This window comes from Miscanthus floridulus, chromosome 11, assembly GCF_019320115.1.
Source record: "Miscanthus floridulus cultivar M001 chromosome 11, ASM1932011v1, whole genome shotgun sequence".
NCBI lineage: Eukaryota > Viridiplantae > Streptophyta > Magnoliopsida > Poales > Poaceae > Miscanthus > Miscanthus floridulus.
The window spans coordinates 53,621,955-53,694,043 of record NC_089590.1 but is presented as its reverse complement, the minus strand read 5'-3'; the positions used below and the strand labels follow the sequence as shown (position 1 = coordinate 53,694,043).

The following is a 72,089-nucleotide window of genomic DNA, read 5'->3' as shown; positions in this document are numbered from 1 at the left end:
GCCACCGAGAATGAGGCCGAGGCCCCCCGGATTCCTGAGGTCGAGGCGACGGAGGTCAGGGCGCCCAGGACCACCAAGGCCGAGGTGGCAGGGGCCGGAGCCCTCGAAACCACCGAGGCCGAGGTGGTGGAGGCCAGAGTGAGCACGGTGAAGCCGACGGCCTAGGAAGTGGAGATGAAGGCGGTGCAAGCCTCAGTACTGCCCCCGGTCCAAGGCCCGCCACCATTGCAGGAGAGCGCCCGGGAAGTAGAGGTCCATTCGATCTCCTCTGACGATACTTCCCAGGGGAAGGAGGGGGCGGATGCCGAGGCGGCCAGCACCGTGGAGTAGCCTAGTTCTAACCTCTGGCGAGGGAAGCTCGGCCCTCGTGTGGATGCGACCCGAGCCCCGTGGGTGGGATCACCCTCGTGTCTTGTGGCGGAGCCGAGACGACCCTATGGGGGAGCCTCTGTTCACCCTCGAGGACGCGACCGAGGGGGGGCGCTGGGACACTTTCGAGCAATACCACCATCTGGCGGAGCAGTTGCTGCAGACAGCACTGACTGTCATGGCTGACGATCTGCCCAGCATTGCCTAGGTGTACGCTTTCCTTTCTTGTGTGGTGTCGTCTTTTTCTGAGCTTTCTCGTAGTGCATGACCCCTGTTCTGCCTATCCAGGAGCTCAAGGCCTGGTCCCTTGGGAAGTTGATCTTCCTTCGGTGGGAGAGGGACGTCTAGGACCAGCTCTAGCGGTAGAAGGACCTGATTGCCGGCGCCAACTGAGCTTCTATCAGCGTGGAAGCGTGGATGTGGAGGACCTCCTGCCTTCGCTGTGCCGATGCGAAGGCTAAGGCGACCACAGTTCGGGAGCAGGCTGCCCCTCTGGCAGTGCGGATCAAGGAGCTAGAGGAGGAGCTGACCCGGGCGGCCAGCGAGCGGGACAGCTTCAGGTCCCAGGTTGAAGAAGTGAAGGCCTCTGCCAAGGCCATCGTTGGGCAGCTGGGGACAGAGCAGGGTGCGTACCTGCTGATGAAAGGCACCCTAGCGGAGGCCCTCAAGGTGGCCGAGGCCTCTCGGACCGAGGCTATGGTCTAGAAGGGAAAGGTCGAGGGTGAGTCCTATTCCCCTTGTTTTATTTGTTTTTCTTGCGTTCGACCCCTAACTCCCCGATGTGGTGCAGAGCTAGAGAAAGAGGCTTCTAGGGCAGCCGAGGCCTCTCGGGTCGAGGTCCAGTGCCTGAAGGAGAAAGCCGAGGCCTCTCGAGTCAAGGTCCAGCGCTAGAAAGAGAAAGCCGAGGGTGAGTCCCGTAGTCCTTAGCCCCTGTTTGGCTTATTTTCTTTCACGCTTAACCCCATCCTACTTGTCTTGGCGTAGGGTTGGAGAAGGAGGTCTCCTGGGTCACTGAGGCTTCCATCACGGTGTAGGCGGTGGTCGAGGCCGAGATTGGGGAGCACACCATGCTGTAGAGCGCCACCCATACCGCCTGCGAGGCCCTAGATGTCGAGGGGGTCCAGTCGGGCAGCTCCCTTGGGAACTGCTTGATCACGTTGAGCGGCCAAGTGCGCAAGCGACTCCAAGGGGTGCTACACACAGGCGTCAAGCGCACCCTAGCCGTCGTCGCCTCGCATTACTCTGGCATCGACCTCGAGGCCGTCAGCGATGGATACGTCCTGGCCGAGGATGACAAGGAGGTCACGAAGCTGATGGAGGCGGCCGAGGGCCCTGGCACGGTGCTGTCTAGGCTGTTCGAAGAGGAGGTGGTCCCTCCCATGCCGTCCACCGATGCTGGAGACCCTGAGCCTTGACCTAGGCCCAAGAGGCCATGTAAATAGATTAGGGATTACGTTACCGTATCATAACACTGGTGGCCGTCGAGGCCTTTTTAAAGTACCCGTGCGTCTACGCTTCTTAATCGTTTTTACCGTATTTCCGAGCCTCTGCCCTCTGTCTCATCTCTGAACATATCTCTTGTAAAAAACTTCCTCGGAGCCTGAGCTGCCCCTTGGGCAAAAGGTGGTGAGGGAGTGCCGTAGCCCGGAGGCGTAGGCCGTCTCAGCGACTCGGCCGACCTTTTGGCCCTGAGACATACTTTCAGTCCTTAGGTTTTTTACAACCGATTTGTCAGAGCGCGCTAGAGAGTTTGGTGTAGAAATTTTTTTCAAAAAATGACTAAAAAATGGTACGTGGGACTTAGGGGGGGTCCTCCCCTTCTAGCCCCCGAGGGAGGCTCGGTTCTGTAGAGGCAGAGCCGAGTCTTGTTCGAGCCCTGCGGTGGGCACCTCTGCAGAGGCAGAGCTGAGTCTCCCTTATAGTGTTACGCTGAGCCCTACGATGGGCTCGGGGGGTTTCTCAAAAAATTAGAACAACTAAAGAACGCTTCTTAATTGTATTTCGAGAAACAATGTATACAATGCTTGGAAATTTAAGGGTAAAAGCGACATAGTTGTTCTATGTTCCAAGCATTGGTGAGGATTTCGCCCTTCTCATTGGCTAGCTTGTAGGTTCTGGGCTTCTAGCACTTGGGCGACGATGTATGGTCCTTCCCACGGCAGGGGTCAACTTGTGGCGACCCTTGTTGCTCTGCCTCATCCTTAGCATCAGGTCACCCACCTTCAGGTCTCCACTTCGAATGCGCCAGGGCTTGATAGCATCACAAGGCCTGTTGGTACTTGGCCGAATGCAGAAGCGCAACATCTCGGGCTTCCTCCTAGTTGGTCGAGGGCGTCTTCACTGGGTGGTGCGGTTGCTTTGCTCGTTGTAGGCCTGTAGCCTCGGGGGACCATATTCCAAGTCAGTGGGGAGGACGGCCTCGGCTCCATAGACCAGGAAGAACGGTGTGAATCCTATGGCTCAGCTTGGAGTGTTCCTCAGGCTCCAGATGACCGACGGGAGTTCGGTAAGCCATTTCTTGCCAAACTTCTTCAACCGGTTGTATATTCTCGGCTTGAGGCCTTGTCGGATCATGCCGTTGGCACGTTCTACTTGGCCGTTTGTCCTAGGGTGTCCTACGGCCGACCAAGCCACACGGATGTGGTGGTCATCGTAGAACATCAGGAATTTTTGGCCGGTGAACTATGTCCCATTGTCGGTGATGATGGTGTTCGAAACCCTGAACCTGTGGATGATATCAGTGAAGAACAACACCGCTTGCTCAGATTTGATTTGATTGATCGGACGAGCCTTGATCCATTTGGAGAACTTATCGATTGCTACCAGCAGATGGGTGTAGCCTCCGAGGGCCTTCTGTAGAGGCCCAATCATGTCAAGCCCCCACACGGCGAATGGCCATGTAATGGGGATGGTTTGGAGGGCTTGGGCCGGGAGGTGCATCTGCCGTGCATAGTACTGGCATCCCTCGTAGGAGCGTACAAGCTTGGTGGCGTCAGCAACTGCCGTTGGCCAGTAAAACCCTTGGCGGAAGGCGTTTCCCACGAGCGTCCGAGGCGCTGCATGGTGCCCGTAGGTGCCCGCATGCAAGTCCCAAAGTAGGGCTTGGCCTGCCTCGGTGGTGATGCATTGTTGGAGCACGCTAGACGGGCTTCGTCTGTATTGCAGAGGATGTAAGTTTTGGCTCATCGCGCAAGCCGTCGGGCTTTGGTCCTGTCTACAGGAAGCTCTCCTCGAGCAAGGCAATCAAGGAATGAGACTTGCCAGTCCGTGCCCTGGTCGGCCTCGGGAGGATCCGTGTTGATTTCCATGACCTTAGGCTCGGCCGAAGGGGTCTCAGTGACAGAGGGGGCCTCAGGCCCTACGGTGGGCTCGACTGGTGGGCTCTCTTCTGTCACCGAGACATAGTCGATGGAAGGCTTGTGGAGGTCTCTGGCGAAGACGTTCAGGGGGACCGGGGCCCGTGCCGATGCTATCTTTGCCAGTTCATCCACAGCCTCAGTTGAATTTTCATGCGATGTGGTTGAGTTCGAGACCAGTCGAACTTGTCTTCTAGGCGATGTACCAGCTTGCAGTACGCCTCCATTTTAGGGTCATGGCAGTTCGACTCCTTCATTACTTGATCGACGACTGAGCTGCAAATCGCCCCGTACGTCAAGACGCCTGCACTCCAAGTTCGATGGTGATCTACAAGCCATTGACGAGGGCTTCGTACTCGGCTGCATTATTGGAGGCGGCGAAGTGGAGCTGAACCATGTAGCGCATGTGTACTCCGAGGGGTGAGATGAAGAGCAGACCCGTGCCTGCCCCGGTCTTCATCAGGGACCCATCGAAGTACATGGTCTAGCACTCCGCCTGGACTTGAGCAGGTGGCAGTTGGGTGTCGGTCCACTCAGCCACAAAATCGGGCAAGACCTGAGACTTGATTGCTTTCCGAGGCTGCAAAAGCCAGGGCTTCCCCCATGAGTTCGATGGCCCACTTGGCTATCCTACCCGAGGCCTCTCGGTTATGGATTATCTCTCCCAGGGGGAAAGACGACACCACAGTCACCGGTGGGACTCGAAGTAGTGACGCAGCTTGTGTCGAGCCAAGACTATGGCGTAGATCAGCTTCTGGATGTGGGGGTAGCGTGTTTTAGTCTCGGAGAGCACTTCGCTGATGAAGTAAACAGGTCGTTGGATGGGTAGAGCATGCCCCTCTTCCTGCCTCTCGACCACTACGGCCGCGCTGACCACTTGGGTTGTTGCGGCGACGTAGAGTAAGAGGGCTTCGCCTTCGGCTGGCGGTATCAGGATGGGAGGACTGGTGAGCAGTGCCTTGAGCTTGGCGAGGGCTTCATCGGCCTCGGGGGTCCAAGAAAAGCGTTCGGATTTCCTCAAGAGGCGATACAGAGGCAAGCCTTTTTCGCCAAGGTGCGAGATGAAGCGGCTCAGGGCCGCAAGGCATCCCATAACCCTCTTTACTCCCTTGAGGTCCTGGATCAGTCCCATGTTGGTTACGACCAAGACCTTCTCTGGGTTGGCCTCGATGCCGCGTTTCGAGACTATGAATCCCAAGAACATGCCTCGGGGAACCCCGAAGACACACTTCTCAGGGTTGAGTTTGATGCCCTTCTCTCTGAGGCATTTGAAGGCTATCTCTAGGTCATCGACGAGATCCCTGGCCTTTCTGGACTTGACCATGATGTCATCCACGTAGGCCTCGATAGTTCGCCCGATGTGCTCACCAAAGACCTGGGTCATGCACCGCTGGTATGTGGCCCCTACGTTTCTAAGGCCGAAAGGCATAGTCACGTAGCAGTACATGCCGAATGGTGTGATAAAAGAAGTCGCGAGCTGGTCGGACTCTTTCATCTTGATTTGATGGTAACCGGAATACGCATCAAGGAAAGATAGGGTTTCGCATCCCGCAGTGGAGTCAATGATTTGGTGGATTCGAGGTAATGGGAAAGGGACTTTTGGACAGGCTTTATTCAAACCGGTGTAGTCTACACACATTCTCCACTTCCCATTTTTCTTCTTGACTAACATAGGGTTAGCTAACCACTCTGGATGGGACACTTCCTTGATGAATCCAGCCGCCAAAAGTTTTTGCACCTCCTCGCCGATGGTCCTGCGCTTTTCCTCGTCGAATCGGTGTAGGCGTTGCTTCATCGGTCTGGAGCCAGCCCGAATGTCTAAGGCATGCTCAGCGACTTCCCTTGGTATGCTCGGCATGTCCGAGGGACTCCATGCGAATACATTGGCATTCACGCAAAGAAAGTCAATGAGCACGGCTTCCTATTTGATGTCGAGGGTGGTGCTGATCCTTAGCGCCCGGTCGTCGGGGTAGGTGGGGTCGATCGGGACGAGCTTGACGGCCTTCGCGGGCTCAAAAGTCCCGGCACGACGCTTGGGCTCGGGCAGCTCACTGCTAAGTTGATCGAGGTTGGGGATGAGGGTCTCGGCCTCCACGAGAGCCTCGGCGTACTCAATGCATTCGATGTCGTAGTCGTATGCATGCTCGTACATGGACTCGATCGTGACGACGCCGCTAGGGACCCAGCATCTTGAGCTTGAGGTAGGTGTAGTTGGGGACCGCCATGAACTTGGCGTAGCATGGCCGCCCTAGGATGGTGTGGTAGGTTCCCTTGAATCCAACCACCTCGAAGGTGAGGACCTCCTTGCGGTAGTTGGAGGGAGTGCCAAAGCAAACGAGCAAGTCGATGCGCCCGAGGGGTTGCGTGCACTTCCCTGGCACGATGCCGTGGAAAGACGCGGCATCGCCCCAGAGCTGCGACCGGTCGAGCTCCAGGAGCTCTAGGGTGTTGGCATAGAGGATGTTGAGGCCGCTGCCTCTGTCCATCAACACCTTGGTGAGTCAGGTGTTGCCGATGATCGGGTCGACAATGAGTGGGTACTGCCCGAGATTTGGGACATGATCAGGGTGGTCATCCCAATCAAAGGTGATCACCTCCCAAGACCAGTTGAGGTATCGGAGAGTGGCCACCTTAACCAAGAAGACCTCTCGGCGTTCCCTCTTTCGCTGGCACACCGTAAGGCACGCCGAGGGCCCGCCGAAGATCATGAAGGCGTTGTGCACCTCGGGAAACCCATCATCCTTGTTGTCATCCCAATCACCGGCGTCCCTCTTTTTGGCATCGTCGTAGGGGAGCCCGAGCCTGGCATAGTAGCATCGGAGCATGGTGCACTCTTCGAGGGTGTGCTTCACTAGGCCCTGGTGGTAAGGGCAGGGCTTCTTAAGCATATCGTCGAAGAGCCCGAGGCCTCTAGGGACCTAGGGATTCTTGCGCTCTGCGGCCGCGACTAGATCGGCCTCGAGGACCTCCTACTTCCCCTTGCGACCTTTTTTCTTTTTCTTGAGGAGGTGGGGAGCCGAGGCCTCAAGGGCATCATCTCTCCACTTCCCCTTGGTGTCGTTGTTGGGGAAGATGGCCCCAATAGCCTCTTCACCCGAGGCGAAGTTGGTGGCGATGTCGAGGAGCACGGCAACTGAGCTTGGCATGTTCCGGCCTAACTCTCGGACCAAGTCTCGGCAGGTGGTGCCGGAGAGGAAAGCCTGGACAATTTCTGAGTTGCCGATGCTGGGCAACTCGGTGCATTGCTTGGAGAAACGCCGGATAAAGTCTCAGAGAGACTCGTTTGGCTTCTGGCGACAACTCTTGAGGTCCTAGGAGTTCCCGGGGCGCACGTATGTGCCCTAAAAATTCCCGACAAAGACCCTCACCAAGTCACGCCAGTCATGGATTTGTGAGGGAGGGAGGTGTTCGAGCCTGGCTCGCACCGAGTCTGACAGGAATAAGGGGAGGTTGCGGATGATGAGCAGGTCATCATCCACGCTACCTAGCTGACAAGCTAGGCGGTAATTGGCCAGCCAAAGCTCGGGGTTGGTCTCGCCGTTGTATTTTGTGAGGTTGGCTGGTTGGCGAAACCAGGCCGAGAACTGAGCACCGCGGATGGCCCTGCTAAAGACTCAAGGACCAGGTGGCCTAGGGGAAGGACTGCGGTCCTCCTCGCTGTCGTAGCGACCGCCTCGGTGCGGTTGGTACCCTCGGGCGGGCGCCTCAATGTCGTGGCGCCGTCGCCTACCGACCACATTGTGGTCGCCTTGTCCCTCGCATCAGCCGCCAAGGCACTCATGCACTGAGAGGGTTCTGTTGGCCGTTGGTGCCCGAGCAGGCTCGGGACGAACCGAGGCCTCTCTATCCTACCGAAGCGATGCCGTGGGTAGTTCTAAGGTGCCCCTATGCCGTCAAGAGGTAGAGCTCTCGGCCTGCTGTACCGCGGCGGTCTCGAGGAGGTCCCGGAGCTCGCCGTGGACCCGTCGCCCGGTCGTGGTAGAGGGCTCAGGCATCATTTGAAGAAGCATCGCCGCTGCTGTGATGTTCTGGCTAGCGCGATTGAAGATAGGGGGCTGCTCGCCCCCTACATCATTATTGATGCGGTGGTGGACGTTGTGAGCCCTCCGCCGGGCTGCTCCGCGATCACCGTGACCCTACTGCTCTTGCTCGAGAGTGTTTCGGAGCTGCTGCAGATGGAGTCGGTCTTGTTCGACCTTGGCCTGAAGCTCACGGAGCTGCTCCAAGTCAAGGCGTCGATGTTCCTCGGGGGTGAGGTTCTCGTTCCGTGCCGCAGGGTGCTTGTTCCGTGGAGGTGCGGCGCCGCTCGCCCCCGCGGGGGGCGGGGAGCGAAAACCTGTCCCTTCGTCCTCATCGCCCGTGCTTGGCATCCCAAGCCCGACATGGAAGCACTCACGAGTGGGGTCGTAAGTGCCTTCGTCATCAGAGTCGAAGAAACCAAAGCAGTAGTCGCTCACGGCTAGGAAGCTACGCATGGCTTTAGGGTCACGGAGTCCAGAGAAGTCCGCTCCGGTCCACGCCTCGTCCTCCTCCGAGGAGTCAGCGTGGGTGTGGGTCGAAGTAGTGGCATCAAGATCGAGGGCGGAGCATTGGTGGCATCCTGAGGGCTCCGTGTGAGCAGAAGCATAGGCAGAAGCATAGGTGGTGGTGGCATTACACAACCCGAAATGGTACGGGGACGGTGCCAATGTCGGGTCTTGCTCTGCTGGAGTCGACCCCTCAGGAGGTGGCAGGGCAGAGCTTGATGACGGGGCGTCGCTGCACGCCACCGGCGTCTTTCCCTTGTCCAGGCTCAGGCTAGACAGGTCCCCAACCAGGGACCTGGTGCCAATAGCTGGGCATGGGATTCTAGCGGAGCGTGGCGCGTGGCCCTATGCTTGCGCGGTGTCAGGGTGATCATGCTCGTGTCGCGCTTAGCGGGTGTGACGAGGGCGGTGGCCCTGGCACCGCCTATGCCTAGGCTGCTGGTGTGTGATGTCATCGTCGGTCGGTGGGGCTCGGGGTGTGAGGAGTACCATGTCGTACTCAGATCCTAGAGATATGAACTATAGGCTCCCGAACCAGATCACCGTGCCGAGACGTAGCGGTTGTATGGGGTCTGCCATCCGGAACTTGTTGGGATGACGAAGCTAACACGCAGTAGTTCCCCTACCTGGCACGCCAACTGTCGATGTTTTGGGCCGGCGAGCCCTCAACCAACTAGTAAATTTGTACTACGTGTTCCTAATCCTAGATGGTGATGCAAAGAGACACAAGGTTTATACTGGTTCAGGCAATAGGTGCCCTACGTCCAGTTTGAGAGATCGATCTTGTAGTCCTTGCACCGAGGTGCTTGTAGTAGGGGTTTACAAGTTGGGCGAGAGAGGGAGCTAGCCCCAGGTCTCTGCGTGGAGCGGTGTGGATTGCTTGAGATGTTGATCTCAGGCAGTAGGGGAGCACGTGGGTTCATCTGAGCGTTTATGCGTGAGTTCGTCGTGTGGGCGTAGGCGTAAGCGTAAGTGTCAGCGTCCACTTCTATTCATCCACCCCTCTCTAGAAATGGCCCCGGTCTCTCCCTTTTATAGTCAAAGGGGGGATAGGGGTGATACATGTGTTCGTTACACAGCGTCCTGTAAGCAGAGGCGGCATGTCTGAGCCCTGTAGCTTGTGACTATGGCGGTATGGTCGATGGAGTGGTCATGTCCTTGATGTACTGGAGCGATGCGCCGGTCGCGCCCTGATCCTATGCGACGTGGGAGCTCCAGTGATAGCTTTTCATAGGGCATGGTGAACGACGTGTCGGTCGCTGTGCGCTGATAGTGTGAAAAGCCGAGGCTCAGTCGGTGCCGAGGCCAAGCCATCATGGGGGGCTCAGCGGGCGCGAATCCTGAGGCTGCCGAGATCCTAAAGTGGATTGCCGAGGCTCGGAGGGAGCAGTTGGTCCTGTACACTGATTCCGAGGCTATAGGGACCCGAACTCGTCTCCCCATGCCACGCTATTCTCGGAGCAGTTGGGGTTAGGCAGCACAGTGTGGTATGGGTGTCAGTCGTGGGCACAGTGCTAAGCATAGCGGCCGGTAACCCCTGTTCCATCCCGTCCTGGATGGCATGGCATTGATGTGACCCTACGTCTCGTCGACCACTCTGCTGTGTCGAGCCGTCGTTCGGCTAATATCGCGGGAGCGGTTGAACGCGTCGGTTGGACGTGACATCCTGTCAGAGAAGTGGGTCAAGGCGGAGGTGACGGGGTTGTTTGCCAAGCCGGCCTCGAGCGAGGCGGAGAATCAGCAACTCGTCCGAGGCCTTCCGGGCGGGGCCTCGAGCGAGTCGGAGAATTGGTTCTCCATCCGAGGCCTTACGAGCCGGCCTCGGACGAGTCGGAGAATCAGTTCCCTATCCGAGGCCTTACGAGCCGGCCTCGAGCGAGTCGGACAATCGGTTCCCTGTATGAGGCCCTATGTGCGAGGCCTTGAGTGGGGCAGAGAATTGGTAGCCTCGGACAAGGTGGGGGTTAGCCAGTAGTTGTCTCTTGGCTTTGATTTTTAAAGGGTCTAAGCGATTTTTTCGGCTCTTGCTTAGGGGACCCCTTTTCATGGTACCCGACAACATGTGAATCCACCTCAGCTCAAACCTGCTGGACATGATCAGTTTACTCTGTGGCACAATACATTTGAAGTTAAAGATGTAATAATCGTAGTCCACTTTCATCCCCTCTTATCTTATTTACTACCAATAATGATGGACTTTTGTGAATTATGACTTGTGATGATGTTCTAAATAATGGTCTTGTGTTTGTGGATGTATATATGTATATTTGTGGCGGTTAGATTCGAATTTGAATTATATATATGTGGTCTGATTTGAATTTGAATTATTTATTTTTTTGCTGGAAAATCCACTGTAGGGGCGGTTCTTGATTGAATCGCCCTTACAAATACACACAGCAGGGGCGGCTGGTGATACAGCCACCCTTATAGAAGTCCACTATAGGGGCGGCTAATATTACCAGCCACCCCTACAGAGGGCAATGTAGGGGCAGCTAAAAACACCAGCCACCCCTATAGAGGGCATTGTAGGGGCAGTCAGGAAACCACCCCTACAGAGGCACCCTCTGTAGGAACACCCTAGGAAGGGCGGCTGGCGCAGCTGCCCCTACAGAAGCTCTAAAGCCGCCCCTACAGTTAACTTCTGTAGTAGTATATGTCTACAAGATAGTATCACCCTACTATCTACTAAGAAATTTTGAGTTACCCTAAGTTAAACTATTCCAAATTTGACAAAATTTATAACAAAAAAAGAGTAAATTCACGAACGCTTCCTAAATTTGCATGGTAGTGTGATTTGGGTCCCTAACTTTCTATTCTTGATATTTGAGTCCTGAAACTTATGTGTTTGACGCTCAGCCTCCATCTCGGCCCGGCAGAGATCCAGCTTTGTTTTTAGGGCGCTTAACTCAGAAGACAACTTCTTCTCGGTTTCCGACGAGAAGAAGAAGCCGGTATGGTCCCGAGAGAAGGACTGAACAAAAAAGAAAGAGAGAAAGAAGGCATAAGAATAGGAGAAAGATGGACATCCAAAGAAAGAACTTCAGAAAACTTACTTGGAGTTTTTCTCCAAAAGAAGTAGCAAAGGTCGCGAAGTATCCCCAAGAAGCGGTCAACTCTGACAACCGATGAGTGGCATCAAATTGATGAACCACATCTTCAGTAGAAAGAGGAGCGGAGGGAGAAGACGGCTGATGCGGAGAAGGCAAGATCAAAGACACATCATGGGAAGTCCTGGCTACCTCCATAGATGAATCCACCGCAATGGCCACGGTCACCTCTGGGGCAACCAAGACAGTAGCAGCATCATCACCAGAAGGCCTTGTCACCCCCATAACCACTTCACCGACAGTGCGCTGCGAGTCCTGTGGATCAGTACTCGGTGGCACAACAGAGGGCTGGCAACAAGTCGATGGAGGGACGAGAGAAGACGAAGGCCTGAAAGTTGATAAAGAAACTCGCCAATGAGGACAAGAGAAAAGGAGAACAGAAGCAAAGAGACGAAACCAGAATCCACTCACCCAGCTATCTTCTTCTTTGTAAAACAAAAAGATGACCTCACAGGGGGAACCACGGTAGCAAAAACGTCCCCGCCACTCGGCGGCAGCAGCGGTATAGTCGGTACCGGAGCCCCGGAAGAACTCAGTACCAAAGCTATGGAAGAACCCGGTACCAGAGCTATGGAAGAACTCAGCACCAGGAGCTAGTAGAAGAACCCGGTGCAGGAGCCTCAGAAGAACTCATACCCGACTGACCACTTACTACAAAAAGATCAAGATCAAAGTCAAAACAAAGAGGAGGGATTCAGCAGTAGGAAAATAAGAAAAGGACTGACCGCCGCATGATAAGGGGTGCATCATCGCCCTCTTCTTCCTCAGTCTCGACCAAGGCCACCATAGCACCAGCTGAAAAAGAACAAAAGTACTCGGTTCAAGACAAAAACAAGAAGTACAAAGGGACAGAGTGTATTAATATGCTCACCTAAGAGCATGCTAGCTACAACTAGAGTACCTGGACGAGTACTTGGCTAGCGAGACTTCTTGGAAGCAGGTAAACCAGATAAAGAACCATCCACTCGCCCCCTCTTCGAGACACTACTGAGGACCTCGAGGGACTGGATGAGGAACATATTCTTCATATACATCAACAACTCCAGAAGAAACTCTAGGAAACACTAGTGGTGATGGGGAACTTACTAGTTACAGAAGCCCCAGCAAGGTTCTCCCCAGTATTCACCACTGGCAGAGAGGACATCAAGAGGAATCGGGTCAACAAAGTTGCGCCCCAATTCCTACTGAAACGAATAAAACAACAAGATAGGGAAAATTAAGCAAAAATGGATGCAGCAAAAGAAATATAGAAAGAACCCACACGAAGAAAAAATGACTTGCAGCTAGAGGCGGGTTGTTGGCAGAGTACTCGGAGACAGTAAGCGAGACAACGCTTGCTCCTTTTAGCATCTTCTGGAGACGCTCGAGTACCTCCTCGTCGGTCAACTCAAGGGCAGGGACCATGCAGCGAAGGATCCTCAGCCCCAGAGTACTCGAAACCAAGGTTCTCTCGCTCCTTCAGAGGCTGAACACGACGACGAAGAAAGCTCGAGACGATTCCGAAACCAGGTCAAGCCCTGCTACTTTCAGAGTGCTTATCCAGCTCAAGGAACGACTGGATCACCTAGAACTCGTCTGGAGTCAAGGGAGTTCTTTTCCCATAGGTCAGTTAACCGAAGGGACCAGATCTAGAATGAATGACAAGAGAAGGAATCAAATTGGCGGCGTAGAACCAATCAACATGCCAATCCCTCATAGAATCAACCAGGTCTAAAAAGCAAGTTCTTTGACTATGACCTTGGTTGATTCTATGAGGGATTCCAAGGAAAGCTTCACAGAGATGTACGGAAAACAGAAAGATGGAGGATGGCATTGGGAGTTAGATGGTTCAAACTAACCCCAAAATAACCAAGAAATTGATGAAGGAAAGCAGAAGCAGGAAGGCAAAGATCGGCACGGATAAAGGAGACGAAAAGGATAATCTCACTAGGAACTGGAGCAGCGACCCGATGCTCGCCTGGAACTCTCCATTCAGCAATGCCCTTGCTCTGGATCAGACCATCGCTGGCAAGCTCGCGAAGCTGGTCTTCAGTTGTTGTCGGAGCCGGCCAAGCTTTCTAGGCAGCCCTCATGGCCACGAACTCCTGGTTCTCGATCACGGAAAGAGACGACTCCTCGTCCACAAAGGTTGCCTGAGACTTGCTCGTAGCCTTCTTCCTACCCATGTACTAACGGAGTCAAGGAGGAACTAGGGGAAGAGAAGGATTGGACGGCGGCGCTAAGATGGCAAAGGCAATGGCGACGACGGATTTCTGAAAGCTAGGGTTTCAAGGCAAGAGAAGGGCAGTAAAGAAAAAGAAGATGAAAGGTCTTTAAATAGATTTTACATCGATAAAAATGGCCCACTAGGCCCGTTAAAGCACGGTGTGAGAATGCAATGGTCCATTTACTGACACAGCTAAAATGACGGAGGGCACAAATCCACACAATGGTACAATTTAATGGACAGATTTTAGACTTATCCATCCAGCACTACGGCGGAGTTATCAGATTACTACAAGAACAACCCGTCAACCATGAAGAAACGAAGGGCTACCTCACAAGGAACATAAGAACCCGGTTCTTATGGAAAGAACTTAGGAATCTCATAGACAATCAGGACATCAGTAGAATAAAGAATGACAACTCAGAAGACAAGATTCTATTACAAATGACTTCAAAAGATACAAGATTACACATCGTACAAGACCCAACGAACTCAGAACTACTGATAAGCAAGTAGCAAAAAGGAACCCAGAAACAACTAGGCTCTGGAACGACTACGTGTTCCAAATCGCTACTCGGTAGAACAAACCACACTCGGCTATACTATTTTCTTCAAAGGACGGACGCAGTGCACCCAAGGCAGAAATTAGTAGAACAGCAGGACAAAATGGAGCAAAGAAGGACCAACAGGCATCTGTCTACCCAAGTCCGATGTGATGCTAGATATGGTGTTGATCTGCACCGGATAGTCTCAAGACAAGCGGCGAGGATCAACCCAGAACTGCCAGATGAAGGAATGAAGCCCACATCACAAGACTTCCTCCAACTACTACCACGTACATCCCGGTACATTGCTGCTGTGGGATTAGTCTACCTCTAATCCCTATCACAAGACTTCCTCCAGCTACGACAAGACATATGAGAACTATAAAATACGCCCGAGGGCTGCTCTACCTCACAAACTACCATATTCATGACTATAGAGACTTCAGAACAAGCAACAAAACGCTCGAACGAATCAAAACAGCACTCCATGAGGGTATTTATAGACCGAAGGAGCAGGTGCACATAGACCAGGAGCACCAACGAAACAAGACTAACAAAGGACATAGTGAAAAGACAGAATTCAATGAAAGAGGACTCAGGCGTGAAGGAACAGTACTCAACAACAAGCATATTCGGGAGAATATACCAACACAGTACAATCCTTGAACAAAAGGCATTTACACTCAATCACCACCATACAACTACATCTGACAATAGCAGACTACCAGAGAATACGCCAAGACCCTGCATCCGAGTTCTTCCTGAACAAAACAACCCGGATATATGCTCGGGGGCTGCAAAAGGAAAGGTATACAGTTCTTTCAAACAACATAAGATTCAAGACCCTCCAACTTTTTGTTCCAAATAGCAAGAGGCTCGGGGGCTACTACTCAGTGAGTGCACTTTTTCCTTCAAAAAGCGCACGTCACCAAGACAACTACTTAAAGACAGACTGACTTCAAGACCACACGATAAAAAGAACCTGGACATAACTTTATCCGAGCTCTTTTCAACAAAGAACCCGAGTATATGCTCGGGAGCCCTTCGATGAAGAATCAAGGCTGATTTCAAGAAAAGACCCTCAAGCTCCTTATGCCAAATAGCAAGAGGCTCGGGGGCGACATCCAAATGGGAGTACTTTTTTTCTTTAAAAAGGTACACACCACACGAAGATCTCACGAAGCGCTACACGGTTTCGCTCAAGAAAGCACTCGGACGACGTTTGTTTCCTGCTCGACAAGACTTGAAGGAACAAGACGAGTCTTCCAGAACTCAACCATGAAGTGCTCGGGGGCTTATCGGTGTGGGACCCACAGGGATACCCCGCAAGGAAGGGAGAAGAACTAGTCTAATTAGGATTCTTCCCCTGTAATCTTAGTAGTAGTACTATTCTGTAATCCTACTAGGAACTCTCATTGTAAACCGACTAGGACTCTGGCCTCCTGACTATATAAAGGAGGGCAGGGCTCCTTGGATCGAGAGTTTTTAGACTGACAATTATACAACACAACACTTGACAATCAATCCAACGCTGACTGGACAGTAGGGCTATTACTTGATCAGAGATCGAGGGTCCGAACCAGGATAAATCAACTGTCTCTTGCGTTAAACGCCTAGTTCTGCATATGCTGAAGCCCGAACATACTGCCTCGGGGACCCCGTGGCAGGCTATCGGTGGTCAAACATTGACACTTACCCTATCCATTGGATCAGCATCTAGTGATCCTGATTGCTAGTTTCCAAGTTTGCACAAGGTTAGTTGGTTTGCACCTGATACGTTGCCTTAGAAAGCAAGAGTCTTGATAGTTGATACATACTTGCACAGGCGGGTACGCCGATGACAACAATAAAAAACCTCAGCTATAGAGAGCCAACATTCAGACAGAAACAACTTACAGTTCAGTAATATGATTCTGTAGATAACATTTTACCGTTCCATAAATTAGCAGAAGCATCAGCAGTATCGCTTGAACTACTTCAACAGTACTTTTCAACGAACTGAACAGTGTTTTGCTCTCACAACAGATCAGTATAAGTATCAGCATAAGCCAAATTTCAGCGAAACAAACAGTTCATGTCTCGATAGCATTATAAGTCTATTTGCAAGTGTATATATATTTTAAAATACATTTACCTGTATATGAGAATGTGCGTGAAAGAGTACTGGAGGTCTGCTATGACGCTGTCAGCTCTAAACCTTAAATACATTTACCTGCATACGGGCTGGGTTTTCTCCCAGGAGGTTTAAAAGAAAATATAAGAATATAGACAGTAATGAGATTGGAAAAAAAAAGATAATCAAAAGAACTACTGTGAAATGTAGATAGCAGACTATCAGCACGCTCTCTAGGGTTAAAAATTGCCATGCGAAAAAGTTAGCTTTGTATTGTCATCCGCAATGTGTATCACCGAGACATAAAAAGAAACTAAATCACATAATGTGATTCAGAGTAATAAAAAAATTTAGGATTCAGATTTGAGCATCTGATCGATGGTTCAATAGGGATAGTCTATAATACATCAATTTAAACACCAAGTATACAATAGTATTCCTAACTACAGATGCTTTGTAGAACGGTTTGAACAATCTGAATTTAGAGCAGGTTGCTACCCTAAGCTTAGAGGCGCCATGTAATCATTGCAACAGAAATTGACATGATTTTCAATTGGGTCAACCACGAATAATCCATTGTTTTCTTTCTGCTAGAACACTAAATCTAACCCAAAAAGGGAAACTGAATTTCATATATTTGCGAATGATTATAGGTACGGGAGTTTTAACACTAAATTTAGCCCAAAAAAGGAAACTAAATTTCATATCATAGCGGATGATAATAGGGATGCGAGTTTTACCATTAATTTCATATTTTCACTTTCTTCAGTGCTCTCTTTGTTGGCAAACAGTCCAGTGCTCTCTTTCAGCAATAAGAATCGAACCCATGGCCATTTGCTTCATTTTATATAAGGTTCAGATGACCTGGTGAGCAGGAAGAAACTGTAGATGGCAGGGCTGCATGTATAGAACAATATTTGTGAACATTTAGCAAATTGAAAGGTGATATGGAAGCGTTAGTTGTGACTATTATACCAATTAGGAGATAAAAGAGTATGGTTAAACATTGAAGTACTTATCTCTAAAACACATGATGAAGTTGCATAGGGACTTGGACCAAAGAACTGAAATATCTAGCATCCTGAGAACAAATCAGAGTGCCTGCAGCGAGCACAAATCTATTCAAATTTGACTGAGGATGAAACGCTAAATGATAAGCAACTCATTTTTGTTGTGCAAAACATAATGCATAACACAAAAGTAAATAAATATTATATTAAAGGGAAATTTAACTCTCTGCATCCTCCATTTGTAGCCGACAAAATTGTGACATGAATTATTTGGGGCCATTTAATTTAGGAGGAATTCTATTCAACTGTTCATAGTTTGCTGAAAATATTTTTAGCATAGCTGGCAGGTGTCTACCTTTTCAAAACAGCTACACTCTGATGATGGCATTCCAAATGCTTCATTCTCTCCGTCCTCCATTTGCAGTCAACAAAATTGTAACAAGAATTATTTCGGGTCATTTAATTTAGGAGGAAATCAATTTAACTGTTTATAGTTTGTTGAAAACATTTTTAGCATAGCTGGCAGATGTATGCCTTCTGAGAACATCTACTCTCTAAGAATTATGCACACCTCACTATTTCTTACAGCAAAGCAATATCAAATTCCAAGATCCAAACGAATAAGACCAAATATGCATGACTATCTAAAAATTCACATTCAGTGAGTCAAATATAATTGAAATTAGAGCAAAGAATAGAGGGAGAAAGTACGTAACATGATTGTGATACCGTGGCTCCAAGCAACATTGCTCTATTTGGATCACCTAACTAAAATATCACAGAGGTTTAGCGATGACCATAATTTTCCCCTTAACCTGCAAAAAGAAACACTTCTTTGACAACTCTAGACCATGGGAAGAGCAATATTCAATTTCTTGCAGACTTACCAAAGTTTCTTATTTTTGGGGATGCAAACTATTTGATTTCTGAACTATGTGGACCATTGAACTCCAGACCTGATAAGTACAACAAAGTATGAGTCTCAGGTTTTATCGCCATATAAATCTACCTCACTGGAACCTAGCAAAGGTACACATTGCTTTATTTCTGGTAGCAGCACAGTAATGCATTCAGGGCAGAGGAGTCATCACAAATGAGAAAAAATACATTTATGCTCATTGAGCATGTGCCCTGATTTAGGTTTGGATCATAAACAGTGTGTAACCTTTTTTGAAAATGAGGAAAGCATGAATTGGGAAGTACACAGAGAAGAAATAATGAAATTTACATGCAGATGTAATCCACGCGGGCCTAGCCGTAGATCTGCTTGTAAGGACCAAGTGTGATGCTTCCCCAACATGCATTGAGTCCAGGGCCCCTGCAAAATCACCTTCATCAGTCTGCCAAACAACCTAGGAGAGAAGGGCAAGTAGCATAAACATGGGGACAGGGCTACAACGGCAGCACCTATGTGTTATGCACCATAAAAGAATCATCCACGCAGCCATAACACCCTGCTGTAAAGGGTAGCATAACTCGAGGACTACCGAGGAGCCCTGAAGCACACAGTAGCATCGGCAAGGCTAGAGAAGGAAGCTGTAAAAAATGGAATATCAACATCTCCTCCTAAGAATTAAGATCGTGTTTGTTTTCATTTTCTATTACATGTTTTGTCTTCTCTGTTTCATTACACAAAGTACACTGGTTGGTAAACACGTTTCAAAAAATATTCAGTACAGAAAAACATATGACAGGAGTCATATCTAAGTTTTGGTCAATAATCGCTCGAATGGGTAGAGAGAAATACATAGTTACTAAACTTATAGCAGGCTATTGTTACGTTGTGGGCATCCATGAGTTAAAATACTATGAGGCATGAATAATAAAAAGTTGTGGACTAAGGAATGCCCTTGCTTACCTCAAGTTCTAAATCATCCACTGTAAGCACTGTTGTTGCACATGAAAGCTCATGTTTTAGAACTCTGAACTGCAGTTTAGGACACATGAAATCAAGGTGCTGAATTGAACAAATCAAGATACCTCCACCCAAAATAGAGTACACATTCATAGAATTAAACTCCAAGTTTGCCGATTCGATCAAGGAAACACAAAATTGGACAAAAAACAGCGTTTAACCCTAACCCTAAAGCACATCGTGGACATCACCTGCGAGCTAGTTGCTCGGGGAGGACAGGCTGCGCTGCTAGGCCCAGTGGCTGGCACGAGCCGCCTGGCACCTGACCGTGCCAAGGTGGCCTGGGGGGCACGGACATGGTCAGCACAAATGCAGAATATAAAACTAAAGGTTCATGATTGCACCAACAGAATAATATAAAATCATAGCTGATGTAAAGTAATCATGCAATTAACAAAAAGCTTAAGTTTGCTTGTAATAGTAACTGAATAAAGTGGAACAAATACCCTATATGGCCTGGACATGTGACAGTAAACTGTTCAAATAATGCATTCTAACACTTTTAGGGGCTCAGATTTCTCTTTCAGCAAGCTATATTAGTGACATGGTAATTTGTGTCATCTTAAATAAAAGATGATTCATCTACGCAATGGAACCTAAAGTCCAAATATTTAGGAAATTATTAGATACAAGTGCAAGTAGGTGATAAGTTGCATATTTCAGTAGGCCTGAGTCCTAACATGTGTTTCTTGCTTGAAAAATAATATAAATCAGACACCTCAGTTTTCATCTTAGTATAAGAAATGAAAACTACATGCAAGAATTCAGTAAGCACGAATTAAAATGTAGTCAAATAAGATGTGTACTCACTCTGTATAGGCCTACAGTCGAACCTGAACTCTGGTGTATTTAAGCATGGGCTGAGAAAAAACGGACATCGTCACAGTGAAGTTCAGAATGGTTTGATACATGGCAGCTTTCATGAATAAATAAGAAGCAAATTTAAGAATGAGATAATGACACAACTAAACTCACTGATATGTAAAAGGCATTTTTTTGAATCCGTTAATCTATGTTCGCGCGAAAAGCAATTGAGGCCTGAACAATGCAAAATAATTGAGGCCTAAATAGTACAAAGTAATTGAGGCCTGAACAAAGGCAATAGTCCCATAGTTAATAACCTAATTGGCAAAGTTTTTTTTTGTTGAATATAGTACCTGCTCGGTACCACCAGATTCGGACGCTGAGCTGAGCTGCTGCCGCCGGCGGCGGCGAGGAAGAGGGCATGCCCAGGCGGGGTTGGCCATGCCGCGTGGTCGCGCCGTGGCCGGGAGCGGCTCACGACGTAGCTGGGGTCGTCAAGCACACTTCACCTAGGAGACGGCAAGAAGCGAACGGAGCAGAGGGAGCACCACCATGCACACGCAAAGCAGAGGAACCAGCCATGGCGCGAGGAGCTGGCCGCGTCTGCTGTGGGCGCCACGACGAGCACCGCGCCGATGCGTAGCCGTACCGGGGGCGAGCGTCGCCAGCGCGCCGGTGGCAGCCCGCGTTGGGTCCGCGAGGGAGAGGGGATTTGGGGTAGAGGAGCCATGAGACGAGGGAAGAGAAGAGGGCTGCTGAGCGGAGCCGCCAGCGCGACCAGCGAGGAAGAGGCAGCTAGGGTTTCGTCGAGCCCACGCGGGTCAGCCGGAGAAGGCAGCACCGAGGGGAAGCCGCGCCGGCGGCCACAGGCTGGGCCTGGTCGCGCTGCTCCACGACCGGGGACGGCCGCCGTGGGGGCGAGCGGCGCCTGCATGGCAAGGGCGTCGTCGCCACCGCGCGTCGTGGAGAGAGAGAGAGAGATCGAGCGAAGAGGAGAAGGGTCGGGAAATAGAAGTTTGGGGAAGGAGAAGCAGAAGCCATTTTTATATATTTGTCCGATCGGATTCGGATGAGAAGCTGCTGAAGCGAAAGATAAGCAGAAGAGAATCCACGGAAGTGAAGGAGTAGACCGGGAAGCCGCTCTCGGCAGAATCCACTCTAAGAGATCTGGGTCGTCGAATTGAAGATCTGACGATGGTGAGAATTCAGGGTGACATGGAGTGGTGTTCTATCAAGGAGCCCTACGGGTATTCTAAGCGTTAAGGAGAAATTTTACACTGCTTACGAAAAAGAGACCCATCCGTTTAGATAGATCTAAGACGGTCTCCAACAGGTTAGCCATATGGGCACCTAAACCAAAAATGGGTATTGAATGGTACTGTTTCAGGTCTCCAATAGAGTACCTATATGCGAGACTCATTTTGGGTTGCGGCAGGAGTTACAACCTAAATATGAGTATTCTCTCTCCTGAAGACTCATTTGCAGAAAGGGTTCTCTTTTAGGTCCTGTTGTTGGAGAAGACAAAAAAAATAGGTATTAAACCCTTTGCCTGTAGAGCTACCAAAACGTGGAATGTGTCTTATATTTTGGGTGATATTGTTGAAGATAGTCTAATGATTATAAAATAGGAAAAAACTTATACAGAGGAACTCAAGTCGTGGCCGGAACCTAAAATACATGGGCCATGAATTAATTTCAAAATAAATTTAAAGGGTAGCAAGGTAACTTTACCGCTCTCTTCCTCTCCTGCAGCTGCCTCCCTCTCCAAGCGCTGGCGGGCTCCACAACCCCTGGTTCAGAGTTCGACTGTTCGAGACAGAACGACGGCAACCGGGGCGCACTGCGGGAGGCCGGCGGGGCCCAATCAGCAGGCCAGCGGCACCTCCAATCGGATTCTAGGCGCAGCCGCGCAGGTCGTGTCCAGATGTATGAATCGGCTCCACCGACGGAGCCTGCTTGCTGCGTGCTTGCGTCGTCTCTGCACTGCAGGCTTGCTTGCTTCCTGAATGGCTGAATGCATGCCTTTTGCAGATACAGGGAGGTGGTTGGTGGCGAGGAGAGCAGCAGCATACTTGCAGATCGCGCCGAGCAACAACGAACTCCTATTCCCCTTGGTTGGATTACGACGGGCAGTGGACGCCGGTCGCCGGCGAATTAACGGGGCGGCGGGTGGCCATCGCTGGCGAATTACTTCCTGTTCGTGAGTATCTGTATGTTTGGAAGAAGAGAAAAAAAAAATACTAAACTACCCTTTAGTCTTACGGGAGAGTCTACGAGAGGAACCAGTGGTTCCTTCCAAGCATAGTAACAAAGCTCTTAGGTCATATATAATATAGATCTAAGTCGACTTTGAGCGTCGATCCATTTGTCTGATAATACTGAGAAGCCCAATTGTGCCACCAAGCTGATTCAACATGTCGTTATTGGGTCTCTGTCTCTGTCTCTTGACGTGTGGGGCGAATTTGCTCAACATTTTGGCCATTCGCTTGTGCTCCTCCAGCAGTTCCATCACTTGGCTGACGGGCCTGCCGGATCCCCGAGCGACCCGGTTGATCCGTGACCGTGACTGCTGCTGTTTCGTCATCATCAGCTTCATCGGGTCGGCCCCGTCAAGCTCTGCAGCACTCATGGAGTCCATGATCGTCATGTACCTCTTGATCTTGGCCTGCTGCCCTGCTCTGCTTGAACACCAGCGCCTGGTCGAACGCGGCCTGGCCGATGCTGGCGTCCATGACGAGCACCACCAGGTCCGGCCGCGTGGCCTCCGCGAGCTGCCGCATCTCCTCCAGGAGAGAGGCCTCCTGGCTCTGGCGCCCGCTCGTGTCGACGATGATGAGGTCGCATCCCTCAGCATCTTGATCGTCGTTCCTGAACCTGTCCACGCCCTCGACGGCGAACCTCACGGGTTCCGAGTCCGACTCCGTGTAGCTGCCGTAGAAAGGGATGCCGGCCTTGGCCGCATTCTGCCTCAGCTGGTCCGGGGCGCCGGCCCGGAACGTGTCGGCGCACACCAGCGCGGGGCTGAACCCCGTCCGGCGGTGGTAGTCCGCGTACTTGACGCAGGTGGTGGTCTTGCCGGAGCCCTGCAGGCCGACAAACATGACCACGCTGGCTGGCTTCTTCCCTTTCCTGGGGAGGAAGCAGGGCGGTTTCCCGCTCCCGCTCCCGGTCGCGGGGTACAGCATCCTGCGGAGCTCGTCGACGACCGCATGCTTGATGGCGCGGCGTCTGTCAGTGCTGGCAGCGAGGGACTGAAGGTTGACGGCGCTCCTGATGCTGGCCTGCACAGCCCGGACCATCTCGAAGCGGACGTCAGCCTGCAGAAGCGCGCGCGAGACGTCGTTCAGGCAGTCGACCACCACCTTGTCGTCCACCACCGTCGCCTTGCCATCCGCGCCAGCGCCCCGACGAGGTTCTAGCCCAGCTGCGCCAGCACCATCTCGATCGGCGGGTCGGGCGACGGCGACGGACGAGAGCGGCGGATCGAAAAACATATACTGCAACATCGAAAAAAACATATACCGCAACATCGAAAAAAATATATACTGCAACATCAAAAATTATGTGCTACAACATCAAGAATTATGTACTGCAACATCTCAAGCAGTAGTACTGCAACATCGTAAAAACATCCGTTGCAACAACCCAAAAAATCACATTGCAACATTCGAAAATCATCTGTTGCAACATCTCAAAACACCCATTGCAACACGGGAGAACCAACAAAAAAAACATACAAAAACAACCCTTGGCCCATCACCTTCGAGCTCGCCGGAACCCTAGCCACTGCCGTGTCCCTAAGATCCAGAGGAGGAGGAGGAGCCCTTAAATCCAGAGGAGGAGGGCACAGATCCAAAGAAGAACCGACGTCGGAGCCACCGTCGTCGTCCTCGTCTCCGGTGGGGGAGCAGGAGCAGGGTCGTTGGGAGCGCGGGGTCGCATGGAGGTCGCGCAGAGGGAAGGGAGGGAGGGAGGGGGCGGGCAGGACAACAGCGAGGTGTGCGCGGTGCGTGGCGTCCGTTCCGGCGAGTAGACGGGCGCTGCGGGAGTGAACAGTGGAGAGGATAAGGAATGGATGCGAGAGTGGCGTGCGGCTGGGTTGGTTCGGCACGCAGTGGGGTTGGCAGCCCGGACGACCGGTTCACATCATTATCGATACTTTAATGAGTCCTGGTTGCTTGCGAGGTGATCGATCGCGTCGGATCAGAGTGGGTTGGAGTGGGACGGCCTGTTCGGCTAGTGTTAAAGTCGGCTGATAAGCCGACTGAAGCTGATTTGTTGTGAGAGAAAAATGTTGTAGATTCTAGCTGATAAACCGGCTGATAAGTTCAAGCGAACAGACCCGATGGAGACTTGAATGACATAAGTTCGGAATCCAAATATCAAAACTTGAGAGTCTGGGGACTTAATGACATAACAATACAAGTTCAGGACTCTGACGAGAGAACTCGTTGATTGATTAATCGGAGATCAGACGTACATATATGTAGCTGCCTCTATTCTGTATCCTACGGACTTACGGAAACAACTATCTCGCAAAATAGGAAGGTGTGTCCAGACTCGCCTAAACAGCAATACGGGGACGCGACGTGCATTATGCGTGCGCAAAGCCAGGAAAGAAACTTGCTAATTATAGTAGTCTAACAGATTTCAAATATCAAAAACTAAGAGTTAGGGACCTAAATGACAGCAGTGTATAAGTTTAGGGCGCTAGTGAATTTTACTCCATAAAACATTTATGAATTGGATGACGCGTAGCACCTTCATAAAGCTTCCGTCGAGGCGAAGCAAAGTCACGAAGGAGCTAGATCCATTCAATGGATGAAGAAATAACTGCACTGTTTGCCTCTCATGAGTATTGTATCTAGTATTAGGTGCTATGGGTATTTAGCCTAAAAAAGTGTTAGGGGCATTTTAGTCTTCACCATGGACCTATATATATGGACGTGGCTAGTTGGGAGAGATATCTTGCTAACCCTATCGTTATTGCTCTAAATTACCCAATTGCTTAAGAAGAAAGAGAGAGAGAGGAGTAGAGAGAGTTGAGCACCTCTTGCTATACTCTTTTATTCTTTAATGGAATGATAATAAACGGAGGTGTCTAGCCATGCTCTTGTACATGATTTTGTGAGGCAATCTATGTCCTTGTTCCTTCAAATCCAAGTAAAATCTGTTCTCTCTCCCACTTGTTCTCGCGTCTTTCTTTTTTCTAGAATTTTAGGTTATTTTTTATTATTTTCTGTTATTCATGTTTGGCTGAGATTTGGGTCGGATGTTTGGGACCAAATTGATGCTGTGACATGAGTGAGCAATCATAGGATCCCCCCCCACCCACACACACACAACACGCACACAAATACCCTCACGAGCACCTCCAATCTAAGTTTCTCGGATTTTCCCTTTTTCTTAGGGTTTCCCATTTTGTAAAATCAGTGCTGAAATTCCAATCTTTTCGGACTCTTTGCTGATTTGGATTTACTATGAGTTGGTGATGCTGTGGTTAAATTTGCACTCTAATCCAACTTGATTTGATTTTTTTCGTGAATTTTTGGAGCAGAGCACCTCCAATCTAAGTTTCTCAATTTTTTTCCCTTTTTCTTAGGGTTTCCCCATTTTGTAAAATCAGTGCTGAAATTCCAATCTTTTCGGGACTCTTTGCTGGTTTGGATTTACTATGAGTTGGTGATGCTGTGGTTAAATTCGCACTCTAATCCAGCTTGATTTGATTTTTTTTCGTGAATTTTTGGAGCAGCCCTGTGCCCAGCCTGCTTCCTGTGTTGTTTCTGAAACACTGTGTGTGCTGCTTCTGAAACGTCAGTTTCATGGACTGTCGCTTCGTGCGATGACCATAAACATGCCTCAACTGTGAAGGAGGCCGGTTGTCTGTTCGCTTAGTGTCCGAGTTAGTTAGGAAAAACGACCAAAAAATGCCATACCAAAAAATGGGCCGCTGAAATTTTGTCTCTTTTTTGTAGACTAGCAAATACGTCCGTGTGTTGCGACGGAAGAAAAAACATTAATTTTCATTCTATCATGTGTTGCTATCATTAAATATCGAGTTTCGTTACCTTTGAGGACTCCTATAAAAATCTGTACTTTAATATCTGATTAAAATCAATAAGGAGTTAGTTGTCGACGTGTCAAGAATTAGTATGTCCACTAATGATTCTGATAAAAGACTTCTCTTGATTACATTTATTTAGATGGCATTCGACAACAATTTGCTCAAGATTTCAGTTCACGTTTTAATTAGTTAAACCATGGCTAATTCAGGTTTTAGCAAGAATATGTTTATAATCAAAATTACGTTAACAACATGGCAGTAAAAATCTTTATTTCTTAGAGAAAAGTCAATGGTTCAAACGCCAATAATATTGTATCTATTATTTGTTTTTATTTTTATTGTAAATCACTTGAGCGGATATTAATCGGAGACTACCAAAAAAAAAGATAGAGACATAGAAATAGATAGAGCTCCCATATATATATATATATATATATATATATATATATATATATATATATATATATATTTCTGTCAAAGTTTAAGAGTTTAGTAAGAACCTACGTACTAACGGACTAGGATTAAAATTCCTCCGTCTTCTTTCCTTCTACGGTATCTCTGTATTTTACATACGGCAGGCGGCGGCGTCGTCCTGGCTCCGGCACCACATTTTGCCCGGTCGCTCGCGTGTATGAATAAGGAGCCCCGAGAACTTGCTCGTTCACAAGCAAGGCTTTGCTCTTGGTGCGTAGTTGATCCGGCAGCGCAGAACATATATAGCGCGACGATCAGCGTAGCTGCGTAGCCACCATCATTTGCGGCACGTAAATCGATCGGCTGCGGGCGACGCGATGTTGTCCAAGGTTGGCCATTGGCCAAGGCCTTCTGCTTTGCTCTTACTTTGATTCGCCATGCATGCATGTGCTCCCATATATATATGTTCAACAAAAAAATACAATTCTCTCTTGCCGAGAAGTCAGACAATTTTTAGAATTCTCACCGATGCTCTCTGGTTGAGAAGTCAGACAATTTTTAGAACTCTCACTGATGCTAGTTTGGGCTCGTCGTTACGTTGTTGTTGGAGCAAATGACTGTGATCAGGCTGGGCGTACCGAACGACAAGAACCGGTCTAAAACCATGCAGCTGGCATCCAAATTTGTCGGTACACATCCGTCAAACTAGCTAGCTAGTATCTTGAACTTCGTGTGCGGGATCCGTCCACATATCCATCACTACGGGAATCGGTGGCTTTGTCGAGTGTCAGAAGCACTCGGCAAAGCCCAATTTATATTCAGCAAAGGCTTTGCCGAGTACTGTACTCAGCAAAGAACCCGTCGGCAAAGGTGACTTTGCCGAGTGTCTTTTGTCGGACACTAAGCAAAGCCTTTGCCGAGTGCCCGACACTCGGCAAAGTTGAAACCGAAAAAAACCCGAAAAAATGGGAATTTTTACCAAAAAATAGAATTTTTTTTTTATCGATGGAGCTCCCACCGGCCAGCGCCCACCCATCTCCGACATTTTTCGTGTGAATTTCATGGCTACGCGGCCAACGTGATTCGAACCCAAGACCTCTCGCTGTGCACGTACCTGCTCTACCACTACACCACACTCTCACTAAGTGTCTGGATTCCGTTTTAGTTCCCAATATATTATACTAAACCGAGTGTAAATTGCATGTTTGAGGCCCTAAATGAATTCAAATAAAAAAGTTATAAACTACAAAGTTTCATAACTTTTCGAGATCTACACTTTTAGTTTAGGAAGTTTTTCCATCCGAGGTCGTTTACAAAATTTGAATTTTAAAATTTTGAAATTCAAACACAGTTTTACATGACAAGATGTTTTCAAATCAAAAAGTTGTCAACTACAATGTTTCATAACTTTTCGAGATCTACAGAGTTTATTTTGGTTGTTTTTTCATCCGAGGTCATTTGAAAAGTTCGAATTTTAAAATTTTGAAATTCAAACGCAGTTTTGCATGACAAGATGTTTTCAAATCAAAAAGTTGCCAACTACAATGTTTCATAACTTTTCGATATCTACAGAGTTTATTTTGGTTGTTTTTTCATCCGAGGTCGTTTGAAAAATTTGAATTTTAAATTTTTGAAATTCAAACACAATTTTGCATGACAAGATGATTTCAAATCAAAAAGTTGCCAATTACAAAGTTTCATAATTTTTCGAGATCTACAGAGTTTATTTTGGTTGTTTGGTCATCTGTTCATCCGACATGGTCGTTCTAACATTGTTCACAAATCTTATATATCTCTCTGGTAGATATGTTAGATTTATGAACAAATTTACTTTCACTTTGTCATATAAAGAAAAGACCAAAACAAACATTGTACATCTTGATGAGTTATACAATTTTGCAGTTGAAAACTTTTTCATTTGAATTAATTTACTGCTTCAAAATATGCTTTGAAATTTTTTTTGCCGAGTGTTAAAAAAATAACACTTGGCAAAGAAGCTCTTTGCTGAGTGTCAAAAAAAAACACTCGGCAAAGAGCCTTTTTGCCGAGTGTTAAAAAAAAGGGTTAAGTACAATTTACACCCTCCAACTTACAGCAAAGTTCGGATTTCAACCTCGAACTTCAAAACCGGACAACTTTAGCCCTCCAACTCTCGAAAAAGTTCAACTTTCAACCTTTCGGGCGGTTTTGCAGGTGAACAGTAACTTTTGATATTTTCGAGAGCGCTGAAATTTTATATTATTTTTTCGAGCATCTTAACGTCCTCAAATAAAAAAACTCAAAACTACAAAGTTGTAGATCTCATCGAGGTCTACAATTTACATATAAACATTATCTTCATCCGACATCGTATTGAAGAGTTTTCTATTTTTTGAAATTTGAGTCTCATCACGCGATAAAATATGGTGCTGAAATTTTATATTATTTTTTCGAGCATCTTACTCTCCTCAAATGAAAAAACTCAAAACTACAAAGTTGTAGATATCATCGAGGTCTACAATTTACATATAAAAATTATCTTCATCCGACATCGTATTGAAGGGTTTTCTATTTTTTGAAATTTAAGTCTCATCATGCGTGAAACAATTTTCACACATGATGAGACTCAAATTTTAAAAAAATAGAAAACCCTTCAATATGATGTCGGATGAAGATAATTTTTATATGTAAATTGTAGACCTCGATGATATCTACAACTTTGTAGTTTTGAGTTTTTCCATTTGAGGAGAGTAAGATGCTCGAAAAAATAATATAAAATTTCAGCACCATATTTTATCACGTGATGAGACTCAAATTTCAAAAAATAGAAAACGCTTCAATACGATGTCGGATGAAGATAATTTTTATATGTAAATTGTAGACCTCGATAAGATCTACAACTTTGTAGTTTTGAGTTTTTTTCATTTGAGGATGTTAAGATGCTCGAAAAAATAATATAAAATTTCGGCGCTCCCAAAAATATCAAAAGTTACTGTTCACCCACAAAACCGCTCGAAAGGTTGAAAGTTGAACTTTTTCGAGAGTTGGAGGGCCAAAGTTGTCCGGTTTTGAAGTTCGAGGTTGAAATCCGAACTTTGCTGCAAGTTGGAGGGTGTAAATTGGACTTAACCCTTAAAAAAAACACTCGGCAAAGAGCCTCTTTGCCGAGTGTCAAAATAAAAAAAAAACACTCGGCAAAGGCGTCTTTGCCGAGTGCCCAAAAAACAACACTCGGCAAAGAGCCGGTCTCCGGTAGTGCATGAATAATACACTCTTGTGCATGAGTACTTACCACACTGCGGGACTCGATGTATGGTGTATATGCAGGAGTGAACTCGGTGGCGATCACCAGGGAAGCAAGGACCGGCTGGAGGTGGTAGGAGAAAGCATCGACATCGCCTGCCTGATCAATCGCCTGCGCAAGAAGGTCTGCCGCGCCGACATCGTTGTGGTGGAGGAAGTCAAGGACAAGAAGGAGGAGGAGGAGGAGGAGGAGGAGAAGAAGAAGAAGAAAAAGGAAGAAGAAGAAGGAAGAAGAAGAAGAAGGCGGAAGAAGATAAGAAGGAGGCGGAAGAAGAGAAGAAGAACAGCCGCCGTGCTCCGGTGGTTATTATCCGGGGCCGCCGCCGACGTTTCTATGCGAGGAACAACAGCCAGAAGGCTGCCACAACATGTGAAGCTACGTACTACTACTTAAGATGGATTTTGCCCAGCGTATATATATGCTTATTAATATGTTTGTGACGATTTTGGTTCTGAACTTTTGCCACACCGGCTAGCTTCTCTCCGTGAATCGTGCTGTGCGCATGTGCACAAAGTGGTTCTGGTTTGCTGTGGCTTCTTCAGTGATCACGAAATTTAGATCACTACCATATATAAGTATTTCTGAATTTGTTTTAAGTTAAAATATTCTAAATTTGACCAAATTCATGAACGAAAGCATTGACACCTACCACACATCCTAGAAGTAAACTATGGAAGAATATGATGCTCATTTGAATTCTCAAGTATTATTGTATTTTTGTATAAACTTTGTCAAATTAGGATAGTTTGACTTACGACAAACTCAGAAATACTTACATTTGTGGAAGGAGTGGCTACATATGCCTACATGCTATATCATCTTACTATCTACTCCATGTCCTGTAATATAAAATTTTTTGAGTTACCCTAAGTCAAATTATTCCAAATTTGACAAAACATTATAAAAAAATAAGAGAAAAATTTATGTGGACTCCCTAAACTTGCATGGTGGTATAATCTGGGTCTACTTGCGAAATTAGTGCTGAAATTCCGATCTTTTTTTTTTGCGAGGAAAATTCCAATCTTTTTGGGACCTGTTTGCTAATTTGGATTTACTATGAGTTGGTGATGCCGTGGTTAAATTCGCACTCTAATCCAACTTGATGTGATTTGTTTTTCGTGAATTTTTGGAGCTGCCCTGTGCTCAGCCTGCTTCCTGTGTTGTTTCTAAAACACTGCTTCCTGTGCTGTTTCTGAAACGTCATGGTAATCTGTAAGAGCCGATTGGCATCAATTTTTAGTTCAGTTCGATAGCTATCTCTGACTGAACTTTTGTGTACGCGTTAGTTTATCTTGTTGCTCCCAGCTCCCTATTGGAGTTCAGGATTGATTTTAATCATTGAGCAGCTCTTGCCTTGTTTCAGTTCTGCTTGCAGGCGGTCAGTAACAAAAACAGATCAAGCACATACTTCAGCAAGGTTTCAGTTGTCACTTCTCTGAATCTTTCTTTTCTTTGTTACTGTGTCGTCAAGTGCTCTCTCCTAGTTCTATCTACTAATTTCTTTGTGGATTGGTTCCTGCATGGATGGTGTACCCATAGGAGTGAAGGACAGTCTAGGTTTTATAAGAGTGAAAGTGAGAAAGATAAGGCAAGAGACCTGTGAAATTGATCGAAGGGCGGACGTATTGACGTACAGTACTTAGGAGTGAAAGCAAAGGTGGGGTTGAGAGACCAAAGAAGAGGACCGCGTAGGAGTGATGGCTGGGCTCATTGAGGTACTTGAGCAACAGAGCACGGGGTCTGTCCACTATCTCTTCCTTTGGCATTGAAGTACTTAAGCAACAGATCACTGGGCACTGTGTTGTTGGGGGAGCCCATACGAAGTATGGGCCAACTCCCCCTCGAAGAGGCCTGATGAAGGAATAATGGCGGAGGCTGTCCCAAAAACGGCGGAGGCTTTTTCCAAAACGGCAGAGGCTCTCCCCAAGACGGCGGAGGCCTAGCACAAGAACAATGGCGGAGGTCCTCCCCGAGATGGCGGAGGCTCTCCCCAAGACGGCGGAGGCCTAGCACAAGAACAATGGCGGAGATCCTCCCTGAGATGGCGGAGGCTCTCCCTAAGACGGCGGAGGCCTAGCACAAGAACAATGGCGGAGGTTCTCCCCGAGATGGCGGAGGCTCTCCCCAAGACGGCGGAGGCCTAGCACAAGAACAATGGCGGAGGTCCTCCCCGAGATGGTGGAGGCTCTCCCCAAGATGACGGAGACTAGCACAAGGATAATAGCGGAGGTTCTCCCCAAGACGGTTGAGGCTCTCCCCAAGACAGCGGAGGCTAGCACAAGGATAACGCCGGAGGTTCTCCCCAAAACGGCAGAGGCTCTCCCCAAGATGGCGGAGGTCTAGTACAAAGATGACGGAGGAGTTTCTACCCAGGACAGCGGAGGCCTAGCGCAGTGATCATGACGAAGGTGTTCCCCAAGGCAGCGGAGGCCCATCAAGGAACGATCAAGTCAGCAAGGCATACGTGAGGACAGTTGATGGGCCTCCAATGGGCGTCGGCTTAGGCCCAAGGTGAAGACATTACGAGACGGTATGACGAGAACACCCCTGAGGTTAGACACTAGGGCTGAAATATTCCTAGAATGTACCGTAGCAGTTGAGGGGCACTGTTGTAAACTCTGCAAAGTGGTAGTTGAGCCCTATAAATAGGGAACACTTGTAACTGTACAGGGAGGCTGGTGAATGAATTAATGAAACTCTAGTTCTTGTGAGTCTGTATTTGATCCTCATTCTCTCTTTTAGGCAGTGCCTCTGCCGAAGCTAGAGACCGGAGCCTCGGCCAAAGTCGAAGGCCTCCGCCCCTTTCTTACTCCCACTTAGCCACAGCCTACTGAATCCCTCGTTTAGCGACCTTCTACCCGGAGCCTCTGGCAGATGATCTTGTCCGACAGGAGTGCGCCGCGTTCAGGGTCCACCGCCCGTCTTAGGCGGAGACCCCAACCAAAGTCGAAGACCTCCGCCCACTTCTCACTCTTGTTAGAAACCGATGTTTCAACAGTGGCGCCCACCGTGCTCGGCACGAAATTTTTTAGAGAGCTAGAAGTTGGAGCCTTCGTCGGCAGACCATGTCCTGTGAGAATCCCCCAGAAAAGGTAAAATCGTCAGGGCAAAGGTACGATCTAAACCATAGCAGATAGCGAAGGTTATAGCTTCGTATAAAACTTTTTCGTAAATCTTCATGGCTAGATGACAGAGATGACAACTGCCGTAAAACCTCATCAACTTTTTGAAACAGGTCAAATAAGCCTTCGGTGATATTAACTTTTTCAAAAAAAAAAAAGAGAGGTGTCAAAAAAGCCTTCGGCAATAGTACTAAAAAAACAAAGGACAAACAAGCCTTCGCCAATGTCACATGTTTTTAAGAAAGATAAGAAAAATAAATAAAAAACTGAGTTAGGTTGTATAATCTTTGTCAAGAAATGCACCAAAGCTTCCGGTGCCTCCGTCTGTTTAAAAAAATGTATAAAAAATGTGTGTCATCTTCACATGCCTTCGACACCGATATATATACACACAACTTTGACTTAATTTTGCTATTGCAAATCTGTATCATCTAACCATGAGCAGCTGAACGTCCAAGCAAAGCCTTCGCCAACTGAACCCTGGTGGAAAGCCTTCGACGTCTTCATCAAAGACAAGCCTTCGGTCTCTAATGGTCCAGCGCCACAACTTTATCTCCACCCAGGCGCCTCAAGCCTGCGCCTGTTTGCGGAGGCCTGCAACGGAACCGAGCCAGACCAGCACCTTCGGCAGACTCGACGACCAGCTCACGTCTCTGTCAGCCACCAACGGCTGAGGACCTCCGCTCGGCCTCCACTAAGTCCACGACGCACGGCCGCACCCTCAACGTGTGCGCAGGGCCATGGACGCCACCACGGCTGGCACGGGACAACACGGCCACCACGTTTTCGTGCAGAAGTTCATCGGCCTCGCCTACTCGATAAAGATAAGCATAAAAAATCACCTACTCAAATACTATTCTAACAATACAACATGCTGCGTGCTTTTCCATGTTTCAAACAGGCTATAGCAGACCTCCGGGCCTACGGCACCCACTCGATATGAGTTCAATGGTGCGGAGCTCGGACCTTCGTCTATTTTGTGTTTTCCGGACGAAACGAGCACCTCAGACAAAAATACACGATGAGTATCCCATCCTCTCTCCTTTCTATTGAGATATATTTATATACATATATGTGTATATGCATATAAAAAGCCTCGCAGGATGCGAACCTGCACCCTTCGGGCAATCATCAGCCTCCACCATCAGTCAGTGGGCAGCCTTCGTCAAATCAACAGCCTCCGTCATCAATCAGTGGCTTTCATCAATCAAGGTTCTCTACAACTTTCAGCAGGGCAAGTGTCAGTAAGGACCTTCGCCGATTATTCATCTGTCAACGGTCTTCGCCAGTCAATGCCTTTGACACGTATTGGCCTTCACTAGTCAATAACCTTTGTCAGTCTTTGGCCTTCGTCTTTTTGAGCCTTCGTCAGTCATGGTCTTCGTTCATCAATCAGTGGACTTCATCTATCATTGGTTTTCAACAGCCTTCGTCACTTATTGGTCTTCGTCACTCATTGAACTTTATCAGTTGGTAGCCTTCGTCACTCTACAGCCTTCGTCTGTTAACAGCCTTCTAGTCGGAGACCTCCATCAAAAATTGACTTTCGACATCCAACCAACCTTCTAACCCACAAACACTAACATGTTTTCCTCTTTTTTACAGGCTATACTGACTAAATTCTTTGAAGATCTTCATAATATATCAATCAAATATTTGAGCTAACATTCACAAGAAACTAATCCTTACTATAGTCACTGCTATGAATCTTATCTGTGCTCATGCAGGCTATCAAGTGGCAGCCTTCGCTAGCCATCTAAAACTATTACCCTCTCATTTGAGGACATTATTTCTTATATGCGTAGCTTGTATTTCATTCAAACTTAACCAACATTCTTGCAGCATGCATAATAAGTTTACACCTTTTAAATATTTTTGCGCAAGTGCTATCATTCTCATCATCGCATATATATATTGCGTAAGTACATTGCAATGCATGGCCTGGGCCAACCAGAAGAAGTCCTGAGAATACACATGCGCCATGACTCTATGCATCAAAATCCTGAAAGAAGTCCCGAAACAACACGGGCACCAGGTCACGAAGCTAAGGCTGTCGTGCCGAGAATACACGGGCGCCATGACTCTATGCATCAAAATCCTGGAAGAAGTCCCGAAACAACACGGGCACCAGGTCACGAAGCTAAGGCTATCGTGCCGAGAATACACGGGCGCCATGACTCTATGCATCAAAATCCTGGAAGAAGTCCCAAAACAACACGGGCACCAGGTCACGAAGCTAAGGCTGTCGTGCTGAGAATGCACGGGTGCCGTGACTCTATGCATCAAATCCTGGAAGAAGTCCTGAACCAACACGGGCACCACGTCACGAAGCTAAGGCTCTCGTGCTACCTTCATGTATCATATAAATGACTAACCATCTTTTGCAACTAGTGGAAAAGCCAGTGCCTTTTCGGGTGTCGAAAGACTTGCAATGCCCAACCAAAGTCCCTAAAAATGCAGGAGATCAACTCAATTGCATTTTTACGACTTCTCTGGCCTTCGACACGCGGCGTCGACGTCTATGTCGGCAGCACCTTCGCCAAGCTCTTCGGCATGAGGGGCCCCGCTACCATCTTCGGTAACTTCACCAACATCACCTCCGCCAAAACACCTTTTTCTTAGGAGGGCCTTCGCCAAGCAGCTTTGCAGGAGGACCTTCGGCAAAACCATGATAACTAGCCTCCGCCAACGCGACGGCATGAGGGGCTTCATCGACACCTTCATCGTGTACAACAACATCGCCTCTGTCAAACAACTTTTGCAATATGGCTCAAGAACCTCCGTCGACACCTTCGACACCAAGTTCTACAACACCTTCGTCGATGTCTACATCGGCAAACTTGCTTCTGAACACCTAATTCCACTACTACAACTGCGTCGCCTACACCAAGCGTCACTAAGGACCTGGTCACAAGCACTAGCCAAGAGGGGCTAGGGAAGCACGTGGAGGACTAGCTTCTCCGGGGCATCAAGTCTTTTTGCCTGGTGCTCGTGAGCAACGGTTTGAAGCCAAGAGGGGCTAGGGGAGTGCACCGGAGGACCAACCACTCAGGAGCGTGAGGTCTTTTGTCTGGCGCTCGTGAGCGAAGATTTATTTGAAGACCTTCGCCCGAAGAAAAGACGAAGACCTCCACCCAAAGAAGGATCGGAGATGAAGACCTCCGCTTGAAGAAAAGACGAAGACCTCCACCTGAAGAAAAGACAAAGACCTCCACCCAAAGAAGGACCGGAGATGAAGACCTCCGCCCGAAGAAAAGTCGAAGGCCTACGGAGGCCAGCACGCCAAGACGATACCAGACTCGGAGGTGAAGACCTCGGAGATGAACACCTGCGAAGGCCTTGGAAGCAAAGACCTGCGCATCATGAAGGCACTAGAGGCGAAGACCCCAGAGATGAAGACCTGGGAAGGCCTCGGAGGCAGAGACCCGCACGCCGAGGTGACACCAGAGGCGGAAGACCCAAAGGCGATTGAAGACCCCTGCACCGAGAAGACATGGAGACGAAGGCCCATACATCAGGCCTTGGAGACACACATGCGCGCCAAAAAGACATCAGAAGCAAAGGCCTCAAGGATACAGGCCTACGCATCGTGAAGGTCCCAGAAATGAAGACCAGAGCACTGAGCGAAGCCAATGAACCATGCTATAGAAGCAGCAGAAGGAGCCAAAGGCCATAGATGAAGAAATCTAGAAGATAAAGGCACCCAGAGCTAAAAGCCTAAGGAATTAGTGCATGTATAGGTTAGAGTCATGTGCGTGCTCTTTTCTCCATGCCTTTTTTTCCCACAGGGTTTTTGGGATGGAGTTTTTAGCGAGGCGTGCATGAACGGGTTGCGGAGGGCAATCCTCGCAACCAAGATCTGGGTTGTATAGTGCCTCTTCTTGTATGAACATCTACTAGGTCATGTAGTACCGTCCATAACCTAGTAGCTGAGAGGCTACTGTTGGGGGAGCCCATACGGAGTATGGGCCAACTCGCCCTCGAAGAGGCCTGATGAAGGAATAATGGCGGAGGCTGTCCCTAAAATGGCGGAGGCTCTTTCCAAAACAGCGGAGGCTCTCCCCAAGGCGGCGGAGGCCTAGCACAAGAACAATGGTAGAGGTTCTCCCCGAGATGGCGGAGGCTCTCCCCAAGACGGTGGAGGCCTAGCACAAGAACAATGGCGGAGGTCCTCCACAAGATGGCGGAGGCTCTCCCCAAGACGGCGGAGGCCTAGCACAAGAACAATGGCGGAGGTTCTCCCCGAGATGGCGGAGGCTCTCCCCAAGACGGCGGAGGCCTAGCACAAGAACAATGGCGGAGGTCCTCCCTGAGATGGCGGAGGCTCTCCCCAAGATGGTGGAGGCTAGCACAAGGATAATGGCGGAGGTTCTCCCCAAGACGGTAGAGGCTCTCCCCAAGACAGCGGAGGCTAGCACAAGGATAACGCCGGAGGTTCTCCCCAAGACGGCAAAGGCTCTCCCTAAGATGGCGGAGGTCTAGTACAAAGATGACGGAGGAGTTTCTACCCAGGACAGCGGAGGCCTAGCGCAGTGATCATGGCGAAGGTGTTCCCCAAGGCGGCGGAGGCCCATCAAGGAACGATCAAGTCAGCAAGGCATACGTGAGGACAGTTGATGGGCCGCCAATGGGCGTCGGCTTAGGCCCAAGGTGAAGACATTACGAGACGGTATGACGAGAACACCCCTGAGGTTAGACACTAGGGCTGAAATATTCCTGGAATGTACCGTAGCAGTTGAGGGGCACTGTTGTAAACTTTGCAAAGTGGTAGTTGAGCCCTATAAATAGGGAACACTTGTAACTGTACAGGGAGGCTGGTGAATGAATTAATGAAACTCTAGTTCTTGTGAGTCTGTATTTGATCCTCATTCTCTCTTTCAGGCAGTGCCTCTGCCGAAGCTAGAGACCGGAGCGTCGGCCAAAGTCGAAGGCCTCCGCCCCTTTCTTACTCCCACTTAGCCACAGCCTACTGAATCCCTCGTTTAGCGACCTTCTACCCGGAGCCTCTGGCGGATGATCTTGTCCAACAGGAGTGCGCCGCGTTCAGGGTCCACCGCCCGTCTTAGGCGGAGGCCGACCTCCGCCCATCTTAGGCGGAGACCCCAACCAGTGGCGGAGACCCCAACCAGTGGCGGACCCAGCCGAAAATATGAGCTAGGGCGGATCGCTATGTACAGGTACAAAACTTAACCGATATACCGGTCTAACTATGATTGTATATCATATCTATATTGTAATGTCACATAACAATTATGTTCTAATATATAATTCAACAAACAAAAGGTACATAAGAAGTTTGAACATGATTACCTTTCACATGAAGAGCACATAAGGAGAATTTTTGTTCCATAGTATGTCCAGATAATTTACCATACAAGAAATGATCAAAAGAAACAAGATGAACATCCGGGTTGAAAACCTTAATACCTTCAACATCTTGCTCATGTGACGACGGTTCTTAGATGTTCAACATCTTGTACTGTTTCTACTGGATGTGGCTCTGAATCTCGTAGCTCTTCTTGTTCTTCAGATTCAGGAACAACAACATTACCGCTTTCACGAGTACTTGGCCCCGAGTTGCTTCCACTTGTGGAATTTGTACTAGGAAAAAGCTTTTCAAATCTGCAAAACCAATTAACCATTGAATTGATTTCACCAGTCAGAGACCAATCTCTACCTATTTAATTGACTAACAATTTGCAATAGATAATGGATTCATGACAGTACCTAATTTCTTATACCGCTTCTTGATCAATGGAGTTGGAGCCGCTGGCCTCCTCGCCGTCACCGGGTTAGACGCATCGCCGGCTCCAGCTTCATCTCCTCCTCCTCCATCCATCTGCTGCTGCCTGCTCTCCGTAGAGGCCACCCGGGCGCAGCCGCGCAGGGCCGCCCGCCGCTGCTTGCTCGCCTCGCTGGCCGCCGGCTTGGAAATGGGGGGAGCGCCGTGCTGCCGCAGCCGCCAGCCAGTTGGAGCGCCGCCGCCCGCCGAGCGCCCGAGCTGCGAGCCTGGCAGCCTGCGATGCCGATGCGGCGCGCCTGTGTGGCTGTGTGCGATGCGGGGCGCCCCTGGCCCCTTGCGGCTAGCCCTAAGGGCCAAAATGGGCCAGAAAATGGGCATTTTTGGCCAGACGGCCCAGCAAAGCAAAGCTGCATGCCTTGGCCTTCTTCAACCTCACGCAGTCACGCACTCGCCTGTCGCCTCGCTGGCCGCCGCCGCTCGCTCACACGCTGCTCGCCGGCCGGACTGCCGGAGAACTGGGGGTTACTAGTGGTGCTCGCCAGAGGGGACCTAGGGCGGCCGCCCAAGCTCGCCCTATAGGTCGGTCCGCCTATGACCCCAACCTAAGTCGAAGACCTCCGCCCACTCCTCACTCTTGTTAGAAACCGATGTTTAACATGTGTGTCGGCCCACAATCTTCTTCAAGTATAACTCATGTTTGTACGAGTATTTTTTGTGTGGGGAAAGACTGCCCATTGACTCTGCATGTTCACATTCGCACCGTACCACCCTGATTGCCAACGATACCAAACGCTAGCTGTATTTTCTTTTCTTTTTTCTTGTTAATATAATAAAGCGCAGCTCCTGCGTTTTTGACTAAAAGCTGTATATCCTTTTAAAAATCTGCGTTGCCGCGACCGCGGCTTTGGATTGGAGGAGCTCAGAGCTCCGGGCAGAGAAGGCGAGGCAGCGAGCGCGTCACCCTAAACCAACTGCCTTTGTCTCTGGTATCTCGTCAAGTCATTGTATACTAGGACTATTTTTTTTTCCAGGAATGAGGAACGGACGGACCCGTCTCTGACTCGCTAGCTCGTTAGGTGATGACTGATGACTGATTACTGCAACATACGCGTACAGTACTGCTCCTAAGTCAGTCGTCGTCGTGTCCTTGCCTGCTTGGGAGCCAAAGACCGTTCCGGCGAAGGATCATCCGCCTTCACCTCTTGCCTGTTGGCTGTTGCTGCTCGCCCCCGTCTATAAATGCCGCGCGCGCACCTCTTGCAGTTGCTCCATCACAAGGCAGCTGCCGATTGCTCCTGCAGAGTGCAGAGCATCGGTCCATCGGAATTCGGCGCGGCCATCCCGTCCCGTCCGTTCAGCCTCTACTGCTCAGACGACTTGTCGTTCCCCACATCTTATCGTTATCCTCAGCGGTGGCGCGTAGATCAGCAGCAGCGCGATGAAGGTAATTAACTGTCTGAAAGAACAGCCGTCTGAATAATCTTTCAGCTCCTCGAATTCGCTGTTCGTGCCCCCATCATGCATCCGACTCATCAATCTCGTGTTGTCGTTGCTGCAGCAAAAGATCGTGATCAGGCTGAGCATGGCAAGCGACAAGTGCCGGTCCAAGGCCATGGTGCTGGCAGCCAAAGCAGATGGGGTGAGCAAGATGGGAATCACCGGCGACGGCAAGGACCAGCTGGAGGTGGAGGGCGACGGCATCGACACCGTCTGCCTCGTCAACTGCCTGCGCAAGAAGATCGGCCGCGCCGACATCGTCAAGGTGGAGGAGGTGAAGCCCGAGGAGAAGAAGCCTGAGGAGAAGAAGCCGGAGGAGAAGAAGCCCGAGGTCGTGCCGCTGCCGTACGACTGGTGGTACCCCAATTACTACCACTACCACCCGCAGTGGCAGTGGTGACTGGTCACCAGCTAAGCTGTTCATGATAGCAGCCGTTTTGACGGATTGGTAGTTGCCATTCAGCCCTATGATTGTACCGGTGTGCGAATGAATGAAAATATGTATGAAAAGCAACAAAAGGAAAAAAAAGGAAATTTGCAAAGCTTACTTGTCCATGTTCTGGAGGTAATTAGACCCTAAAGATTTTATCAGTGGAGAAGCTAAATCTCAAAAGCACCTTTTAACACAGCCCTGTGTGAAGTTTGTGGACAGCATGAGGAAACTGCAGATCATATGGTTGCAGGATGCCCTTTCGCTAGGACCTTCTGGGCCAAACTTGATTTTAACTTGCCATTGGACTACTCCACCTTCCTAGATGATCTTCATTGCATTGGAAGGCCGGCTTCAGTACCCTGTAAGCATTTCAGCACATTCGTAGCGCTATGCTGCTGGCAGCTATGGAAGCGCAGCAACAGTGTGATCTTCAAGTCTGAACTTGCCTCTACAAGGCAAACTTTGGTGGCATGCATCTCCGACGCAAATCTTTGGAGAACGAGACTGCCAAGGAAGGATAGGGCTGTCGCGGATGCCTGGATTGGTGCTTTTTCAGCAGCTATGCGATAGGAATCTTGTAATGTGATTTCGCTGCAAAAATGATCTTGTGATCAAAGATGTACATTGTACTTTACACTTTCTAACTGTCTATGGGCAGTTCTTGGGCAATAAAAATTCTGGTGGGCAGTTCTCATAGTGAAAGTGTATAACCTCTGCAGAGTGTAAAACTGGTATATCAGCCGTGCTCATGGTCACGAGCGGCCTTGGACCCTTGCGAAATAAATGCTGAACACTGATGATACTAATGATGAAGATGTTCACTAATGATTACTGTTTATGTTATTCATTGTTCATGTTTGCCTGATCATATGTTTATGTGGGCTTGAGGATAAACTTGTTGCCACCCTAATGCTAAAATCATGACTCATTCAAAGCTAATTGCAGTTATATCAATATCAGCCCTTTTGAGCCTCATGAACCCCATGTTATATTTGTTGAGTACGACATGTACTTACGCTTGCTTTACTTTTTAAATCTTTGGAAAAATCCCGAATGGGTACCAGATTGCTAGAGTTTGGAGAAATTAGGCTTGTAGTCAACCAGTCAGTTGTTCCTGTGGAATTAGAGTCTTCACCCAAAGATTAGAGTTGTCTTTCCGCTGTTTGCTATCTAATGTTATATTCTTTATACTAAGTATGTTATATTTTGAGCAGTGTCTATTGATAATACCCTAATTTGTAGCTATATGTGGCATTTGACTTCCTGGGCTCACATATAGTGTGTATTTGGTTTTGTTCTTAAAATCGGGTGCTACAAAGCGGTATCAGAGCAATGCTGACTGTATGACGCAAACCTAGTAGAAACTGGTCGTTTTAAGATTTAGAAGTTGCTACAAAAACCCTTGCTCTATAAACCTTGACATTTTTTCTCTACTATATCTCTACCCTTGCTATTCATCTCTACCTTGGTGCTTATTTTAAAATCTTTGTTCTCATCTTCACTCTTGATTTGACATGCTTTTAGAACTGTCCCTCATCACCTTCTTGCATAATCTGAAGATGAGTCTTAGGATTGTTACCCTTAGTACAATGAGGACAATAGTATCGCAAGTTGAGTCAATGATTGAGTTATGCACCTTTGTTCCTTTGTTGAATTGTTATTATGTTTCTGCTTATTTTGAATCTTTGTAATGATTGCAATGATCTTGATGGGTGTTCCCACAATTTCATTTAGTTTATAGGCCTAAGGTATAAGGATTAATGCAATAAATAGTTGGGTTTTGGTATCTCCTATTTCCTCTATCTGTCTTTTCGGAGCAGCCTGCACTCTTTTGCCTATATATCTGATTTTGGACACTCAGAAATCATGAGCAAATTATGGACAATAGTAGACTTCAATATCTTTCTCCGACCGTAAGAATCACCTTGATAGCTATTTTGGTTATGGGGTAATGAAAATCACAAGACGGTGCACATGTGCTGTCTAAAATCTAGAGCAGTTTCTGTTGTGCACTATTTTCGACTACTTGAACTGTAGAATTTGGAAAAATGTTCTATAAGGAAGTTGTGGACGATTCGATAAGATTTCCAACGGTATAAGCTACACCTTCATTGGATTAACAGAATGAGAGTTATGGCTGTTTTACTATGCTGCTATTTTTCATCCCGCGAGGAATTTCAGATTTCTTGTTCTTGCCCATACACGAAAGTATCATTGGGATGTCAGAACGTCTTGATACTAGTTAGCTCATCTGAAAGAAGGTGCAAGCTACCCTTCTTGTGTCCCCTAGTTGATCTTTTCTTAAGGGGGGTAGCCAAAGTGAAGGTGGTTTTGAAGATTCTAGCTCTCACTGGGAAGGAATCCTGCCAATTCTAATCGACCGCCATCCAATTCCTCATCGATAGAGCAAGCTTTGATGACGCAAACGCAGTTATTACAGACTATTGCTCAAAGAGTGTTGAACAACCCACATCAAGCGTCACCTATTGACAAGCGTGGTGAATTATGAAGGGACATCCACCGACATTCTCTCATACAAGCGAACCACTAGAAGCTGATGACTGGCTTAGAGCTGTGGAGCGACAATTGGACATAGCTCAGTGTGATGACCATGAGAAGGTGTTTTTGCGTCTGACCAACTCCAGGGCGCAACACAAGACTGGTGGGAGTCTTACCAGTATGGACGTCCCAACAATGTTGGATAGATCACCCAGAAGGAGTTTAGCGAGAGCCTCAGGTCGTACCACATTCTCACAGGTGTGGTAGAACTTAAGCAAGAAGCGTTCCTCAACTTGAAGCAATGATCTATGTCAGTGTGTGAGTATCGTAACCGGTTCACTCAATCGTCACGCTATGCTCCAAAAGAGGTGGGTAGTGATGCTAAGAAGCAAAAATGCTTTTTGAAAGGGTTGAATGATGGTTTGCAAATACAGCTGATGACCATGGTGTATGCCGACTATCAGACATTGGTGAATAGAACAATTATAAATGAGTCGAGAGATGGAAGAAAAGAAGAGAAAACATGACCTTCAACATCAGTTAAGAAATACTCGTCTCTGTTTTGCTACGCAACCAGAATATTAGTCACACCCTATGAATCTGCTTGAGAGTACAGATCAGAATCAGTATTAGCAACCCAATTATAAAGTGCAGCATTTTAGCTCTTAAGAGCCATGTCTATCACCTCTTACTATCACCTTGACGGAGACGAATGGTCCTACTAGTGAGGAAGGTTATGATTGTGCGAAGATTGAACCCTATAAGAACGATTGTCTTGAGAAGTTTGCTGAGAGTAATCAAAGCTAGAGTCAACAGCAGTAGGAGCCAGAACAAAATGTCCATAAGGAGCAGGTGCAAGGAAATAAGTTAAAGCGAAACTACATTCATGGCAGGTTGAACAATGTGGATTTGATTACCACTCATGGAGCTACGGAAGTTGTCATGGGGTTCATTCCAGTAAACTCGGCCCCTGCCATGGTTTTGTTTGACCCCAGTGCATCACATTCGTTCATACCTAGGGAGTGTGTAGAAGATCATAAGATAACTATGCTTTCGATGAGTAAACCAGTGATAGTTAAGTCTCGAGGAGGAGAAAAGAAGGCAAACCGCATATGCCCAAAAGTTAGTCTAGACATAAGAGGGAAGAACTTCGAGGCAAACCTTATCGTTTTGGAGTTAATGGACATTGATGTTATCCTTGAAAAGGGATGGTTATCTGCTTGTAAAGAAGTGATTGAGTATGCCCAACGTTTGGTGCTTCTAACAACACCATTAGGGGAAAGAATTGAGTATGAGGGTATTCGATCTGCACCTGAGGAATACAAGGATGATCTATTGGAAAGGGTGTACACTGAGGATAGTAAAGTGGATTGTGAGTTTTCATATGTCAATGTACAGGAACAAACACCTTTGGAGGAGATCAATAAGATTGACAATCACGCCTATGCAAACTATCCAACTAAGAAGGTTTCAAATGCTCAAGGTGCCATATGAAGTTAAATCATACTCTCTAGCTCTCACTTGGAAGAATTGGATAATCTGATAAGGGAGGTGGTACCCAAAGATGTGAGAGAAACTCAGAGTTTCAACGAGGTTGGGTTAGAGGTTCAAGGAAGGTTCATCCAAGATCATCAATTATTGGTAGAGCTACCGAAGAAGTTTTTAAGCTAGTTTGGATCAAGAGACCTTAGCTAAGTGTTTGAAGGAGTCCAAGAAGAGGTTGAAGTAAAACCTATGTATTAGCTTTGTCAGATCAGGACAAGAGCTTTATATCTATTATGATGCACCATGTCAAAGGTGTGGGATGTGTCCATATGCAAGAAGGAAAAAAAATAGAGGCTTATGCAAGAAAACATGAGTTAGAACATGTGAAGTATGATCTGGATTCATCCATTGTGAAGCGTGGAGGTACTATCTACTTGGGCATAAAAGTGACGTCTAGGAGGATCACAAGAATCTATAGGACATCTTCACGAAGTTGGTCTTGAGCCTATGTTATCCTCGTTGGAATGAAATTGATTATAACTTAGAAAAGTGCTATCACTTCGAGGAGCAAAGTCATGGCCAATGCCCTTAGCAACGGAGAATTGTGCTAAGAAGGTTCGGGTGACACCAAGGACTACGAATTGTATTCAAGGTTCGAGCAACTTAACCAGAATCCTTAATGTTTTGAAGATTGATAGTAGAATCTCCTTCTGACCAAGAGATTCGTCAGGCTCCGTTGGAAGGTGAATATTTTAAGAAAGAGAATTGATAGTATGGACTAAAATGGAAAGGCGGTCTAGTGATTAGAGTTACCTGAGTATTGTTTGGAGTATCTGTCAGAATCTTGGAATTAGTTGGGCAAGTTACTTGGAGTAAGTTCCCCAGGTATGCAAGGTAAAAAAGAATCCAAAAACGGAGTACCCCTATCTCCTAGTCGACGTCTTCTGAATCTCGAGGACTAGATTCATCTTAAGGGGGGTAGAGTTGTAACACCCTAGAAAATTTGCTCTTTTTTAAAATAGGGTTAAAAAGGTTTAATTTTGAATTTTTGTGCACATTAAAACATAGGGAAATAATATTTTTCTTTAAAATAAAATTCATCATAGGGTTTAGAAACATGTTTGAGCATACATGTCATTGCATTTGATTTATTAAGATGAGTTGTTTTGCTTCAAAAAGAAATTCAAAATTTGTTGAAATGTTTTTTGAAATGAGAATTTGAAAAAAGTTTGGAAATGAAAAGAAAAAAAAGGAAGAACCTTTCCCTCTCTCTATTTTTGGCCTAGTGGCCCAGCCAGCGCAACCACACAGGCCCAGCACCACTCCATCCCTTCCGTAGGCCGACTCCCTCCATCCCTCGCGTGGCCCAGTTGCCAAGTCGGCCGAGCGCGGTCGAAGCCCAAGCGTGCGCCCGCTCCTTTCCCTTCTCTCCGTCTTCGTGCCCCGCTCTGCTCTGGCCCAGTCACGCGTCCACTCCTCTCTCTCACTGTGACTGACCGCCGGCTCCCTTGCGCTCTCTTGCCGATAGGTCGGCCCGCCCTGTCCACCATGCCTTCTTCCCGTGGCTGAGCCAGACTCTGCCATTGGGAGTCCGCCTTCGCGCTGTCATCACCGGTCGGCGTACGCCCCATGCCTCGTGGTCTCATAAAAAGAGCTCTTGCGCCATGTCGCACCCGTCGAGCCAAGTCATAGCCGCAGCTAGCCCTAACCCCACACCGCGTGCACACTAGGGATCTCATCGGGTTCGAGGACGCTGGCCACCGCTTCTAGAGCCGGGCGCTGCCTCCCGGACATCAAGAATCGATCGTCGAGTTTCGCTAAGCGGTAAGCAAGCAGACAGTGCCTTGGTCGCTCCCTCTCTCGCCCTCTGTCACTCTCGTGCCGCCAAACTGTCGCCACCGCCCCGTTTAGCCTAGCGTCATCGCTGAGCCATCACTATCCCAGGGAAGTGGCTAGGTGAGTTCGTCGCATCCTGAGCTAACTCCCCGTGCTTTCGCCGTGGAGAACCGAGGCACCTACGCTTTTTTTCACTTACACCGGTGAGCTTCCGAGTTTCCGGCCATGGCCTCTGCCGTTGGGGTCACTGTGCCGGTGACCCAATCCTCCCAACTGCCCTCAGCCATCCGTTCATCGATGTGTGGTCCAGATTAGATCAGGGCGTACCCCTTGATAACCGGTCCACCGTGGACCTAGTCCATGGTGCCACGCCAGCCGGTCCACCAAGCACCCACCAACCCATAGCTGCCATCTTGCCTTCACGTGGACGAAGACCAGGTCAACCCACTAGCTGCTACACTTTTGCAGAAGCAACCTACAACTTTCTCAAATCAACCCGCAGTCCACCCTCTATTGAAAACAATTCAACATATGCCCTTAGATTTTTTGTTTTTACCCCTGCAGTTTCCCTAAAACGACGCTCGGTCCTTGTCGTCGTGGGTGGTCCTCGCCGTCGCGTGGCCCTCAGCCACCTTCCTCGATCACCGTCGAGCGGCCGCCGTCGTTCTCCCTCCGTGCTGCCTTCCCCTGCACAGCGTCGCTTGCGGTGGCTGCAGAGCCCAACGAAGACGGGGAGCAGGTTCATCGAGATCCACCACCTAGCCACCGACCGATCCACCTCTGCATGTCCGGCGGTTGCATCACCAGCCAAAAACCACAAACAATAATTTTTAATATTGAATGGATCATAATTGTTGTTTGTTATTTTTTTAGAACTCAAATCCTTCAAATACCATTGTCCATTGTTAATGTTTATTAAATTATTGCTCAGTATTTACAATCTTTTTTTGGCAGCCTGCATTGATCTTAAAAATCATATTCTTCATGTATTGACCGTAGATGCAACCATATGGTTTGGTAGGATATGGTCTTGGAAATACAACCATATAAGATTGATTCATATATGAGGTAATTTAAAAAATGCAAAAATACTAATATCCAAAAATCACAAGTTGCTGGTAATTTCATTGTTGGACACCTGACCTTTGATTGACTGCAATAGCTTCAGAAGGGCATTCATTATCTTAAAAAAAAGAATCGGAAGGTCATTGTATTCTTGCGATCATCAGATTTCACAATTACTTTTTGCAGGGTTTGGTTTTCTAGAGTAGGAAAGGGAGGTAGAGGTGGATGCCAGGGTTTAGCGAAACCACTGCAAGAAAGCACGCCTATTGGAATAGGTAACTGATCAATATACGATGATTTGCCTCTCAGAATCATGAAAAGCACAGAACTGCACAACATAGGCATAGCTCATGCTCTTGTTTGTTTACTGTTCAATCTGTGTTGAGTTGTAGTTTGGGCAAGGGCTGATCGGAGTCTAGTTGCAGAAACTTAGGTAATTTCACTATTGGCCAACTGATCTTTGATTGATTGCAGTAGCTCCGATGTAAAGAAATCCATTTACCTTTTCCTATTCTGAATGTTAGACCTTTTTTTTGCTTCACCTTTACCTATTCTGAATGTTATATATGGCCAATTGATTAGGCTGTTACCTTACTTTAGCTATGTTTACAATCAAATATACAATCTGTGGAGAAGTTTTGCTTAGCCAATTACACTCTGTGTTGTTGTTTGCAGCATTTTGCTTGATGCCAATTTGATCTAGAACTTGCAAAATTGAATCGTCCATGCAAATACTAACATTACTTTCTGCGGGTCTGCAGCTACATCCTTGCTTTGCTGCTTGTTATTCTCCTAAGACCTATGAATGACTATGTGCACGTTCTGCCAACTAATTTCTTGAGTTTTATATTATTCTCCTGAGACCTATGAATTATGAAGCATCCTTTGCAAAGACCTGATAATATGTTTACCGGAACAAATCATCTATTGATATTCTCAATCTTTTTAATGTTTAGATTTGGATATTACAAAGCAATCTAAATTTTGCGACATTAAAAGATTGGCAATCTGATTGAGCAACTATACATAACTAGCCGTTGCTAATATACTTGGAGTATTATTGTTATTACTCAGTGCTTATGGCTGCAACTAAATTGCTTACTGTGTTTCTGCTCCATATAAGTGACGGGTAACTTTTTGGTATCGTGCTGTATGAATTCAGGCACGTAAGCTAAAATCAGCATATAATAATTAGGCTCCAGGAGGGTAGACTGCTGAAGTACTTAAGCCCTATAATTCTTGTTTCATGCTTTTATTCATCTTAGAATTTAAACATGGGTCCAGCTGCAATATTTCTTTGCTTGTACTAGGTTTTCGTATGCCTATGTTTGCTGAAAATACAAGACAACCATACAGAATTAGCAGTTACCTTGATAAGAGGATCTGGTAATAAATTTTATTCTTGTAAATGCTTTGTTATGCTATTATCTTTAGAATATGGTTTTACATCCTTATGTGCTCATAAACTACCGTGAGGTTTATTTGTAACCTTCGTAGTTTGCATCCATCTTTATTATAGGAGAACAAGAGCACTGGAATATTGATGTCCTTCTTCGAATGTTGACTGAGTTACTACCATTTATTCATTAGAAAGCTATACAAACTTTCCCCTTTGCGTCCACAATTTTTTTGGCACTATGCCAATGCTTACTGCTCCTAGCTGTAAATCAAAAGATTTGTTGCATAATGTGTTTTCGGAGAGCTCATGTGTATCCCCACTTTGGAAAAGCCAGAGCATCTAATTTCTACTGTTACTTTCAGGAAAGAGAGCGAGCGTGCAAGCTTGATTCAAGATCATCAATTGAGGCCTCCCACTACACTGACCTATTATAGGCTCTTTTAGATACTGAGAAGGTAAGATAAGTTTTTCTTCTTACTACCATATAGATGTTAGATTTTAGGTTTCATGCCTAAAATTGTTAATGATAGTCATGTTCTACTCATCCTAGCACATCACAGCACAAGGTGAATCATAGTTGTTATCTACATAGCTAGGATCTTACTAAAGTGAAATAAAATAGAAAGAAGAAATTTGACAGCCAGTAGCTGCAGCCACAAGATATGAACTACTCTGAATTTGCATATGCCTTTGATGTTCAGGTTAGGCAACTCCTGCTATTGGTCTCTCAAGATATCCTTCTAAAAAAATCAAGCACATCTATCCATTTGCAGGTACACATCCTAATTCTGTTCAATGCCAAACTTTTTGCTGTCTATCAAACTTTGAGGTGATGAAATTGAAGGAATAAAGATACACATATAGTTTTTTGTCCTGTTGATCCCCACTTGGTTACAACTGACATAACGGGCAGTAGTTTACTAAACCGAGGACCCAACCCTAACTTAAGCTAATTGGTTATTTGTATTTGGATCTCATCTAATTACATTTGTGTACATGTATTATGCCTACTAACTTCGACCACTTTCAGAGATTAATTTCTGATTGAAACTAGGGATTAATTTTGTGTTCAGTTTCATCATAATGGAACCTATGCAAAATAATGAAGGTCGTACACCATGTGCAGACTTGACAAACACCATCAATGGAGGTAATTGTTTTTACACATGTCCACAGATGCTTTCACTTGTATTATTTGTGGTGATTAAGTAAATATCTATCAACTTATTTTCAAACAGCGGGTCAGACTACATCAAATTCACAAGCGCAAGTTGATGAACGTGCGCAGCATAAAATGGAGAGAGAAAAAGCACGACATGCAGCAATGACTCAAGAAGAAAGGAATGAAAAAATAAAAAACGTAGAGAAAAGTATCTTCTGAGAAAGGCGGAAACTACACTAGCTGCTGGGTCGAGAGGTCCACCACATTCTGATTTTTCGTTTCTAAATTCAGTATTACCATTTTTTAGTGTATTTAATGTTGTAAATGTATATACATTGAGCTAAAAGTTTTGTGCAAATTAAAAAAAAATCAGATGGACTAAAACTTTGCAAATTAAGAAAAGTTTTTTTCTGTGTATGAATGATACCACCTACTTACATTAATCATTGGTTCGCTTATTTGTTGTGTAATTATGTTGTACCAGTTGGAGTTGAATCAACCACGGAAAACACTGATGGCTATGAAGATAGTGACTGGCTACATCGAAACAACTCATACAAACTCATGCAGATTGATAAAGATAACACATGTACCATTTTGGTTTCTTTTGTTCCTAATACTAATTATTTTTTTGTTGTGTTTGTATGATGCCGAGGCCAAGGTTAATATCATGTTATTATATATATGTAGATGACTACTCCAATAGATATATAGATCAAAGTGGCATAATTGACTTGACTGATGCATCACCCGATCTAAACCCAGGTACATTGTTTTTTTCATTAATGTTATCTATTTGAGAAGAAAAAATGTAGTGGGCAACCCAAATGTCGTTCATGACAATATAATAAGGAATGAATGTTCTTGCAATATGTGCCCTTCTGTAATTTATTTGAGATCATACTTTTTTATCAATATATAGGTGCTGCAAATGCATCCATCGACAATATTGTCACATGTCCAAAAGAGCGTAAGCATGAACTAGATAGAGCACGACGGGCTGCACTGTCTCTTGAACAAAAGGCGCTAATAAACAAGAGGCGGCGTGACTTGTATGCGGCAAAACATGCAGCAAGAAAACTGCAAATGAATCCACAAGAGAAGGAGAAGCGAAAAGAGATGAAGAAAAACTATAATAGGATGGTGAGAGAACACCGAGCCAACAATTTGCATCCAGACTCATTAGCCATGGAGAGCCCTCACTTTAACCCTCAGCTTATTTTCCCTTCTTCACGTCAATCTCCTGAAATGCCTTCACACGATATGAAAATACCCGAATCGAGGGGCACAACTGTTGACATCGCGCCATCTGTAGTTCAAAATCCAGAAGTCCAATCCCTTGAAATGGCTACGACACAGACCATACATAGGTATCGAGTGACCACTGGAGAGAGAAATGCCCTTCTATCCTGTCGCAATCGGGCTTTTGAAGCAAACATTGGAAGAAGGGCTAGAAGGTGTGCGGATGGAAAGTGCAATGATTCGAATGACCAGACTCAACCGAGTGTGGTTTACAACGGTAATTAGCCTTGATCAGTATATATTGTTGGTACTTTCACCTTCGCTCTTCTATTCCAAAAACTCATACCTTTTGTTACTACAGGTGGTATCACCCAGGAGACTCTAGTTCCACCACCTAATAATTGCATAGGTACATAGACACAACCGTCTGTAGTTGATGGTACCTCTTCAATGCCTCCAAACGGTGCATAAGCTGATACACTAGACTCTATGGTCGAGGATGGTATTTTCTTTATTAAAATTTGTCCTTTTTTGTTCTTTTTGTATGCCATTATGTTTCCCTCATCATATATGTGGCCGTGTTGCACAGACTATGAGGAGGATGTCATATTTGAGGAGGACGAGGAAGAGGATGAGGCGTACTTTTTCACCGGACAAGGTACACCACGTAATAGTCAAAACAAAATTTTCACAAACTTTCTTTCAACGCGTAACACATCAACATTTTGTCAGAAGACGACGAGGAAGGAACTGATGCTGAGCTAGATCTCGACACGGATGAGCAAGAGAATAGTGAGCCTGATGTCCCAGATCCATACGATAGGGTTTACGCTAATGTCCCGTTAGAGTCGCACATGCTACCGTCGGTGCCGAACTACGAGCACTGCAACGCAAAGAAATTCAAGGGTGAACCGCCCAGATTCTATTGTCGGGGTGGAAAGATTCATCTTTCAACTCTTGAGACACCACCAGAGCTCATGAGGTTGTGGTCAAGCTCGGACACTGATGCTAGGCACTTTCGTGCAAACATCAGATATTTCAACGGCCATTTCTCTTTCACTTCTCTATACTGCCACCTAGATCGTGTGACCACTAACATGCAAATCTATGGTGTCTACATGTTCCATGCCCATGTCTAGATTTACCATAATATATGATCATTTGGTAAAGAGGAGGGTGTCAAAAAGATACACCTCGAGCTCTATTTTTACGACGATGATCCGTCCCTTGAGCGTTGGATGAGCAAGTGCCGTGAGCAATGCGACCAAAAAGACAGAAAAGTTATAGAGCAATTGGTTAGTATCTTTAATGGGAATCCCTACTCTCAGCAACTAAGGAGTATGGGACACGTTGGAAACCTCAAGGATTATTGGGTCGAGTTGAACCTTGACCAGCGGCTTGACCAGAGAACATATAACGTGCCATTGACATCAGAGGTGGCCGCCATCTAGGTTGAGGGGAGTGAGCATCAAGGCCAATTCGAGCATAGTGTTCTCCTGCAAGGGAAGGAACAGTCTATACATGGCATCCGCTCATATAATGCATGCTACAACCCACTGTCATACCCGGTGTTCTTTCCAATGGGTGAGCTCGGGTGGCACAACTGCATTCCAAAAGTGGGTGTGACTATGGCTCAAGTTGATCGAGCTCGAGCAATCTACAAAAAGCGTGCTGAGAATGGTGACAATGATGATGGAGGTAACTTGAACTCTTTTCAATAATGCAATATAAACTCTTTTATGTTAACTCATGATACTAATTCGAACAATGTCTCCCTGTAGAACCTGTTGCGAATACATATGTCTCTATGCGTGACTACTACTGCTATAAGTTCTAGATGTGGCCAGGGATATTTAATCCAATACTCTATGGCCGACGTCTTTTCCAGCAATTCGTTGTTGACACCTACATCAAGATTGAGAGCTCGCATTTAGACTACATGAGGAACAATCAAGATACTTTGAGGGCTGACCTATACCAAGGCCTGGTGGACAGCATGCATTTGGGTGAAGGATCTGCTGAGAATGTCAGAACGCGTATTGTCCTGTCTTCGTCATTCATCGGAAGACCCCATGATATGAGGCGCCGGTACATGGATGCAATGGCTCTAGTGCGAAAGTATGGTAAACCTGATATCTTCCTCACAATGACGTGCAACCCTAACTGGGATGAGATCAAGAATGAACTTTATCCATGCCAGACATCATAGGACCGCCTAGATCTCATCACACGAGTCTTCAGAGCAAAGTTAGAGGCGATGAGAAAAATGTTGATGGAGAAAGACATACTTGGGAAGGTGAAGGCCTATGTATGGTTCTAGAAGAGGGGCTTGCCGCATGCACACTTCTTGTTAATAATGGAACAAAAGTACAAACTCACATGTCCCGAGCAATATGACATGATCATCACTGCAGAGCTACCAAACAAGAAAAAGTACTCTAAGCTATACAATATGGTCACGAAGCATATGATGCATGGTCCTTGTGGAACGCTTAATCCATACTGTTCATGCATGGTGGGCCATGGGTCATGCAAAAACCGTTACCCGCGCCCATTCTGTGAGGCCACGTCATAGGGAAAGGATTCGTACCCCATCTATCAGCGATGCAATGACGGTCGTACACAAAAAGTTTGAGGCCATTACCTGGATAATCAATGGGTCGTTCCTTACAACCCTTGTCTACTATGTACCTTCAACTGCCATATAAATGTTGAGGCCTGTGGGAGCATCAAATTAGTAAAGTATCTATTCAAGTACATATACAAGGGACATGGCAGGGCGTCGGTGGTGATGAGGGAGACCGACAAAGCAGATGAGAAAGGCAACGTTGATGAGATCAAGCAGTATAGATACGCCTAGTGGGTGACGCCTCCAGAAGCACTATGGAGGATATATGGCTTTGACTTGAGCAAGAACCATCCACCAGTACAGTAGCTGCAGCTTCATCTACTCGACATGCACATGGTGGCATTTCATAAATGGGACAAGGTCGAACAGATCGTTAATAGGCCAGGTGTAGAAGAGTCAATGCTAACAACATACTCTGAGGCAAACATGATGCATGAGGAAGCCCGCCGAATCTTGTATTGGGACTTCCTGGAGCATTTTAACTGGCAGTCTGATGCTAAATTCTGGCAGAAAAGCAAAAACTCCATTTTCCAAGTTGGTAGAGTCATCTCAGCCCATCCTGCTGAGGGACAACGCTACTTTCTTCATGTTCTCTTAAACAATGTTGCTGGTGCTACCTCATACAAACACCTTAGGACGGTTGATGGCGTGCTACTGCCTTCGTTCCGTGAAGCTACAGAAAGGAGGGGTCTAATCGAAGAAGACAATACACTGGATGAATGTCTAAGTGAAGCTACTTTCTTCCAGATGCCTTCCTCTCTGCGAAGGCTATTTGCAACAATAATGGTATTCTGCGAGCCGAATGATGTGATGTGGTTGTGGAAAAAACACTATGATGCAATGTCAGAGGACTACAGCCACAATAATCCATCCCTGGATCTAGTGCAACAGATGGTTTTGATAGACATTAGAAACATGCTGCAGTCTATGGGGAAGGACATAAGGTCATTTCCTCTTCCAGATATTGATCACTCATACGACGATGCTAGCCATATTCCTCATGAGATATTTGAGGAAGCTAGCTTTGAGCAAAATCCTAAAGATGAGCTATTGTGCGACTCACTCAATGTCGAGCAAAGGTCTGCCTACGATGAGATAATGGCCACTATCTACAGCAAACAAGGTGGGTTGTTCTTTGTGGATGGACCTGGTGGGACAGGAAAGACCTTTTTGTATAGGTCACTTCTCGCAAAACTACGTAGCCAGGACAAGCTTGCCGTGGCTACAGCTACATCTAGAGTCGCAGCATCCATAATGCCTGGCGGGAGGATGGCCCACTCATGTTTTAAGATACCCCTCACTGTTGAAGAGGGTGGTTATTGTAGCTTCACAAAATAGAGTGGTACCGCTAAGTTGCTGCAGCAAGCAGCTCTCATAATTTGGGACGAGGCATCTATGACAAAGAGGCAAAATGTGGAAGCACTAAACAACAACCTACAGGATATAATGTGCCGATCAGACCAACCATTTGGTGGGAAGACTGTTGTCCTTGGGGGGATTTCAGACAGGTCCTCCCTGTTGTGCGGAAAGGATCCAGGGCTCAAATAGTCGGTGCTTCTCTACAAAGGTCGTATCTTTGGGAATCCATGCGCCACCTAAAGCTCGTCCGCAACATGAGGGCTCAGAGTGACCCATGGTTTGCAGATTATCTATTACGCATTGGTGGTGGAACGGAAGAGGTTAACGAAGATGGCAATGTACATATTTTAGATGAGATCTGTGTCCCGTACTCTAGTGATGTCGAGAAAGATCTTCATAGATTGATCAGCATCATCTTTCCAGATCTAAATGCAAACATGGCGGACAAAGACTACATCACCACCAGAGCAATTTTATCTACACGTAACGATTGGGTTGACATGATCAATATGAAAATGATTGATATGTTCTAGGGTGGCGAGACGGTGTATCATAGTTTTGACTCCGCGGTAGATGATCCACATAACTACTATCCATCGGAGTTCCTTAACAGTCTGACCCCCAACAGGCTGCCTCCACATGTCTTGAAGCTCAAGCTTGGGTGTCCTGTCATATTGCTTAGGAATATTGACCCTGCCAATGGACTATGCAACGGTACAAGGCAGGTGGTGTGGGGGTTCCGAAGAAATACAATCGATGCGGAAATCGTGGTGGGGCAACATGCTGGGAAGCGGGTATTCCTTCCTCGAATACCGCTATGCCCGTTCGATGACAAGATGTTCCTATTCCAGTTTAAGAGGAAGCAGTTTCCTATCAGGTTGAGCTTTGCCATGACGGTCAACAAGTCACAGGGCCAAACTATCCTGAACGCGGGTGTGTACCTGCCCGCACTGGTGTTCTCTCACGGTCAATTGTACGTTGCGATGTCTAGAGCCACATCAAGAACGAATATTAAGATCCTTGCTCTCCTGCCTGATGCAGATGCACAGGAGGAGGAAGCCAAAAAGATGGAGAAGAAAAATGCTAAAAAGAATGCCGAGGGAAAAAAATAAGAATGCATCAAATAAAAAAGATAAGGATAAGAAGACCCAATAGTGGATGGAACTTTCACAAAGAATATTGTATTTAAGGAGGTTCTAACGCCATAGGCAAGGTAACAGAACATTACTAATGCATACAATACATTTTTTATTCAATTAAATATTGCACAAATAGTATCTCACTAACACGATGTCAGTGCCATGGGCGCGGCGATCGCTCGAACACCGGCATCCACCGACAGCATGCCAACGAGCATCATAACGGACATACACAAGATCGGGAGGAACAACAAGGTATGGACAGACCCTGACGAATTTCGTCCGGAGCGGTTCCTCACGGGTGGCGCGGCGGACGCTACTGGCGCTCCCGTACGAAATAGTCATCGAGATCGCTGGGCTTGTCGCCGCAACCTCGCCACACCCGATGGAGGACCTCTGTAGCCTCCATGGCACGTACGTATCCGCAGTCCACCCACGCATGAGTCGCATTACTTACACATTTAATTTGTCTACCTGTATTGTGCGTGTGTCTTTGCAGTTGCCAGACTATGCACATGGCGTGCATGGAGCGCATCATGAGGAGCCACGTAGCGCTAGAGCGGGAGGAATCCATGAGGTGGTAAGACCCCAACCGCTACCTCGCCCTCATCGATAAACTGGCTGCCGCCGGCAACCCGGAGGCCTGCTTCGTGCTCGGTCTCAGGCTTGTCTTCACACAAGGCTGCACGGACCCCGTCGGCACTGCCTGCCTTAGACAGGCGGCCGCTGCTGACCACAAGGTGGCGGCCTACATGCTCGGCGTCCTCCTCTATGGGGACAACAAGGCTGAGCAGTACATCAGGAAGGTGGAGGGCGAGGACGTCGCCCACGGGTGCAAGCTGGAGGCTAGCAGGACCAACCGGGAGTGCATGAGGTACCGTGAGCAAGATGTCGACGCAGTTTGGGAGGTGTTATGGAGGGTGAACGGAACGATGGACCCGGTGCCGGTGCCACCGCCGGAGGTAGGATGCAAGGGCAGCGGCTGCGGTGTGGCGGAAGGATGGACCGGCGGCTGAGCTGTCTTTTGTAGCGACGGCTGTAGGATTAGGCACGAGTACTCTGAGTTCTATATATCGCTGATCGTGAATCTTGCCACAAACACTTAAGTGGATATCTTATTCTACAGTATATATCTACGAGGAATAGACCAAAATCCACATATATTTATACGGTGAGTATAACACTTTGTTTTAAGTTTTTGTGGAAGATTTTTCAAGAGACGCAATATTACCCATGCGACAGGCACTAATATTGACATGTATACTCGAGCCTGTGTACAGGATGGTAGGGAGATGCGGCAAAACTTATTCATGGATTTATTGGCGCACAAAAGAAATGGATATCGGATATTTCTTTCTGCCTATATAAAACATTATCTTTGGCGCATCACGGAAATGTCTATAAAGTAGAGTTTGTAAGCCTGTGACGCCGCGCTCTCCGTGACTGTTAATTTCACAAACTTTGCTTTTTGGATTAACCGTAACTTTAATGTTGATATTTAATTTTTATAGTATTGTTATCTTATTGTGCGAACCATGTATTTTTAGTATAAATTATTAGTTATTTCGTAGCAACGCACGGACACGCTACCTAGTTAGGAAAAACGACCAAAAATGCCATACCAAAAAATGGGCCGCTGAAATTTTGCCTCTTTTTGTAAACTAGCAAACATGCCCGTGCGTTGCGATGGAAGAAAAAAACTTTAATTTTCATTCTATCATGTGTTGCTATCATTAAATATCGAGTTTCGTTACCTTTGAGGACTCCTATAAAAATCTATACTTTAATATCTGATTAAAGTCAATAAGGAGGTAGTTGTCGACGTGTCAAGAATTAGTATGTCCACTAATGATTATGATAAAAGACTTCTCTTGTTACATTTATTTAGATGGCATTAGACAACATTCTGCTCAAGATTTCAGTTCACGTTTTAATTAGTTAAACCATTAGCTAATTCAGGTTTTAGCAAGAATATGTTTATAATCAAAATTACGTTAACAACATGGCAGTAAAAATCTTTATTTCTTAGAGAAAAGTCAATGGTTCAAACGCCAATAATATTGTATCTATTATTTGTTTTTGTTTTTATTGAAAATCACTTGAGCGGATATTAATCGGAGACTACCAAAAAAAAAGATAGAGGTATAGAAATAGATAGAGCTACCACACACACATATATATATATATGATTCTGCCAAAGTTTAAGAGTTTGATAAAAACCTACGTACAAACGAACTAGAATTAAAATTCTGGCGTCTTCCTTCCTTCTACGATATCTCTGTATTTTACATACGGCAGGCGGCGGCGTCATCCTGGCTCCGGCACCACATTTTGCCCGGTCGCGCGCGTGTATAAATAAGGAGCCCCGAGAACTTGCTCGTTCACAAGCAAGTCTTTGCTCTTGGTGCGTAGTTGCACCGGCAGCGCAAAACATATATAGCGCGACGATCAGCGTAGCTGCGTAGCCACCATCATTTGCGGCACGTAAATCGATCGGCTGCGGGCGACGCGATGTCGTCCAAGGTTGGCCATTGGCCAAGGCCTTCTGCTTTGCTCTTACTTTGATTCGCCATGCATGCATGTGCTCCCATATATATGTTAAAAAAAAATACAATTCTCTCTTGCCGAGAAGTCAGACAATTTTTAGAATTCTCACCGATGCTCTCTGGTTGAGAAGTCAGACAATTTTTAGAACTCTCACTGATGCTAGTTTGGGCTCGTCGTTACGTTGTTGTTGGAGCAAAAGACTGTGATCAGGCTGGTACCGAACTACAAGAACAGGTCTAAAGCCATGCAGCTGGCATCCAAATTTGTCGGTACACATCCGTCACACTAGCTAGCTATTATCTTGAACTTCGTGTGCGGGATCCGTCCACATATCCATGAATAATACACTCTTGTGCATGAGTACTTACCACACTGCGGGGCCTCGATGTATGGTGTATATGCAGGAGTGAACTCGGTGGCGATCACCAGGGAAGCCAAGGACCGGCTGGAGGTGGTAGGAGAAAGCATCAACATCGCCTGCGTGATCAATCGCCTGCGCAAGAAGGTCTGCCGCGCCGACATCGTTGTGGTGGAGGAAGTCAAGGACAAGAAGGAGGAGGAGGAGGAGGAGATGAAGAAGGAAGAAGAAGCGAAGAAGAAGAAGAAGAACAAGGTGGAAGAAGATAAGGAGGCGGAAGAAGAGAAGAAGAACAGCCGCCGTGCTCCGGTGCTTATTACCCGGGACCGCCGCCGACGTTTCTGTGAGACCCCGCTGATGGGTTTGGACCAGTCTGATGGGCCGGGCCGAATTGCGAATACCGTAGTGACAAGCGATGTGAGTCACTGTAGCATCATGGAACACTGTAGGTACCGGAAGTTTAGTAGCGGTAGTTCAGAGTTCGCCGAACCAAGTCAGGACATATAGTAACCTTCGGTTAACCGTTTTACGCGAAGCGAGGACAAAAGCGTAAGCGGGTTGCTACGTAGGTGGGGCCCACCCCTCGGTAGAGTGGGTCTGCGCCGTGTGTCGGGCCTGGGGCGTTACAAATAGTATTCAGAGCCAACTCTCGCAGTTTTACGGACATAGTAGAGTGGGTCTGGTTTCACGGACATATGGCTCGGGAGCTCGGACAGGCTGCGCATGGCTCCTCTGAGCCCATGGCACTTAGGCCGAGGAGCTGAGAATATGTACGTGGGCCAAGAGAGTCGATCCTGGATATTTGTCCCGTTTGGAGCGTTTGGGGTTGGTTGGTTCGGTCCTCGACGAGGACGTCAAGTCTTTAAGGATGGGTGTATGTGAGACCCCGTGGCCGGGCCGAATTGCGAGTACTGTAGCGACAAGTGATGTGATACTGTAGCATCACGGGACACTGTAGGTACCGGAAGTTTAGTCGTATCGGTAGTTCAGAGTTCGCCGAACCAGCTTAAATAGCCAGGCCAATGACACGTAGTAACCTTCGGTTAACCGTTTTACGCGAAGCGAGGACGAAAGCGTAAGCGGGTTGCTACGTAGGTGGGAGCCACCCTGGGTCTGCGCCGTGTCGTTTCTATGCGAGGAACAACAGCCACAAGGCTGCCACATCATGTGAAGCTACGTACTACTACTTAAGATGGATTTTGCCCGGCGTATATATATGCTTATATTATTAATATGTTTGTGACGATTTTGGTTCTGAACTTTTGCCACACCGGCTAGCTTCTCTCCGTGAATCGTGCTGTGCGCATGTGCACAAAGTGTTCTGGTTTGCTGTGGCTTCTTCAGTGATCACGAAATTTAGATCACTACTATATATAAGTATTTCTGAATTTGTTTTAAGTTAAAATATTCTAAATTTGACCAAATTCATAAACGAAAGCATTGACACCTACCACACATCCTAGAAGTAAACTATGAAAGGATATTTCATATAAGAGGGGAATGATGCTCATTTGAATTCTCAAGTATTATTGTATTTTTGTATAAAAGGGTGGGCCTGATGCAAGCGGTAGAGTCTTACCGTCTGTGACGGGAAGGTCCCGGGTTAGAGCCGCGGTCTCCTCACATTGCACAGACGAGGGTAAGGCTTGCCACTGACACCCTTCCCCAGACCCCGCACAGAGCGGGAGCTCTCTGCACTGGGTACGTCCTATTGTATTTTTGTATAAACTTTGTCAAATTAGGATAGTTTGACTTACGACAAACTCAGAAATACTTACATTTGTGGAAGGAGTGGCTACATATGCCTACATGCTATATCATCTTACTATCTACTCCATGTCCTGTAATATAAATTTTTTTGAGTTACCCGGAGTCAAATTATTCCAAATTTGACAAAAAAATATATAAAAAATCAAGAGCAAAATTTATGTGGATTCCCTAAACTTGCATGGTGGTATAATCTGGGTCCACTTGCGAAATTAGTGCTGAAATTGCAATCTTTTTTTTTTGGCTAGGAAAATTCCAATCTTTTCGGGACCTGTTTACTAATTTAGATTTACTATGAGTTGGTGATGCCGTGGTTAAATTCGCACTCTAATCCAACTTGATGTGATTTGTTTTTCGTGAATTTTTGGAGCTGCCCTGTGCTCATCCTGCTTCCTGTGTTGTTTCTAAAACACTGCTTCCTGTGCTGTTTCTGAAACGTCATGGTAATCTGTAAGAGCCGATTGGCATCAATTTTTAGTTCAGTTCGATAGTTATCTCTGACTGAACTTTTGTGTACGCGTTAGTTTATCTTGTTGCTCCCAGCTCCCTATTGGAGTTCAGGATTGATTTTAATCATTGAGCAGCTCTTGCCTTGTTTCAGTTCTGCTTGCAGGTGGTCAGTAACAAAAACAGATCAAGCACATACTTCAGCAAGGTTTCAGTTGTCACTTCTCTGAATCTTTCTTTTCTTTGTTACTGTGTCGTCAAGTACTCTCTCCTAGTTCTATCTACTAAGGGCCAGTTTAGTTCTACCCCATTTTGCAAAATTTTTCAAGATTCCTCGTCACATCGAATCTTTAGACGCATACATGAAGTATTAAATATAAATAAAAAATAAAACTAATTACACAGTTTAGACGAAATCCACGAGACGAATCTTTTAAGCCTAATTAGACTATGATTGGACACTATTTGCCAAATAACAACGAAAAATACTACAATAGCACTTTGCCAAAAAAATTTGGCATCCAAACAGTGCCTAATTTCTTTGTGGATTGGTTCCTGCATGGATGGTGTACCCATAGGAGTGAAGGACAGTCTAGGTTTCATAAGAGTGAAAGTGAGAAAGATAAGGCAAGAGACTTGTGAAATTGATCGAAGGGCGTAGGAGTGAAAGCAAAGGTGGGGTTGAGAGACCAAAAGGAAGAGGACCGCGTAGGAGTGATGGCTGGGCTCATTGAGGTACTTAAGCAACAGATCACTGGCCACTGTGTGTCGGCCCACAATCTTCTTCAAGTATAACTCATGTTTGTACGAGTAGTTTTTGTGTGGGGAAAGACTGCCCGTTGACTCTGCGTGTTCACATTCGCACCGTACCACCCTGATTGCCGACGATACCAAACGCAGCTGTATTTTCTTTTTTCTTCTTCTTAATATAATAAAGCGTAACTCTCCTACGTTTTTTTTTAGAAAAAACTGTATAACCTTTTAAAAATCTGCGTTGCCGCGACCGCGGCTTTGGATTGGAGGAGCTCAGAGCTCCGGGCAGAGAAGGCGAGGCAGCGAGCGCGTCACCCAAAACCAACTGCCTTTTTCCAGGAAGACGCCGTCCCTTTCGATGAGGAACGGACGGACCCGTCTCTGACTCCCTAGCTCGGTAGGTGATGACTGATGACTGACGCGTACAGTAATGCTTCTAAGTCAGTCGTCGTCGTGTCCTTGCCTGCTTGGGAGCCAAAGACCGTTCCGGCGAAGGATCGTCCGCCTTCAATTCACCTCTTGCCTGTTGGCTGTTGCTGCTCGCCCCCGTCTATAAATGCCGCGCGCGCACCTCTTGCAGTTGCTCCATCACAAGGCAGCTGCCGAGTGCCGAGTGCAGAGTGCAGAGTGCAGAGCATCGGTCCATCGGAATTCGGCGCGGCCATCCCGTCCCGTCCGTTCAGCCTCTACTGCTCAGACGACTTGTCGTTCCCCACATCTTATCGTTATCCTCAGCGGCGGCGCGTAGATCAGCAGCAGCGCGATGAAGGTAATTAACAGTCTGAAAGAACAGCCGTCTGAATAATCTTTCAGCTCCTCGAATTCGCTGTTCGTGCTTCCATCATGCATCCGACTCATCAATCTCGTGTTGTCGTTGCTGCAGCAAAAGCTCGTGATCAGGCTGAGCATGGCAAGCGACAAGTGCCGGTCCAAGGCCATGATGCTGGCAGCCAAAGCAGATGGGGTGAGCAAGATGGGAATCACCGGCGACGGCAAGGACCAGCTGGAGGTGGAGGGCGACGGCATCGACACCGTCTGCCTCGTCAACTGCCTGCGCAAGAAGATCGGCCGCGCCGACATCGTCAAGGTGGAGGTGGTGAAGCCCGAGGAGAAGAAGCCGGAGGAGAAGAAGCCCGAGGTCGTGCCGCTGCCGTACGACTGGTGGTACCCCAATTACTACCACTACCACCCGCAGTGGCAGTGGTGACTGGTCACCAGCTAAGCTGTTCATGATAGCAGCCGTTTTGACGGATTGGTAGTTGCCATTCAGCCCTATGATTGTACCGGTGTGCGAATGAATGAAAATATGTATGAAAAGCAACAAAAGGAAAAAAAAGGAAATTTGCAAAGCTTACTTGTCCATGTTCTGGAGGTAATTAGACCCTAAAGATTTTATCAGTGGAGAAGCTAAATCTCAAAAGCACCTTTTAACACAGCCCTGTGTGAAGTTTGTGGACAGCATGAGGAAACTGCAGATCATATGGTTGCAGGATGCCCTTTCGCTAGGACCTTCTGGGCCAAACTTGATTTTAACTTGCCATTGGACTACTCCACCTTCCTAGATGATCTTCATTGCATTGGAAGGCCGGCTTCAGTACCCTGTAAGCATTTCAGCACATTCGTAGCGCTATGCTGCTGGCAGCTATGGAAGCGCAGGAACAGTGTGATCTTCAAGTCTGAACTTGCCTCTACAAGGCAAACTTTGGTGGCATGCATCTCCGACGCAAATCTTTGGAGAACGAGACTGCCAAGGAAGGATAGGGCTGTCGCGGATGCCTGGATTGGTGCTTTTTCAGCAGCTATGCGATAGGAATCTTGTAATGTGATTTCGCTGCAAAAATGATCTTGTGATCAAAGATGTACATTGTACTTTACACTTTCTAACTGTCTATGGGCAGTTCTTGGGCAATAAAAATTCTGGTGGGCAGTTCTAATAGTGAAAGTGTATAACCTCTGCAGAGTGTAAAACTGGTATATCAGCCGTGCTCATGGTCACGAGCGGCCTTGGACCCTTGCGAAATAAATGCTGAACACTGATGATACTGATGATGAAGATGTTCACTAATGATTACTGTTTATGCTATTCATTGTTCATGTTTACCTGATCATGTGTTTATGTGGGCTTGAGGATAAACTTGTTGCCACCCTAATGCTAAAATCATGACTCATTCAAAGCTAATCGCGGTTATATCAATATCAGCCCTTTTGAGCCTCATGAACCCCATGTTATATTTGTTGAGTACGACATGTACTTACGCTTGCTTTACTTTTTAAATCTTTGGAAAAATCCCGGATGGGTACCAGATTGCTAGAGTTTGGAGAAATTAGGCTTGTAGTCAACCAGTCAGTTGTTCCTGTGGAATTGGAATCTTCAACCAAAGATTAGAGTTGTCTTTCCGCTGTTTGCTATCTAATGTTATATTCTTTATACTAAGTATGTTATATTTTGAGCAGTGTCTATTGATAATACCCTAATTTGTAGCTATATGTGGCATTTGACTTTCTGGGCTCACATATAGTGTGTATCTAGTTTTGTTCTTAAAATCGGGTGCTACAAAGCGGTATCAGAGCAATGCTGACTGTATGACGCAAACCTAGTAGAAACTGGTCGTTTTAAGATTTAGAAGTTGCTACAAAAACCCTTGCTCTATAAACCTTGACATTTTCTTCTCTACTATATCTCTACCCTTGCTATTCATCTCTACCTTGGTGCTTATTTTAAAGTCTTTGTTCTCATCTTCACTCTTGATTTGACATGCTTTTAGAACTGTCCCTCATCACCTTCTTGCATAATCTGAAGATGAGTCTTAGGATTGTTACCCCTAGTACAATGAGGACGATAATATCGCAAGTTGAGTCAATGATTGAGTTATGCACCTTTGTTGCTTTGTTGAATTGTCATTATGTTTCTGCTTATTTTGAATCTTTGTAATGATTGCAATGATCTTGATGGGTGTTCCCACAATTTCATTTAGTTTATAGGCCTAAGGTATAAGGATTAATGCAATAAATAGTTGGGTTTTGGTATCTCCTATTTTCTCTATCTGTCTTTTCGGAGCAGCCTGCACTCTTTTGCCTATATATCTGATTTTGGACACTCAGAAATCATGAGCAAATTATGGACAATAGTAGACTTCAATATCTTTCTCCGACCGTAAGAATCACCCTGATAGCTATTTTGGTTATGGGGTGATGAAAATCACAAGACGGTGCACCTGTGCTGTCTAAAATCTAGAGCAGTTTCTGTTGTGCACTATTTTCGACTACTTGAACTGCAGAATTTGGAAAAATGTTCTATAAGGAAGTTGTGGACGATTCGATAAGCTTTCCAACGGTATAAGCTACAACTTCATTGGATTAACAGAATGAGAGTTATGGCTGTTTTACTATGCTGCTATTTTTCATCCCGCGAGGAATTTCAGATTTCTTGTTCTTGCCCATACACGAAAGTATCATTGGGATGTCAGAACGTCTTGATACTAGTTAGCTCATCTGAAAGAAGGTGCAAGCTACCCTTCTTGTGTCCCCTAGTTGATCTTTTCTTAAGGGGGGTAGCCAAAGTGAAGGTGGTTTTGAAGATTCTAGCTCTCACTGGGAAGGAATCCTGCCAATTCTAATCGACCGCCATCCAATTCCTCATCGATAGAGCAAGCTTTGATGACGCAAACGCAGTTATTACAGACTATTGCTCAAAGAGTGTTGAACAACCCACATCAAGCGTCACCTATTGACAAGCGTGGTGAATTATGAAGGGACATCCACCGACATTCTCTCATACAAGCGAACCACTAGAAGCTGATGACTGGCTTAGAGCTATGGAGCGACAATTGGACATAGCTCAGTGTGATGACCATGAGAAGGTGTTTTTGCGTCTGACCAACTCCAGGGCGCAACACAAGACTGGTGGGAGTCTTACCAGTATGGACGTCCCAACAATGTTGGATAGATCACCCAGAAGGAGTTTAGCGAGAGCCTCAGGTCATACCACATTCTCACAGGTGTGGTAGAACTTAAGCAAGAAGCGTTCCTCAACTTGAAGCAATGATCTATGTCAGTGTGTGAGTATCGTAACCGGTTCACTCAATCGTCACGCTATGCTCCAAAAGAGGTGGGTAGTGATGCTAAGAAGCAAAAATGCTTTTTGAAAGGGTTGAATGATGGTTTGCAAATACAGCTGATGACCATGGTGTATGCCGACTATCAGACATTGGTGAATAGAATAATTATAAATGAGTTGAGAGATGGAAGAAAAGAAGAGAAAACATGACCTTCAACATTAGTTAAGAAATACTCGTCTCTGTTTTGCTACGCAACCAGAATATCAGTCACACCCTATGAATCTGCTTGAGAGTACAGATCAAAATCAGTATTAGCAACCCAATTATAAAGTGCAGCATTTTAGCTCTTAAGAGCCATGTCTATCACCTCTTACTATCACCTTGACGGAGACGAATGGTCCTACTAGTGAGGAAGGTTATGATTGTGCGAAGATTGAACCCTATAAGAACGATTGTCTTGAGAAGTTTGCTGAGAGTAATCAAAGCCAGAGTCAACAGCAGTAGGAGCCAGAACAAAATGTCCATAAGGAGCAGGTGCAAGGAAATAAGTTAAAGCGAAACTACATTCATGGCAGGTTGAACAATGTGGATTTGATTACCACTCATGGAGCTACGGAAGTTGTCGTGGGGTTCATTCCAGTAAACTCGGCCCCTGCCATGGTTTTGTTTGACCCCAGTGCATCACATTCGTTCATACCTAGGGAGTGTGTAGAAGATCATAAGATAACTATGCTTTCGATGAGTAAACCAGTGATAGTTAAGTCTCGAGGAGGAGAAAAGAAGGCAAACCGCATATGCCCAAAAGTTAGTCTAGACATAAGAGGGAAGAACTTCGAGGCAAACCTTATCGTTTTGGAGTTAATGGACATTGATGTTATCCTTGGAAAGGGATGGTTATCTGCTTGTAAAGAAGTGATTGAGTATGCCCAACGTTTGGTGCTTCTAACAACACCATTAGGGGAAAGAATTGAGTATGAGGGTATTCGATCTGCACCTGAGGAATACAAGGATGATCTATTGGAAAGGGTGTACACTGAGGATAGTAAAGTGGATTGTGAGTTTTCATATGTCAATGTACAGGAACAAACACCTTTGGAGGAGATCAATAAGATTGACAATCACGCCTATGCAAACTATCCAACTAAGAAGGTTTCAAATGCTCAAGGTGCCATATGAAGTTAAATCATACTCTCTAGCTCTCACTTGGAAGAATTGGATAATCTGATAAGGGAGGTGGTACCCAAAGATGTGAGAGAAACTCAGAGTTTCAACGAGGTTGGGTTAGAGGTTCAAGGAAGGTTCATCCAAGATCATCAATTATTGGTAGAGCTACTGAAGAAGTTTTTAAGCTAGTTTGGATCAAGAGACCTCAGCTAAGTGTTTGAAGGAGTCCAAGAAGAGGTTGAAGTAAAACCTATGTATTAGCTTTGTCAAATTAGGACAAGAGCTTTATATCTATTATGATGCACCATGTCAAAGGTGTGGGATGTGTCCATATGCAAGAAGGAAAAAAATAGAGGCTTATGCAAGAAAACATGAGTTAGAACATCTGAAGTATGATATGGATTCATCCATTGTGAAGCGTGGAGGTACTATCTACTTGGGCATAAAAGTGACGTCTAGGAGGATCATAAGAATCTACAGGACATCTTCACGAAGTTGGTCTTGAGCCTATGTTATCCTCGTTGGAATGAAATTGATTATGACTTAGAAAAGTGCTATCACTTCGAGGAGCAAAGTCATGGCCAATGCCCTTAGCAACGGAGAATTGTGCTAAGAAGGTTCGGGTGACACCAAGGACTACGAATTGTATTCAAGGTTCGAGCAACTTAACCAGAATCCTTAATGTTTTGAAGATTGATAGTAGAATCTCCTTCTGACCAAGAGATTCGTCAGGCTCCGTTGGAAGGTGAATATTTTAAGAAAGAGAATTGATAGTATGGACTAAAATGGAAAGGCGGTCTAGTGATTAGAGTTACCTGAGTATTGTTTGGAGTATCTGTAAGAATCTTGGAATTAGTTGGGCAAGTTACTTGGAGTAAGTTCCCCAGGTATGCAAGGTAAAAAAGAATCCAAAAACGGAGTACCCCTATCTCCTAGTCGACGTCTTCCGAATCTCGAGGACTAGATTCATCTTAAGGGGGGTAGAATTGTAACACCCTAGAAAATTTGCTCTTTTTTAAAATAGGGTTAAAAAGGTTTAATTTTGAATTTTTGTGCACATTAAAACATAGGGAAATAATATTTTTCTTTAAAATAAAATTCATCATAGGGTTTAGAAACATGTTTGAGCATACATGTCATTGCATTTGATTTATTAAGATGAGTTGTTTTGCTTCAAAAAGAAATTCAAAATTTGTTGAAATGTTTTTTGAAATGAGAATTTGAAAAAAGTTTGGAAAAGAAAAGAAAAAAAAGGAAGAACCTTTCCCTCTCTCTATTTTTGGCCTAGTGGCCCAGCCAGCGCAACCACACAGGCCCAGCACCACTCCATCCCTCCCGTAGGCCGACTCCCTCCATCCCTCGTGTGGCCCAGTTGCCAAGTCGGCCGAGCGTGGTCGAAGCCCAAGCGTGCGCCCGCTCCTTTCCCTTCTCTCCGTCTTCGTGCCCCGCTCTGCTCTAGGCCCAGTCACGCGTCCACTCCTCTCTCTCACTGTGACTGACCGCCGGCTCCCTTGCGCTCTCTTGCCGATAGGTCGGCCCACCCTGTCCACCATGCCTTCTTCCCATGGCTGAGCCAGACTCTGCCACTGGGAGTCCGCCTTCGCGCCGTCATCACCGGTCGGCGTACGCCCCATGCCTCGTGGTCTCATAAAAAGAGCTCTTGCGCCATGTCGCACCCGTCGAGCCAAGTCATAGCCGCAGCTAGCCCTAACCCCATGCCGTGTGCACACTAGGGATCTCATCGGGTTTGAGGACGCTGGCCACCGCTTCTAGAGCCAGGCGCTGCCTCCTCGACATCAAGAATCGATCGTCGAGTTTCGCTAAGTGGTAAGCAAGCAGACAGTGCCTTGGTCGCTCCCTCTCTCGCCCTCTGTCACTCTCGTGCCGCCAAACTGTCGCCACCGCCCCGTTTAGCCTAGCGTCGTCGCTGAGCCATCACTATCCCAGGGAAGTGGCTAGGTGAGTTCGTCGCATCCTGAGCTAACTCCCCGTGCTTTCGTCATGGAGAACCGAGGCACCTACGCTATTTTTCACTTACACCGGTGAGCTTCTGAGTTTCCGGCCATGGCCTCTGCCGTTGGGGTCACTGTGCCGGTGACCCAATCCTCCCAACTGCCCTCAGCCATCCGTTCATCGATGTGTGGTCCAGATTAGATCAGGGCGTACCCCTTGATAACCGGTCCACCGTGGACCTAGTCCATGGTGCCACGCCAGCCGGTCCACCAAGGACCCACCAACCCATAGCTGCCATCTTGCCTTCACGTGGACGAAGACCAGGTCAACCCACTGGCTGCTACACTTTTGCAGAAGCAACCTACAACTTTCTCAAATCAACCCGCAGTCCACCCTCTGTTGAAAACAATTCAACATATGCCCTTAGATTTTTTGTTTTTACCCCTGCAGTTTCCCTAAAATGACGCCCGGTCCTTGTCGTCATGGGTGGTCCTCGTCGTCGCGTGGCCCTCAGCCACCTTCCTCGATCGCCGTCGAGCGGCCGCCGTCGTTCTCTCTTCGTGCTGCCTTCCCCTGCACAGCGTCGCTTGCGGTGGCTGCAGAGCCCAACGAAGACGGGGAGCAGGTTCATCGAGATCCACCACCTAGCCACCGACCGATCCACCTCTGCATGTCCGGTGGTTGCATCACCAGCCAAAAACCACAAACAATAATTTTTAATATTGAATGGATCATAATTGTTGTTTGTTATTTTTTTAGAACTCAAATCCTTCAAATACCACTGTCCATTGTTAATGTTTATTAAATTATTGCTCAGTATTTACAATCTTTTTTTGGTAGCCTGCATTGATCTTAGAAATCATATTCTTCATGTATTGACCGTAGATGCAACCATATGGTTTGGTAGGATATGGTCTTGGAAATACAACCATATAAGATTGATTCATATATGAGGTAATTTAAAAAATGCAAAAATACTAATATCCAAAAATCACAAGTTGCTGGTAATTTCATTGTTGGACACCTGACCTTTGATTGACTGCAATAGCTTCAGAAGGGCATTCATTATCTTAAAAAAGAATCGGAAGGTCATTGTATTCTTGCGATCATCGGATTTCACAATTACTTTTTACAGGGTTTGGTTTTCTGGAGTAGGAAAGGGAGGTAGAGGTGGATGCCAGGGTTTAGCGAAACCACTGCAAGAAAGCACGCCTATTGGAATAGGTAACTGATCAATATACGATGATTTGCCTCTCAGAATCATGAAAAGCACAGAACTGCACAACATAGGCATAGCTCATGATCTTGTTTGTTTACTGTTCAATCTGTGTTGAGTTGTAGTTTGGGCAAGGGCTGATCGGAGTCTAGTTGCAGAAACTTAGGTAATTTCACTATTGGCCAACTGATCTTTGATTGATTGCAGTAGCTCCGATGTAAAGAAATCCATTTACCTTTTCCTATTCTGAATGTTAGACCTTTTTTTTGCTTCACCTTTACCTATTCTGAATGTTATATATGGCCAATTGATTAGGCTGTTACCTTACTTTAGCTATGTTTACAATCAAATATACAATCTGTGGAGAAGTTTTGCTTAGCCAATTACACTCTGTGTTGTTGTTTGCAGCATTTTGCTTGATGCCAATTTGATCTAGAACTTGCAAAATTGAATCGTCCATGCAAATACTAACATTACTTTCTGCGGGTCTGCAGCTACATCCTTGCTTTGCTGCTTGTTATTCTCCTAAGACCTATGAATGACTATGTGCACGTTCTGCCAACTAATTTCTTGAGTTTTATATTATTCTCCTGAGACCTATGAATTATGAAGCATCCTTTGCAAAGACCTGATAATATGTTTACCGGAACAAATCATCTATTGATATTCTCAATCTTTTTAATGTTTAGATTTGGATATTACAAAGCAATCTAAATTTTGCGACATTAAAAGATTGGCAATCTGATTGAGCAACCATACATAACTAGCCGTTGCTAATATACTTGGAGTATTATTGTTATTACTCAGTGCTTATGGCTGCAACTAAATTGCTTACTGTGTTTCTGCTCCATATAAGTGACGGGTAACTTCTTGGTATCGTGCTGTATGAATTCAGGCACGTAAGCTAAAATCAGCATATAATAATTAGGCTCCAGGAGGGTAGACTGCTGAAGTACTTAAGCCCTATAATTCTTGTTTCATGCTTTTATTCATCTTAGAATTTAAACATGGGTCCAGCTGCAATATTTCTTTGCTTGTACTAGGTTTTCGTATGCCTATGTTTGCTGAAAATACAAGGCAACCATACAGAATTAGCAGTTACCTTGATAAGAGGATCTGGTAATAAATTTTATTCTTGTAAATGCTTTGTTATGCTATTATCTTTAGAATATGGTTTTACATCCTTATGTGCTCATAAACTATCGTGAGGTTTATTTGTAACCTTCGTAGTTTGCATCCATCTTTATTATAGGAGAACAAGAGCGCTGGAATATTGGTGTCCTTCTTCGAATGTTGACTGAGTTACTACCATTTATTCATTAGAAAGCTATACAAACTTGCCCCTTTGCGTCCACAATTTTTTTGGCACTATGCCAATGCTTACTGCTCCTAGCTGTAAATCAAAAGATTTGTTGCATAATGTGTTTTCGGAGAGCTCATGTGTATTCCCACTTTGGAAAAGCCAGAGCATCTAATTTCTACTGTTACTTTCAGGAAAGAGAGC

At 46.5% G+C, this 72,089-nt stretch overlaps 3 protein-coding genes and 1 pseudogene across 3 annotated transcripts; 3 read left to right on the top strand and 1 right to left on the bottom strand.

Moving 5' to 3' along the window:
* Positions 1–21,739: 21,739 nt before the first annotated feature.
* On the bottom strand, positions 21,740–23,390 carry LOC136494354 (signal recognition particle subunit SRP54 2-like). Its single transcript, XM_066490520.1, is given in 2 exon segments — positions 21,740–23,339; positions 23,342–23,390. Coding segments are annotated over 2 exon segments (828 nt in total). The 3' UTR covers positions 21,740–22,560.
* Positions 23,391–39,760: 16,370 nt separating this feature from the next.
* LOC136494297 (heavy metal-associated isoprenylated plant protein 16-like) lies at positions 39,761–40,621 on the top strand. The gene is made up of 2 exons (XM_066490466.1): positions 39,761–40,021; positions 40,136–40,621. The coding sequence occupies exons 1-2, from the start codon at positions 40,016–40,018 to the stop codon at positions 40,472–40,474; spliced, it is 345 nt and encodes a 114-aa protein (XP_066346563.1). The 5' UTR covers positions 39,761–40,015; the 3' UTR covers positions 40,475–40,621.
* Positions 40,622–44,185: 3,564 nt separating this feature from the next.
* On the top strand, positions 44,186–57,338 carry LOC136491963 (uncharacterized; annotated as a pseudogene).
* A 5,429-nt stretch (positions 57,339–62,767) lies between these two features.
* Positions 62,768–63,548, top strand: LOC136494302 (heavy metal-associated isoprenylated plant protein 16-like). The gene is made up of 2 exons (XM_066490473.1): positions 62,768–62,963; positions 63,078–63,548. Exons 1-2 carry the CDS (start codon positions 62,958–62,960, stop codon positions 63,399–63,401), a joined length of 330 nt encoding a protein of 109 aa, XP_066346570.1. The 5' UTR covers positions 62,768–62,957; the 3' UTR covers positions 63,402–63,548.
* Positions 63,549–72,089: the final 8,541 nt, after the last annotated feature.